The sequence below is a fragment of the Haemaphysalis longicornis genome, unplaced genomic scaffold (genome assembly GCF_048455015.1).
Source record: "Haemaphysalis longicornis isolate Haplotype H1 unplaced genomic scaffold, Haemaphysalis longicornis Haplotype H1 scaffold_15, whole genome shotgun sequence".
NCBI lineage: Eukaryota > Metazoa > Arthropoda > Arachnida > Ixodida > Ixodidae > Haemaphysalis > Haemaphysalis longicornis.
Window position 1 is genome coordinate 17689968 of NW_027526257.1, and position 72089 is coordinate 17762056.

General features: G+C 45.8%; 1 protein-coding gene across 1 annotated transcript; it reads right to left on the reverse strand.

Moving 5' to 3' along the window:
• Nucleotides 1-16082: 16082 nt before the first annotated feature.
• LOC144165814 (BPTI/Kunitz domain-containing protein-like) lies at nt 16083-60602 on the reverse strand. The gene is made up of 5 exons (XM_077695596.1): nt 60506-60602; nt 36590-36646; nt 28326-28505; nt 19302-19361; nt 16083-16309 (listed from the first exon to the last, which is right to left on the reverse strand). The coding sequence occupies exons 1-5, from the start codon at nt 60546-60548 to the stop codon at nt 16107-16109; spliced, it is 543 nt and encodes a 180-aa protein (XP_077551722.1). The 5' UTR covers nt 60549-60602; the 3' UTR covers nt 16083-16106.
• Nucleotides 60603-72089: the final 11487 nt, after the last annotated feature.

The window sequence follows — 72089 nt, forward strand, 5'->3', positions numbered from 1 at the left end:
GATTTAGGCTCTGCTCGCTATAGCAGTGAAGCGTAGTAGGGTGAGATAAGATAAAAATGTATTTCTGACAAGCGGGGGCCTCGGAAAAAAGTGAAATTATTTCACTAGACAAAGTTCAAAGCCCGGTTACAGATAGGAACGGGCATCACAAAGTACTTCTTTTAAGAGAAAATTGTTTTTGTGGCATCATTTCTATAGTTTTTTAGAAACCTTTCAGCTGTAACGAAGAAATTTTAATACAAGACTGTTTGCGTGCCCATTAGTAATCTCATTGGCGACAAGGTGGTTTAACAAGGAAGGCAAAGTGTGTCGAATCATTTGGTTTCCAAAGGTAGTGCGCGTAAATGGAACAGTCCATATTTCCTATGAAAGTGTTTGGTATTGGTATGCTCTTGCTCTTATGTTCGAAAGTGATGTTATGGAAGGGTCATGATGATGTAAGTTAGATTTGTATGTTTTCCTAGGTTGAAATTACATTGGTTGTGAACTGAAATAAAATTAAGTTGGTTGAATAGGTTTCTGGATTGTGCATTATGGTCTCCACCAGCTATATGTCGTATTATTTTTTGTAACACGTGCATTCGGTTTATGCTTGTTTTGGTTGTATTTCCCCACACTAGAAAGCAGTAATTTAGGTTAGACATAAACAAAGGGATATAGGTATGGAGTTTACCAGCAGGTTGCAACAAATACCTAAACTTAGCTAGTATTCCAAGAATTTTCGATATGACCGTAATTACATTGTGTACATGGTCATTCTAAGACATATTTGTTTTGAACAGTACATGAAGTGTTTTTACGGCATTTACTACTTCTATATTTTCATTACCAAGAGTAATATTTACATTTAGGAATGTGCTTGACTGCTAAAGGAAAAAGAGAACTTTGTTTTTCGTCCTGTCAATGTCCAACAGGAGAACCATGCTCCTACCATGCAAATCTAGCAGTGTTTTGTTTATCTTGGATACAAAGGTTCGGCAATTATAGCTGGGAAATAAAAGTTTTTTTTATCTACGCACATGACCTGCTGTGTAGATTAACTCATTGTACTAATATCATTGCCGTAAAAGTAAATAGAAGGGGTCCAAGAATACTACCTGAAGAACGCCCGCATACAATGCCGAGAATCCAATGAATGTTCACCAATTGAGACTACTTACGTACGAGTTTGCAAATAAAATTTCACTAAAGCCAATAGAATACCGCGTAAGCCATATAGTTCTAGTTTTTCTCTGACCGCTGTCGATTTAAGTGTCAGTGTTCCCCAATGTAAGCTATTTAAGTTGCATTTACACATTTCTTTGCCTTTTCAGGAGTGGTATATCTAAAAACAAAAATTGAATATGCGGGAGAATAATTGCTTGCAACCATGCAGTCGATGAACCAGAGAAACTCGCTAAAATAAATTTCTGCGGAAATAAACTTTGTTTTTAGGCAGCATACCTTTGTGTGTTAAGAGGCTATATTGTTTCGATATGGAATCCTCTCGAATTGGCGAAAACAAAATGAGCGCTTCCTTCACAACGTTTTACTGTAGCAGCGAAGCTAACCAAGGACTAAACTCTACTGACAACCGCAGAAGAAGGTGCTGTGAGAAAGTACTCATAAATGACCTGTTTAGACTGGAGCAAAGGAACAGTGTACACTACTGTTTAAGGGTAATTGGGAAGACTTTTACTTAAAAAAGCCAATATGCAGAAACCGTCTGTATCATATGAGACTTTAGAGAAACTTTCATCCCACTTTACTGTGTAAGTTTGATTGAGCAGGGAAGCTGTACCGGCGACGAGCGTGTATGTTTGTATTTACATCAATCTTGAAAGCAATGCTTTTAAGCGGCCGCATTGGTTATGTCTCGACGCCGCCTTTTACGTTCCGTGCCAGAGACCCGTCGTCTAATGGTATATTTAGCAGTGCGGTAGATCTCGCACACTCATATGGTTGGTGGTGGCATCGATCCACGGAACAACACTTGATCCACTTCTGGATTATTGTCTTTATTTTTCTGGCTATAAAACTGTATCAAAAACCGTGGCCAAGGCACGCTTTGCCACAAGACAACCATATTCTCTTTCTCTTTGTTCACTCATCCCCACCCCACAGTCTGCCTCTTTTCCGCAAGTGCACGCCTTGTTTCGAATTGTTTCCATACAGCATGCGCTCTTACGGTTACCTTGACTGTTGACAGATCTCACGTGAAAATCTCTACGAGATCGACGTGCGGTTGTTCTGTACAGCCCTCTTTGTTACAACCTTTATCCAAGGCCAGATGGGCGTGCCTTCTAACTGCTTGAAAATTCAGGGCTGGTTTAACAGGTCTGTAGTGCACTATCCCGACCACCTTTTACTTGTCTAGCCCCCTGAGTGGTCACGTTTGCTTGTTTTTACCTTTCCCTAGCTTCGCTCGGCAGAAAGATTAGATTTTCCTGTAGCAGGGAGGCAGTGATAAGCGGACTTGTTCATCTAGGGGAGGCACCTGGCGGTGTCTTCTTTAACGTCCTAAGAACGCAAACGTGTTTTGTTTTGCCAGGCTTCGTAAGGGTGGTGTGAACCCGTAGGTATTCGTTTGTTTTAGGTTGCCGCACGAGAGAATACTTGTAAGATTTCGGTCGAATAACTGCGAGCTGTAATTCAAACCTAAAACTCAATTTCAAGCTTAGCTGAATAATCACATATACGTGGAATTTTTCGGGTAAAGCAGACGTCGTTCGCGATAATTCATGGGAAATACACGCGACCAAAACTAATGGCAAAGGTAAAACAGGTGTATTTTTGTGGCACGAATGACATGTACGCGAAGGGCGTACAGGAGAATTCTATGGACAGCTGTCCCTATGCTGACATGATCATAGTCGGTAACATGAATACTACCATCTAGGTAGAGCTGAGTGTACATCAATTCTCAATAATCAATCGCTAAGCGGAATACCTAATGGCTCTGTGGAAAGAGGACTTCAAATAGATGGACATGTCGAGAGGCTTCTTGAGGTTTAGCTCTGGTCATGGATTAACAACTCGCGGATAAAGTCCGATACCAGATTATCAACATGCATAATTGTGTGGGTGACAATTCGGTGACGCATTGAAAGCGAGGAAGTGTCCCAGATAAAAAGGTCAATGCTAGCAAATAAGGTAACACAACAGAAGGGGCAGTAAGGATTAAAAATGCGGTGATGAAATAGGTTTTGTATTATGGTGCATCATTTGTGAAATGAATGAGGTATTGATGAAGCTCGGATTGAAAATAGTGGTGTCGAATATTAGACATTAAGGTGTTTCATTCTGGGGATTTGTTTGAGTGCAGACTGTATGAGTAGTTTGGTGTGACCGTATAAACTGCAGACACAAAAGAAGTTGATGTGAAGAGCAGATTGAGGGGTTCAAAGAGTGAGGCAGGCAGCACTCTTTCTTCTGCTTTGTGCGCGGGCCGGCGCAGCGCGCCTTCGCTCCCGCCGCTGCCGAGGTTGCTCGCTGTCGCTCAATAACAAATGTCTTTTTTCGGTCAAAGAACTAGGTTTTTCGGGTCACAGGGCTTCGATTGAGGGCATCTCACAGTTGGAAAGCAAAGTAAAAGCTATAGTGCATGCTCCGGCTCCTACGGACATAAAGTCTCTGCAATCATTTTTAGGTCTCACAGGATACTATGACAATTTCATAAAAAAACTATGCAGAGATAGTCTAACCGCTTCGCCTTATGCTCAGGAAGGGTCAGACGTTTTGTTGGTACATTTTTCTTTGGGGCACACGGTCCACGCTTAGAACTGACCATCAAGCTGTAGTTGCGTCGTTAGCCGCAGGAGATGCAGGTCGAAGCCTTTAAGGATTCCACTGTGGTCAGTACGTATGCCGTACTAGTATTTCGACATCGAATACTCCAAAGGATCAGAAAATATCGTGGCTGATGCTTTGTCGAGATTACCCATTCAGACCGGTCAAGAACTCGTTAAGGAGGATGAGATAGTGTCGCTGGTAACATCAGTAGTCGATAAAGAAACCGTACAGCTGCCAACGAAGGTAGATGTGACGTTGCAGAAGGTAGTAGAGCATATGTCCAAGGGTTGCCCGATAAGAAAAATATACACTGTGATTTAACAGCTTATTTTCATGTAAAGGATGAACTTTCAGTGGTGGATGGTTTACTCATGCGTGATGACCATGCAGTCATTCCCTGTGTGCTTGTACCTACGTTCGTCCAGTAAGCACATGAAAATAATCAAGGAATAGTACGTACGAAACAACTTCTCCGTGAACGTTACTGACTACCTCAGATGGATCGTAATGTCGAAGAACATGTAAAGCAGTGTCATGTCTGTCAGCTGGCAGGCAAGTCTGCTAAGCCTCGTGTAGCTCCATTGCAGCCGGTGGAATTACGTGAAGGGCCGTGGCAAAAGTTAGAAATGGACATCGTCGTTCCGTTAGATGTGCCATACCCCAGATTTCTTGTTACACTAGTCGATTACTACTCTAAGTGGCCTGAGGTTCTGGGCACAAATTCCATTTCTACTGAGGTGTCATTAAGTTGTTGGACTGGTCTTTCAGTCGGGAAGGGCTCCCCGAGGTTTTTGTGTTGGTAATTAAACCCGTTTGTCTACAAACACATGCAAGAGTATCTAAACTATCTAAAGGAGAAAGGTATCCGCCACGTGTTCTCGTCGAATTATCACTCTCACGCTGACGGCCAGATTGAACGGTTTAACAGGGTTCTGACAGAACATTTACAGGTAGCCAGACTTGAAGGCAAGGATGCTTCGAAAAGCATTACCCAATTTCTTGGGTCGTATAGGATCACAGCTATTTACATGGTAATATTGGTTTCGAAGGCCGTGCTTTGGACTAATGGTATACTTTAAAATATTTCCGGAGAACAACACCCTTCGAGTGCCAAATTCTGCGCCTAGGCATGTAACGAAAGAATGACAGAAATTCGGTGCTGTCGTCCGGTGTCAAAGGGAAGGTGAGAGCAGGAAGGTAGGTCCACAGCGTTGTTATTCAGGTTAAGGATACTGGGAATCCAATCGTCTGCCGCATCACGTGAAGCGAGTACGCCACTATGCCAAATGTGTAGCTGTGATATTGCAAGCCACCATGGTGGCTACATATCCGATCGCTTTCACTCTTGTATAACTAAGAAGGCTTGCGCAGCTCTAGAAGTTCGCAGGAAGCGTATTTGAGAATTAAAATACGCGGAGGGGCGGGTTTGCGTTATTTAGTGCAAAACGTCGTTTGGCCAAGGAGTGAGTGGTGTTCCCTTGAATATGAGATGTGTGAAGAGAGTGAAGAATGGAATGCCCGCTGTCGTGTGATATTTTGGTATTACTAACAGCAATAATATTGATAATGTAATTTCCACGAATAATAATGATCATATATTTATCATTATTCTTTAGATGAAGCGAATAGGAAAGGCTTGAATACAAGCTTCACGTACTACTTCCACCACAGCTAGTACACTTGTGAAGAAAATCCAGGAATACAGAGTAACCCAAAACAAAGTAAAATGCGAATATGCTCACATATATACAATTACATATACATGAATATAAAGGTGTTTAAACAAACACCATGTTAAATCATAATGAATAAAAGCACAAAATCCCGTGACCAATACATTGCACAATATCAGTACAACAACATAAAATGTATTTGAAATATACCAGCACTTTTTAAAAGAATAAAATTTGTTTTCACCGAAAAGAAGCCAAGCGATTGCGGTGAATAATCGGATTATGCAGCCGTCTCTTACCAGTAGTCAGAGAAAAAGACTATTACTGGAAAACTAAAAATTAAAAGGTACTCAAGTCCGAACGAAAAGCCCACTACTGCCGTGTATTGTTGAAAAAAAAATCCACAGGCCATCATCTCGACAAACCGGCCACCCGGGGAAGGGAGAAGCATACAGCTCATAGGTGTGTTCATAGCGCCTTGGTGTTTTGCCAACAGAGGTGTAGCTTTTACGTAGTAGAGGTATACAGCTTTGCTGTAAACGTCTGGGGTCTTTGATGCACGAAGCGGTCTAGCGCGAGGCAATAAAAAGGAGTGCTCCAGTGTGTTCTTTAATACGGGTATTGGCCCACTGAGATAAAACGTTCTAACGGGAGATGTTGGAAAACGGTTGTACCGGTGTTTTAGTTCCGCATATACATGAGACGTCGGCGACAGGAGAAGCCGACATTCGGAACCCATAAGGGACGCGCGAATCTGATTTTTACATCTTTCAATACAAACCAGGATTTCGCGAGGTTGCTTATCACCTCTGATGCATTGTTTTAAGTGATTGGCCCCTTTAATTTTTCTACATGGGTGGACACCAAGTTTTTGATAATGTCCTTTGTATATAACCCCCTTTTTACGCAATAAAGCCAGCGCAGTAAAAAAGGTTGTGTTAGTTATAGATGCGAAGCTTCTCATGGTCGGGGCTATGTCCCTCAATTGTCGTTGTCATTGCTGCGCCGTCCAAACCCCCACTGCGCATGCTGGGCTTGCTGAACGCCCGGTCCCTTCTATGGCTCCTGGAGCGACCGTGTTGCCGGTGTCTTCCTGGGCCGGCCCGAGACGAGCACGCTTCCCGCGCCTTCGACGTTTCATCGTCGTCGCCAGCGGCGTGCGTCGGCGAGTCTCCGCGGCCGTGATTACAAGCATCCCACAAACATTTGGTGAACGAGCATCGACCTCATCTTCAGCAACTTGAGGGTTCATCCACTTGAACAGTCCTTGACTTTACATTTCACAGACCATAAGGCGGTCATAATCAAAGCGGAATGCCAACCACAGCTCGACGTCACCTACGTTGAACATGATAATGATAATGCCTACATAAAGACATACTCATACCACGTACAACATCTCTCCCTCTCTCTCTCTCTTTAATGCCTCTCTACTTAACACCTTCTCCAATAAAATACACCTCCTTCCCGTAGGGGAAAACTAAGTAGTATGCGAAGCAGCAATGGGGTCAATGCCGTTTCCTATTTCCTAGTACCGGTGAGGGAAACGTTTGGTAGTAACCATAGAAACCAAACGGTAAATTTAACGATAGCTACGAACCTCAACGTTACTGAAACGACAAACTCAAATCTAATGGGCACCTGAATTGACCGCATTGCTGCATCGCATACTACTAAGGGTTCCCCTACGGGAAGATGGTGTCATTTTTTTCATCAGACGTTTCCGCACTGGCTAACAAATACACATAATAATCAAAAACATGACTGTGGCATGTTTTCGCTTTGTTATGATGGGGAGTTCAGCATATCGCACATCAATATCGGGGTGTACGCTACGCCCAAGTAACATGTAATTGTCACTTTACAGCTGAGAAGACCGTCCTAACGGTATCTGATCCGAGCGATAGGCAAAACAAATCCAGACTACACAATACCAACCAGTTTTATTAATAGTGCGTGGCAATAGAGTATTTGGCTTACAAACTCATGAAGGTGCTTGTTCAATATATTCCCAAAATGTACCTCTCCAATGTCGGTATGACACCAGCCCTTGTCAGTGGGAGGTGCGAAAACCGTCAACACTTTATTTACGCGTATGTTGCACGAGCATGCGTGACGACGCTTGTCACTGCCGAATATTCTTTGTTCTGCTTGCGAACAACGTCACTTTTCGCTGCATTTGGGGATGATTTTGTGTAATGGTAATATATTTTAACGGGTATTTGTGCTGTGGTATGGGTTGATTGAATAATTGTTTGGTGTAACGCGCCGACGCCACCCAGGTGATGAGGCCCCCCGTAGTGGGAGTCGAGATTAGTTTTGGTGATCTAGGGATCTTTGACCTCCACCGAAATCTCGTACCCACGGGTGGTTTTGATTTTCGCCTCCATCAGAAAAGTGGCCTCCGTGGCGGGAATCGAACATCGTCCTCTCGCTCAGCAGCACGATGTCTTAGCCACTGAGCCACCGCAGCAGGTAGTGTGTTATAGGGCACAGACTTCACGACGGTCAATTGTACTCAGTAATTTATTTAGTGTATGTTTCGGTCACATTGCTTCTCAATTCTTGCGCGTGCTTCATGTGCATGCATACATCTCTAAATCTAGAAAATAAGGACTCGGGATTTGCATTGACCAACTTTTAAAAGATGCCTGAGGCCTCCACCTACAATATATCGCTCTACTCAGCTTAGCCCTAACATAATTTATTAAGGCAATTTACTAGTGCACGCCTAACGCCCTTGACGTCGTTAAAGTCGTTAGCGGTGTTTATTTTATTCAGAGATGAGCAATCTTCGAATTCACGCGTGAAATATTCAAAACAGGTGACCTTTTTTGGCGACTAGTAAAGCGCGCCTAACACATTTCGGTGCGCAAACGGAACTGCTTTCAAACGAGGCACTCTGAGAACTTTTCACAAGCACGGACGAGCGCCAGAACGTCTTTCTCAATCTCCCTGTAACATCGTTCTGTATCTGTCAACAGGCGAGAAACGTAGGGAATGACAACCTAGTTCTAATTGACGTGTCCTTGAGGAAGAACGACTTCAACTCGAAATGGATATGTATCTGGTGTTAGACGGTTTCCTTAGCAGGGTCATAAACTGCTAGGACTGCGCTCGTTGTGCGAAGCTCCTACCACTTCTAAAAAGTGAAATTTGCGACGAAGCGCCGGTAGTATGCGCACAGTCCGAGAAATCTCCGCACGCCCTTTTTATCTTTCGGTCTTGTGAAGTTCGCTATGGCGAAAGTTTTCGCCAGATTAGGCCGGACTCCCGCGGCGTTGACGACATGGCCCAAAAACTTGAGTTCCTCGTACGCGAAGCGACACTTTTGAGGCTTCAGCGTTAACCCCGACGTACGGATCGCCTCGAGTACAGACTGCAACCTTGGAAGGGGTTCGTCGAAAGTCCGGGAGAATACCACAACGTCGTCGAGGTATACGAGGCAGGTGTGCCATTTCAGGCCAGCTAGCACAGTATCCATGACCCTTTGGAACGTTGCTGGTGCCGTGCATAGCCCAAAAGGCATCCCCTTGAACTCGTATAGGCCGTCCGGGGTTATGAATGCAATCTTCTCTCGATCTCTCTCGTCCACTTCAATTGGCCAGTAGCCTGATTTCAGATCCATCGATGAGAAGTACTTCGCGTGGCAGAGGTGGTCGAGGGCGTCGTCGATTCGTGGCAGGGGGTACACGTCCTTTTTGGTGATCCCGTTCAATCGCCGGTAGTCAACGCACAACCTCAGTGTGCCGTCTTTTTTCTTCACGAGTACGACCGGCGCCGCCCACGGACTTTTCGATGGCTGTATAATGTCTTCGTTAAGCATTTCATCGCCTTGAGTCCGGATGGCTTCGCGCTCGTGTGAAGAGACGCGGTATGGTGACTGTCAGGTAGGACGGGCTCCATCCTCGGTTATTATCCGGTGCTTCGTCAGAGGTGTCTTGCGTAGCTTGGAGTTCGACGAAAAACACCCGCTGTAGCGACGCAGAAAAGCCAATAACTTGTTCTTTTCTTCTTGCGGTAGCGTCGGATTCACGTCGAAGGGCTGCGGAAGCTTCAAAGTATCGTCGGGTGCACGTTCAAAGTCGGCTACTGCGATCACGTCACTTGCTTGTTGCGTTTCTTCGAGGAACGCAATTGAAGCACCCTTGTTTAAATGCTGGTACTCCTCGGTTAAATTGGCGACGAAAACGTGGGATTTGCGCTGCTTAAACCGCGCAATGCCTCTTGCGACAGACACGCCGCGGTCGAGAAGCAACCTTTTGTCACTCTCCACGATAGCATCGACGTCAGGAGCAGCACCTTCACAGTAGACGTGCTTGCGCGGGGTGGCAGGGTGACGTGGTCATCAGCGATCCTTACAGCTGCACGGTGTGCGGGGTTCAATTCCGGCGTCATGGAGTGATCGGAGAAAAAAGTTATCGACTTCGTCTGAAGATCGATTATTGCGCCGTTGTCCGTCAAAAAGTTCATTCCGAGAATTACGTCGCGGGAGCAGTTAGGCAAAATGACGAACGCCGCTGGGTACGTCGTGCCGTGTATGGTGACGCGCGAATTGCACGTTCCACATGGCGTCACGAGGTGGCCTCCTGCTGTGCGTATATGTGGACCATCCCATCTTGTCGTAACTTTCTTCAGCTTAGACGCGAATGACCCGCTCATTACCGAGTAGTCGGCTCCCGTGTCGATGAGGGCGACTACGTCAAAGCCGTCGATGGACAACTGGACGTCGGACGCCGCCTTCCTCGAGTTCCGGGTGCGTCGGGGCGTCGCGTCTCGGCTTGTGCGTGTTGACGGTCGGGCACTGTGCGTCGTCGTTGTCGTCGTCTCAGCGGCAGGTTTGGTCATGTCAAGTACGCGTCGTGCCGTGTGGTTGTCGTCGTGTTCAGGAGTCACGTCAGGGTTAGGTCGGGTTGTCGGGATGAGGGCTTGTAGTAAGTCACAGTCTTCGGCGAATCGTTGCGTCGTTGGAGGGTTTTCGGTTTTCCGCCGTTGTGCAACTTCACCTCCAGAAGTTGTCGCCTTTAGTTTCCCCCGCGTGGGCTGGGGGACCTTCCACGTGCGAAGTCAGCACTGCTACGGCGGTCCGGCGACTGGTACGGGTAGGGCGATGGTGAACGGTTGAAACGGGCTGGTCGGCGGCTGTTGTTGGACAGGTACTCTTCGATCTCCGATGGGCGCTGGCCAATTCGGGGCGGGGTGCGTCGACGGAGAACCCTGTCAAACCGAGCCTTCTGTAGGGGCAGCGACGGTAGATGTGGTTGGCCTCTCCGCAGTGGTAGCACAGCGGACGATTGTCGGACGTTCACCACACGTCGGTCTTCCTTGGGGCGGGGGGTTGCGCCGCAGGTGGTCGGGCCGGCGAGAGGGGACGCCGGTACGGAGCTTCGTGACGATATGTTGCAGGTGGGCGAGGGCGATGGACAGCAGCCGCGTAGGTCATGGCTTGCGGCTCGCGAGGTGCTACTGTCGTTGTTGGAGTTCCCAGCGCTTGCTGCACTTCTTCTCTAATGACGTCGGTAAGAGAAGGGACTTGTCGTTGCGGCGGCATTGGGAGCAGTTTCCGCAGCTCCTCCCTCATTATTTCCCGGATAGTCTCCCGTAGGCTATCTTCGGGAATGCGCAAGTTATCGACGCAATTCGCATTGGCCATGCCAACATAGTTTCGGTCGTACTGCTTAGCACGCATTTAGATGGCTTTCTCAATGGTGCTGGCTTCGGTCACGAATTCGGCGACGGTCTTTGGCGGATTTCGGACAAGTCCAGCAAACAGTTCCTTCTTCACACCGCGCATTAAGAAGCGCAACTTGTTTTCTTCCGTCATTTCGGGGTCCGCGTGGCGAAATAGTTGCTTCATCTCCTTGACGAAGATCACGACCCCTTCGTTTTGGTGCTGCGTTCGAGTTTCAAGTAAAAGTGCTGCGCGTTCTTTTCTGACCACGGCAGTAAAGGATTTCGTGAACTCGATTTTGAACTGAGCCCAGTTTGTCAAGGAGCTCTCGTGATTCTCGAACCAAGTGCGAGCCGAATCTTCCAAGTAAAAAACACGTGCCGGAACGTTTCTGCGTCGTCCCACCTGTTGAATTTCCGGACGCGCTCAAGATTCTCCAACCATTCTTCTGGGTCTTCTCCCTTCATACGCGCCCTTCATACCCAGCACCTCCACCAGATGTCACGAAGACAAGGACGATGCAGTTGTCTTGAATGAGAAACACTTTTATTGGAGCGAACTTGTGCTCCCCTAACAACTCAAAAGAATACAGAGGCGGCGAAGCAGCGGTCAACAAATTGACTTGCACAGGCGAGTGTTGTCGAATCGAATGCCCCGGCGTCTGCACTGCAGGCTTTTTATCTTTTGGCGCGCGTGGTTCTCGAAACGTCGATTCGCATCGAGAACATAGTAGATCCAAGAAGATTATTCTGGGCTGTTCACGTTAGATCGGAATGCTCTCCCTATCACAACAGATAACACATGCGGCACACAAAGAAAGAATGGAACACGCGCTTCCCTTGGCGCAGAGATAACACAGACCGGCGCAGCCGGGCAGTAAAAGCAAAACACAAATAAACACACCCAATGTATGGTTCGCGGCAATACGAATCTCAGAAAATTTCTTCTTTCTGGAATGACCAAGAGCAGATTGATAGGTGGTAACACCTCTGAAAGGTTGGGAACAACCCGAGCTTGTAATGTTGCCATAATTTGCACTCTTTGCAACTCGGTCCTGCTTATCTCCGCTTTCATCTCTGTGATTGCCTTGGTTTTGGCTTTTTCGGTCAAATGCCTTCCAGGCCAATTTTGGCCTCCATGTAGATGAGCTCTCGGACACCGAACACAAACTTGGCCTAGCTGATCGTGACTGCTCCTCCGGCGAGGCGTCGTGCAAGTGTACAAAGATCATCGTTGTGCTCCTCTTTGGTAGCTCCGCCAATGAGAATGTCGTCCATGTTGCAAAATGCCCGTGGTGTTTCTCCCGGCATCTGTCTCTGTCTAAGGGGCAGATGCGATGTCAAATGGGAGGCGAATGAAGTGAAACCTTCCAAATGGTACAGCGAGTGTCGTTATCTTTGTGTTTGATTCAGAGAGCGTAATCTGCCAGAAACCAGAATTGGTATCAAGTTTTCAAATTCGTGCTCCAAAGCGAAGTCCTAAACCATGCTCAACAGACGAAATCGGGTGCCATTGCCATAGCACAAACTGGTGGAGCTATGTGAAGTCCACGCACGCACACGTGTGACTCTTGAGGCTTTACCGCCGGCACTATTGGAGCGCTCCACTCTGTTGGCTCATCTCCTCGAGAACTTAGTCCTTTTTATTCTATTCGCTCTAGTTCATTTTCGGTGTTTTCGTAAATGGCATTTGGAATCCGTCGTATTGAGCACACTGCAATCGGTGTCGCTCCAGCTTGATGGCGAATAACGTACTCCGTCGACAGTGTCTAGGCCAGTAAAAAGTGACGGGAACTCATTTTTAGATTGACCGTGTGGCTGACAAAATATAGGCAGGTGATCAGCCTAAATTTTTCAGTTGCTGGCTTCCAAAGGATAGGGTAGTACACTTCATCGAGAAGGTAGACATCTTCAGGGGTCTGTATATCTCGGAGCGCTACTTGCTTCCCTGATACTCCCGGTGCAGATACCGACGGTCCATCTAGACCGTGGAGCTTCCAGTGAGATTTGGAAAAACAAGACAATGTTGAAAGTGTTCCAAGGCTCCCGGCGAGAGTAAGCTTTCATGTGCGCCGTATTCATTTTAAATGCGAAAGGTTGTCCTTGTACAATTATGGTACCTTCCCACTTGTGGATGCCATGTGAACTCAAGGCGCCAAGAAACACACACTTATTTCCTGGTCGGCGCATCGAAAAATGTCCCCCCTTTTGGAGAGGGCTGTTGAAAAAACGTGTCCCTTTTCGTGAAACCAGTTACATTTTGCTGCGCAGGCATATTGTGAATGCGAATCTCTAAACAACAAGGGCAGGTCCTAAGGGCTTGGTACGTGTTAGTCACGGGTCTCTCTTGACAAGAGTCAAAAGGTGGTTTGCGTGTGCTTGCCGCTGTGCACGACATGTAGAGCCCGCCTTGATGACGATTCCATTTTGGGCTCAATATCTGCCTGCTGCGGCCTGACTCTCTCGAACTGGCGTGCTCATTCCACGGCTTTGTGAATGGTTAGGTCGGAGTCGCGCTGTAGTCTGGCAGACAATTTCGTGTCGCGAATACACACAACTATTCATTCTCCTTAATGCTACATTTCTCAGAATAATAGGACAGTGCGTGAAGCGCTGTCCCAAATCTTCGGCAGGCTCACCTCCTCCTTGCACCGGCGTGTTGAAAGGTGTTCGCTCGTAGGTGGCGTGGTGGTGAGGACTGAATATTTCTTTAAGCGGTTCATAACGACGCTAAATTTCTTTCCTTCGTCTGAACGAGCTAAAAGTGCTGAGGATGTCCTCAGCCTTGTTCCCCATGATCTAGAGCAAGCCATCTACTTGGTGTCCTTTCGGCTTCGAGCTTAGGCCTGTTGTCGTGTATAAGAAATAAAACCTTTTCCGCGTTTTGGGCCACTCGCTGGATGAAGAAAAGAACAATGCAATGTGAGGCTGAAATATAAGCGACGACATACTTATAAAAGCTACTGAAGGCGCTTCTGTTTGTAGGTGTCGCCTCTGTTTTTCGTGGCTTTGCGGTTTCTCCGTTGATAGAGCCGAATTTTGGGAAGGCTAGGGTGTTGTGGCGGTGTTGCGGCGTCGCCGTCATGGCTTGCAAAGCGTTGCCCTGTATACGTGGTCGTTGCATGCTGGGGTTCTTGCGATGCTCTCACTTACCTACTAACACCATGTTTTCAGGACGGTCGCAGGTGTACGCTATAAGCACGAGACAGATTCTGGAGCTCCGCGTCACACGTTTACTCCAAGAGCGTACGTTTCTAGTAACCTCTCGCACTGCCAGTTTACGGGCATTGCCGGCGATGTTGCTGGGGATACCACACAATGTTGAAAATTGACCACAGAATAGGAAACGCCCGGTAGATATGTGCGGGGGTGGTAGCAAGAGCTGACTTATTCCCCTCCAGGGGCTGATGTCCCGGGGTCCAGAGAATGTAAAGGTAAGGCGTTATCGTAGTTTTTAGTGTCGGCAGTTTAAACATAGCGCTCATGTTCACGTGCCTCGCCACGAAAGCTTAGCGTCCCGTGCGCGCGTTTGTAAAGCCATATATACCAACTTAGCGAGATTCACCTAGATTGGCAGAAACAATTGCAGCGTTCACCGTAACCACACAAACACTTGCGCTGAAAAGGATAGACTCCAGCGTTCCCGCTAATCGGGGCAACACCTGCTTAGTACGAGAAAGACACGTCAGAGCTAACTCCTCTCCAAGTTGATATTCAAATATTATGACTTCCGAAATAGTAAAACAAGGTCACACTTATACGAATTGAAGCGGCAGCAAATGGTGGCCTGCAATGGTGTACCTAAACCTTCTTCATGCTTGTGTACAGGTTACGTACAGGTTCCGTACAGCTTCGCTTCATTCAAGTCTTAGGTCTCTGTGGGAGCTTCCTTCATTTTTGTTATGGTGCCGCGAATATAACACCAACATTTGGTTTTCCTAATGTTGAAACAAATCGTCGGACGTCATAACAGATCTTGATTTTTCTATCATCGATTTGGAGCACACAACGCTCAGCATGTTACGCACGGTTGCGAAGGGGTTGGTTTGCAGCAAATGATAGCGTCCGAAAAAACGTTAGTCGGGTATTAGCAAGGTATAACAGCTTGATCGGGTTCGATGCACAGCGAACTGTCATTCATTTTGTTTTAGTTGTTACTGCATCATTCATCTCGTTCACCTACATAGATGATTGGGCAATATACGGGTTAGCATTTGGCGTTGAAATTTTAAAAGAACGCTGTAAATAATTAACACAGCTTTTGCATAATAATGGAATTGGATAAGAAAATCGATTGATGTCATCGTCGGGAGAGTAGCGATTAAAGCTGCAGGCGTTTAGGCTGCTAACTAAATGCGAATTGCCACAAGCACATGCAGAACGCAAGTGCTGCTGCCTCGAAGCTGACGAGAATAGGCATCGACACACTAATGCCAAGGGGTTAAATTGGCCCGGCTACATGTAGCTTCCTAGTGAAAAAAGAACCGCAACATCGAAAAAAAAAATGTCATGAAATATTTGACTTTCACCTAAAGCAGCGAGAGACCAGATATGTGAGCTTGCTGCCATGTAAATAACAGTTAAGTGGGGTATTTTTGATGCGAAGGTCATTAATGAAACCGGACACATTCGCGAGTCACAAAATACCAAACAGTAGTGTGAGCAAGATGGGCATAGTAGTCCAAGCATGTGATACAAAACTTTTGTCTTTTCCTTCACTAAAATTTTTAAGCGTTATCAACGCGGTCGGTGTTGCGCCATGGCCGATTCCACAATCCGCGTACGCTACATGCCTATTAAGCTACATGCCTATTAAGCGTGTATTAAGAGGGTTTCATACCAGCACAGGACATACTGCGCTTTTCGCAGTGAGTCGCAACGCGCTCTAAGTGAGCAAAGCTTTCGCACAACACACTTTTTAGAGTATATGCATCTCTTGCATTTTGTAGAGACAACGCAATAGGCGAGTTTGTTGTTTCAGCCTGTACATTCTTAGGCACGTGGCAGTACGGTATTGTAGGGCTTGCACGTCTTCAAACATTCCTCTGCCGTCTCGAAGTTGTTGCCGTTGCCATGGCAACCACCGTAGACAAACTCTTCGCAAGTTCCGCTTGCTTGAGAATAGTAGTAGCGAGGGAGGAATGCTCGGCATGTTCCAGCATCCTTGTCCAAAGCACAGACTGGCGAAGAGGTCACTGTAAAACACAATTTTTTTGTTTATGGCGCGTTAGTTCATTGGGGTTCAAAGTGACAATTTTGAAATGCATTTGCAATCAGCGGAATCAGTGCCCACCCTTTCTACACAGGCTGCGAGCAGAAATTGTTAAAGGAGGCCATACAGCGGTGGTCTAAGAATGTTTTTCTGGGACGAAAGCCAGGCAGCCTCCTCTCTACTGCTATATTCTTGTTGGTTATCGCTTCCAGCACGCCGCTATGCCGAAGCCAGGTGTTGGCTGGTTAGTGATAGGGGCGATCGTCTCAATGGAGAACTCTGAAATTTTAACGCAGGGGCGATTCCTAGCTTCAATAATTAACCCCTTGGGGCACTCGCAGTTTCATCTGGAAAATACACAAAGCTATTGACACGCGCGGGTAGCAGATTTTCGTATAACGCATGTTATAGGACGCTAACATCATAAACCCGAAAGCAGTAGTCTGGCACCTGTCCCATTATTATAACCAAATTACTAACACTAATAAAAACTTAGTAAACGGTGATTCCCATTGTTGTGCACGTATCTGTTCCGCTGGGGGCACAAACAAAGCATCATATAACAACTATTAGGAAAAACGCACGCCATTATAACACGGTCAAGTGAAAACTACTAAAAAAGGTTGCACAAAATGCGTAAAGAGCGTACAGCGGCTCTTAAACAATTTAAAATAGGCAAAACGAAACCATGGCTTTGAACCTACGCCATCAGATCCTTGATTCTGAAATTTCGCGGACCTGTGTCTGATATTTTTTACAGCCGTCTTGTACTAAGTAGTTTAACAGATGTCCGCAGGACACGCGGAGAACACCTTAAAGTATGGACTTTATTTTATTCAGAAACAAAATACATGCCCTTTTTAAGCCACAGTACTCTAAATACCTACCTTCTGATACCTAAAAAAAGCATTGGTTTTACCATTGTTGTTTGAAAGAGCGATCTGCTCAAAACATAGTTCGAAAATATTTTTTAGTAAGAACGTATATTTGAAGCTGCAGGTTTAGTGTTACGCAAACAGGGAGCCTACCCTTACTAACGGCTTTAATTGTTTTAGCGCGAAAGTGACAATTATTCTGAAATATTTACTCTATAAGTTTGGAAAGACATTGGTAGTTGCATGGAACGATTGTGTTTGCATCAAAGGTGTAAAAACGTTTTGGCTTTATTACGCGACCACGGGCAATCGCCAATCTGCCCAGTAAAAGTAAAGACACTCCCACAAATCATTCGTTAGAGGAACAAAGAAAAGCTTAAAGTTAAAGCACGCAACTTTTAGGCAGGGCGTTGGAGTTTGGGTTGCGCTATAACATTTGACCATCCGCAGTTATGCCCGGCCGATGTAAGTGCTATAAAAATTCTGAGAGCAATAAAACTAACAACGAATAACGACCATAAGTGTTGGTGAGTTAAAATAGCAAGAAATGAGTATAGCGAAGGTCACCAGTCGAGATAGCCTCATAACAAGTTTTTATAACAAGTAGGCTCATAACCAGCTAGAAGTTCTGCGCGGAGTTCCCAAAGACGTGCAGGAGTTGAGGACGAGTGATTTTCTATCAAACCTAACCACTTTTAGCTCACCATTGTTATACCTTCTGAGATTGATTACCTGAAAAAGGAGTATAAAAATTTCTAAATTGCAGATTTTATTTGGAAACCCACGTTGCGCTGCTGAGCACGAGGTCGCGGGTTCGATTCCCGGCCGTGGCGACCGCTTTTCTGATGGAGGCGAAAAGCAAAAAGGCCCGTGTGTATGAGATTTTGGCGCACGTTAAAGATCCCCAGGTGGTCAAAATTAATCCGGAGCCCTCCACTACGGCGCGCCTCATCGCCTGCGTTGCGTCGGCGCGTTAAACCCCACAATGAATCAATATTTGGAAACCCAGTCAAATTTTGATTGTCAGAATTAATAATCTGTAAATTTAAGCCTGGTTAAAAAGCAGCGCTGGTATAACAGTTAACAGCACCGTTGTGTATCGACGTGCTTATGTGGCAGACTATGTGCCGAAAAATTGACATATTTCTCCGGTATCTTTTAAAACAGAAATCACGGAAACGCTTCTCTTCTTTTCGTACCACTTTTTTCTTTAAACCTTCCGTAAATACCGTATGAAATGTAGGGGACCTACAATAACAGATTATTTATTCATTCTGTATCTCAAAAAAACGGCAATCTCAAACTAAGGCGCAGTAAAACACCGTTCATTATGAAGTATAACTCGCGAAAGCTAAAACATATATTGTAGGTGTTACTTTCACGAAGACAATCATGGTCGTTACGCCCCTCATCAGCGTTTGAAACAACGCTAAAAATATTCCGCTCATGTGTACAGGAAACATTGTTCCCGTATTTTGTACTCTGATTGCCACTTGGAGGACGCATTACCATACGGCGTAATTCAGCAGAGAATTCCTGCACCCGCGATGTTTCTTAATTGTTTTGAAGTCGCAGCACATAATTACTCAGACAGCAATGTCCTCTCAGCGATGATGTCACTTTATGACCCGTTCCTTAAGCTTACATCCGGCATTGTGAGAGCTAGAAATTTCATTACAGTGTGAACAAACGGTGTATGTTTTTAGCAGACAATATATATCCTATATTTCAACTCCAATAAACAAATAAAATATAATATATACATGCTGCAGGTTAGGTCTTAAATATACCAAACCCATTATAAATAGTTAGGTGGTCGGAGATTCGTGGTTTTTCGTCCTCTAGAAAATTTCAGCGTTAGGTTGAGAAAAAATAACACAAAAGATTAAAAATATTTATATTCTCTGGTTTTCAAAGTGTATTCCTATGGTCTGCACATGTTTGAACAGAAGTTATTAGAAAAGTACAAACATTGTTCTATTACCTGTTTTAAGGCTGTACTTCGATGATCTGAGTAAGAGGACTATTGCCCAACAAATATACATTTCTAATCAGAGGCACTCAAGATTCTCGTCACTTTCCTTTCTGTAGAATGCTTACGTTGAATGAACGAGTACTCTGACGACTCCAGTTCTTCAACTGCTTCGACGCGGGTTGCATCTGAAAAAATAGGTTAGAAAAAGTTTGGTACTTTTTTGTATGGTATGGCACGAACTTGCGAATAGAGGTGTAGGAAACGAGGCCACCAAGGGCTGTGTAAGTAATAGTGGTGTCTCAAATGCAATATGCGCGAATTGGTCGGTTAGGCAGAAACACTTTGGTTTCTTGGAGAATATGCAACCGCGTCGGCAGAGGGGAAGCCTAGCGCGTTATGACAGCGGTAATCCCGCATGCTGACATGGTAGAAGTAAAATTAGTGTGAAGGCAAGCGAGTATCCGGTGAACATTTCAGCTCGTGACTAAAACGACTGCACGTGGAGATCTTTTACTGCAGGGAAGTGGTCGCGTGATTTACTTACGCTCAATTTGCTCGAGCAGTCTGTGTTAAACAACAAAGGAACGAAAGCGAAGAAATATATGCTATTAGAACTTTATACATAATCATCCCTGCACCGAAAAGGTCATCATGATCAGCGTCCATCATGACCTCAAAATGTTTACCTCGAGCTGCTTTGTTATCCTGACATCGTCATCTTGTAAATACAGCCACCTCCGTATTACCATCATCTGTCGGCCCTTGGTATCTGCTTTCGTTTTGCATTGTGCTGCCTAAAAACGGGTTATAAGACCATTCTCCATATTGAAGTCTTCCGAGCTAGCGTTTTGAAAGAGGAACCCTGTGATGCCGACGACCGACCGTTGTATAGGGAAGAGTGACGGTGTTCCTACCCACAGATGACCGAAAGGATGGGGAGGCAAGACAACGATAGAGCTTGTCTCCGACGATTTTCCTGGATGGGTTTAAGCGCAGATTGCGTAAAGGGTGAACTGAATGCCGCGTTACATAGCGTGGCGAAACACGCACTACAAATGCAACATGATGTGAGTTTCTTATGCCGGGAATGTGGATTTAGACACTTCACACGAAAATGAAAAGAAAGACGAATATTGCTCGGAGACTGGGCAGAGAACAAAACAATATTACGTTTGCCCGTAATGACCAGATATGCATGTGATGTGGTGAAGGGAGTTAAGCGCCAGTTAGAACAAAAACTGTATTTGGAATACAATAATAGAGCGATATGATTGAGCGGTTCATCTACAACACATTTATTACCAGAAATGTGCTACCAACAAAATATATATGAAGAAGATATTATCCCTGTACTCTTCGATTTCAATATAGACGGTGGTCAAGGTAAGACGACAGGTTTTTTTAAAATTAGGCGGTTAGATTTACGTGAATACCAGCTTTACAGTGAAGTTATGCACCCAAGGGGACCCAGAATGACATTGTAATTATTTAGGTCGGTGGCTTAATTAACCAAAATTCAATACTCAACTTTTAGTGGCTTCAGTAAGCAGCCATGTTTGTATTGAAAAGTTGGGTGCAGTCGTGTTTCAAAGCAGTTCCAGTAGGCAGAAAACTTCAAGCGCATCGGTACTCCGTTTAGGTGCCGTTTACATGATAACGCAAGAGAGACTGAAGACCGACGCAGAGTTCCTCCGTTTTGTGACGTGCCTGCTGTGTACGGTGTTCAGTTTGACAAGTGGGTGGAGGCGTAGGAAATACTAATTATTGGCACCCTTTCAGTCTTGGCTGGCCTCATTCCAATCAGCAATACTCGGAACCGCTATCGGAAAACAGAAAACAGGGGAGGAGCTTTGCGCTGGTCTTCAGTGTCTAGCATGCGTAATCATGTGAATGGCCATTAAATTTCGCAGTTCGATGTCTTTGACTTGGGATGCGCAACAAGTCTGGCAAATAAATCTACGTCGAAACACAATTGCGTCCAGAAAATGAGGTGGACAATAAAGAGCTAATTGCTTACTCCGCCAAACAGCCACCATTGCATCAACATTATTGCGTATACTGTATATCTGCGACAAACATAGTACAATCAAACATATTACAATCAAGCATTTGAATCGTAAAGTCTACCTCACGCTGCTTCATTAGGGAATGAATTTCGTGAAGCCATGTTCGTAGCTAATACCATTTCTTTTAATGCCGAAAGCTCATTCTCTTCGCGAATAACATTTTCTTCGTACCTATACCACATCTCCTGTTGAATTTACAGCTACTCCACTAAGTATAAAAGAAGCTTTCTATAACAGCTGTTATATAAGTGTAAAAAATACTTTTCACCAGCGCATTTGTGCAGTAAAGAAAGAGACGTTGTACTTAGACTGAAATAGTGGAGGGTTTTTAGGATAGAAATACATACTTCTTCTTGGGCATTAGCATTTTATTTCTCACTTCTCCCGGCCTAATTATGAATATTGAAGCATTCCCGCCTGCCTTAATTACAAGTCAATAATTTCGGCAAACACGTTTTTTTGCTGCAAGGTTGTATTTATTAGGTTTAGGATATTGCACAGTGTCAATCTGTTAGTGATGCGGTGAACCTCGAGAAAAAAGCTCTTTACACCATTACATGGTGGCGCATTTTGTTTTTAGAAATGACAAATTTGCGCACGCGACTGGCGTTGACAAAAACTTGGCGATTCAAAAGTCTCTGGTTACCAAGTGAGAGGAAATAACGGCTGGTCTGTTTAGTGAGTACGACGTCATACCATAAAACCACAAAAAATGAACGATGTAATTTGTGAAATCACTCAGCTGCTTTCTCAACCTTTTCTTAACAAGTCTCACCATTCCTGTAAAACTGCTCGGTAGATCGAAAATCTATATTAGAAAACTTCGGAAACCAGTGACGTGTCTCGTGAAGATCAAATCTCTTTGGTAAAAGATCCGCGCTCTGCTTTCTCGCTGTTAGAGCTTTTCTAGTGTAATACACCACCTGCTATTCGACTGAAAGGTCGGAAACCAAATTTTCAAATGTATCCTATACACGCTTAAAGCTATCACGTAACCCATGAAACATTACCTTACCAATTTACAAAGATATTCTCTCTGAGTCGGATTGAGTGAGTGCCCTCAATTACCTGAGATTACAAAATAAATGAACTTGCAAATACACCGCAAGCTTGCATCGATTCACTCTACGATATTTAGAAGCATTTACCTAATACTGGCATCACACGTAGTTCAAATACTAACATCAGGTATTGAAAATAACTGAGCAATATTTTTCCCCAAAATAATTGCGCTGTCAGCTCACTTGGTGTGGGAGCAGTTTAAAATGCTATTCTCATCACCAAGACTTACGTGTGCCAATACTTTCATGTTGGTTCTATATATGCACGCACCCGTCGGCACAGTTTCTTATGACTGATGGGTTGTAATTTGGTTTCTACACGTTGTCTTTCGATTACCCAAGCTTATTTGCACTTTTGTGCTTTCTTTGTTTCACGTGTTAGCTGTATGCATAGACCTAAATACTTAGTGTCATAGAGTTATCTCATCGGTTTAGTATTTTGAAATAAGCAGTCAGGATGGAAAAGGGCAATCACAAGAGATATTTTTTTGTTAATGCACCTTGTATAGGAGGGAAAAATCTCGATATTTCGAAATTGGGTAGGCATCGAACGCTAAAAAAACAAAACTAAACAAGCTAATATATCATGAATTTTTGCAACCTATACGTGACAACCCTAAATTTAGAAACTATATATCGCGCTGTGTACGTCGGAATAAAATTATCCTCGGGCACATAATGATCTGACGTCAATGAACATGCCAATATTTAGGTTACTTTCAACCATGAATCAATCCCACAAGGCATAATACCAAATATCACTGACAGCCCAGTAAACTGCAGCAACGAAAGGGGATGCAAACGACCACTCCAGCTGAACGATGTGGCACTTGTTACTCTTTCCTAAAGTGGCTACCGAGATTTCTTCATCGCAATAAACATGGCGTAGTGAAGGGCCTAGTTTAGTGTCGTGCCAATCCGCTGAGCAGATGGCAGAGCGCTTTCGGAAAGGAAAGAGTCAGCAAGAAAGAAGAAGAAGGAGCTCGAAAGCGGTCGGACAAGATGACAGCAGGACGGCGCCCTCGCGGTGCAGGCATGAGGTCCGTCACCGGCGCTTCGGTCCAAGTTACCGTCCGTCGCGGTGTACGCCCGACGACAGCCATGGACGCCGCCGGGAGAAGCCGGGATCCGGCCCAAGAATGAGCGGTGTGCCAGTGACCCGGAGCGCGGGCATCGAGGCCTTGTTTCGAGCACTAGCTAATTCCTCCCTCCGCTAATCATCGGCACCACCACGTTCTTCGCCGGGTTGAAGCATCTCACCGCACACGTCTCGTCAGCTCTGCGGACAGACCGCCACGTCGCCTAGGCTCACGGAAGTCACCGGCCCGTCCCCGCTTCATCCATCGTGCCACCCCCAGCGGACTGTAGTGGACCGGTTCCTGGGCAGTCCTTTGCAAGTCTTGTAAATATTGTCTTCCCCCTTTCGATACCTGCCCGTTTGGATTGTCTATCGAATATAACGCGTGTATTTGTGTAGGCAGTAGTCCGACTCATAGCTCTGCACTCGTTCCGGCCCAACAATCATAACACAAGCCCTTTGTAAATTGGGCCGGTGCCATGACGCTTCCTTCTTTTCATTGGGAATGCTTTTAGTAAAATTAATCCCAATTAGGTGCCATGCGTGTGTCTGTGGGAATTGAAGTCAATATCGCTAACCCTCTTTACGAAATGCATGAATGCAAATACAGTCAGCATACACTTCACTGTCCAAAAGAACGGATTATCTCCCCGTAGATAAAACGCCACCCCCTTGCCCAACACCAGTTGCCCTGTAGTCTCACTTCTCAGAACTGCATTTGGTGCTCTAGTAATCCGTATTTTCCTTTTTCAGGTGACATATTCCGCCGTTCACCACCAGTTTGAGAAAAAAGAAGTCTGAAACGAGTGTTTCTTTGGCGCTATCGTTCTTCTTCCTATGGTTATTGTGATTTCTAACTTATAGTGTGCTGTACCAGCTTCCTGTAGGAACTGATTTCAGCAAGAAAGGGTATTATGAAATCACAAACAGGCGCAATATCTTCAATTTCACCTTATATACTATGTAAAACCATCACAATATTTAAAGAAAAACAACTGTTACAAAATTTTCAATAAAAAAAATGCTTTCCGCATGTTGTTTGCCCATTTGTCGGTAAGCAAACATAGATACACATGTCAACTTCGTTGTTTGGTTCGACCGGGTGTGTGTTATCAATTGTAATTTCGACATCAGATGACTTTATTGTTGTATAACATACTGCCGGAAATTATGGTCAAATTATTCCTCTGTGTCGCCATCAATCTACGTTCTTACCCAAGGTTTATTGCGATGAGTAGTCTATTGCTTCAAAAATGGCTTTTCTCTTGGCTGTGTTGCAAAAAAATATATGTTGGGTAATAATTATACCAACAATACAAGGCGCTACCGGAACGGATTGGGCTGACCTCCGGTTATCTTCATGATGTTCCTTTCCCGAGAACTTCTCCTCCAAGCCGCAGCAGTGCTGAAGATCTGAACCGAGCAACTCAGCTTCCGATTCAAAAATAGCAGTTTATATACAGCCCAGCGGGCAGCTAAGAAACAGTGCTCGGTGGAGGCCGCAGACGATGGGCCGAGAGCTCCGGTGCCAGGACCGCGTCTGCGGGCTCTACCGAGCACTTTTTCTCAGCTGCCCACTGGGCTCTATATAAACTACAGTTTTGGTACCGGAAGCTGAGTTTGTCGGTTGAAGATACCGGGGATCAGATGCTAAGCGCTGTTGCGGCTTGGAGTAGAAGCCCCGGGGAAAAGAACATCGCGAAGATAACTGGCGCAGTCGACAAGATCTTCAACAGTGACGACTCAGCCAGCGGGCGGACGAGACGGACCCCTCGACGGACGGAGCACGTGTAGAAATTGAGGTCTGCCGAGTGAGATCGGCGGGAGCAGCGAGCTCGCCAGCCTTGCGGAAAAGCGGCTCGACCGACGGTGAGCGAACTTCTCAACTGGGACCGAGGCAATCTCTCCCGCCTGCTGAGTGGTGAAAAAGCAGCTTAACCAGCGGTCAGCGGAGACATGAGCAGCCCACTGAACATGGAGCGGTCGGAGCAGCGAGCGGTCGGCAGGAGAGAAATCAGCTGACCATTGTTTGGCGGACCCCTCGGCGGAAGGAGCCACGCATCAATGGATACTCCATCTGCACTGGTGCGGCATCTCTACAGACACCGAGTTATGCAGGTTACTGCCTCGCTTGACGCTGAATCTGCGATTGACCATGACATCTAGTGGGTGTATAGGTCTAGTGGCAAGATAATGATGAGGATTAGGAGGCGCTGGATATGAGCGGTGCAGGGACAGCAAGCGTTGCAATGTCATTCGCTTTGAAGCTCGCGCTATTGCATGCAAAATTTAGAGTCGCTCAGGCAGAGTTAGCGGCAGAACGTTTGAAGTGTGAACGCTTGAAGAGTTTGAAGAGTGCTAACAATGTTTCTGCTTCACCGATTGCTCAAAGCAGTGCTTAGCACTGAGGAGGAGAGTGCACTGTGGTGCGGCGGTAGCCTGAAGATGTGTGGGGTGGAACCCATTCATTGGCCGTGTGTGAGCCTACTGTTTGTAGGACTCCACATGGTTAGACTCACACGGGAAAGGTGGAGAGGATAGTGGCGCATGCTCCTGCGTGGGCGTTCAGATTTCTTGTAACCGTAGACCCGAAGTGTGAAGCGTCCCGCGTAGAAAGCCTCACCGAAATGACGATGGCGGTGAAGGAAGGTGTTGCGCGCGAGGGTGCATTAGGAAATGACAGGCAGTCAAAGGTGAATGAGAGAGTGCCATTTTTTTTGCCGTGAAAAAGCTGGTAGCAAGAGAAACAGCCTCGGCTGCATCGCATGTTCGCGTTCATGTGGCCGATGAGTTCCTGTCTACTCCTTGCACCACACAACGGTGTGTGAGGAAAGAACGGCACTTCGTGCGCACGCGGTTCTTCAGTGGCACCCGAACGCGAGGGATTGTACAGAAAGGAGCGAAACAACTATGCAGTTCCTAAAGCAGACGTTCTGATGGGGCTGGGGCTGGCTTCAATTGAACGTAAGCCCGTTGTCGCAGCGTGCAGAGACGGAGAACATTCCCGGAGCATGGGTGAACGGCCTGTTGCTTTGGAGGATGTAGCAGCACGGGAATCGCGCGAGGAATAGGATGCAATTGGTGCCGCGTACATTTCGTCTAGTGTTTCTCGAGATCCCCAAATGTCATGTCACGAAGATGTGATTGCTATGGGACGTTCCAGCGATTTGAAAGAGGAAAGCGTAAATCAGGGTACGGCTGCTTATGTAATGCAGCCCCAGGCAGTTGCAGGTAGGACTGCAGGCGCAGCTGATGAGACAGCCAATGTCAGCGTTAATGTGGCTGCTAAGCAGCCCTCTGCTGCTTAGACTGACCAACGGTGTGTAGTGGAGCATGACGTTCCAAGCGCACAAGCGGCCGAACCCGAGGGTTGGCCTAGAAAGAGAAGAAAGCGTCAATCAGCGTCACCTCTGTGCGGCGTAGCTGCAACACATGCTGACTACCCAGCAGCGGTCCCTTCTCGACCAAGAAAGCGAGGAGGACAGGGGGCCATGACACTCTTGTGCGACGACGTTCGCCGTATGGCCGGGGGGTTTTCGAAAGACGACGGCCTGTGCATACAACCTTCTAAAGGCCGCTCGCTCTAACTGAACAAGAGTGTTGTGGCTATTCTTTGTCATGGTGACCTGCAGCCAGGGTCATGGGGCACTGGCCAAGCCGAGTATTGGTCGTCAATTGAAGGAACGATGGTGCAAGTGTGTGCGTGGTGTGTGGTGTGTGAAACATTCCGAAAGTTATGTTCACAGTGGTGGTAGAGGTTTCGGGCACCTCGATGCACTAACTAGCGCTGGTCCTCGGAAGAGCAGCGCGGAAATGCCAATAACGTGTCGCGCGACGCTTTCAAACGCCGCTTATTCCGAGACAGGCCGCGCCTGCTCGCACCGGTTGTCTTAACGGCCACCACATGGGGATGCATCCAGACGAAGAATACTCGCTTTTCCACCTTCGCTGGCCCTCAGCGGCAAGGGGAACGGAAGATGAGACGGACAGATGCGGTCCGGCCATCGGGGCTCTCGGCCCGTCGTCTTCGGGCTCCAACGAGCACTGTTCCTTAGTCTCCTCAGTGTAATGTAAATAAATGTACAGTTTTGTATCGTAGGCTGAGTTTGTTCATTGACGATACCCGGGGTCATATCCTCAGTGCAGCGGCGGCTTGGAGGAGAAGCCCCGGGGAAACGAACATCGCAAAGATAACACCTTCTTTGAATAATAACACAGTACCTTGAACCTGTACGTCAACACTTCTTTTTAAACAACCCATAAGGGGGCTATCTTGAGCGCGGAAGCTTTGGCGCGATGTCCAATGTATTCGAACACTTAAAACTATCTAGAGAGATCTCACAGGCAGATTTCCTTTGGCGTTTCATTGCAAGCGGGGCTATCGTAACTCTGTTTTGAAGAGCTTCCGTGTGAACAAATATTTCAAAGCATGTATGTGAAACACAAATGGTAAAGAAATACCATTTAGGTAAAAATTTACTTATGAGAATGCTTAACATGTGTACGCGTATGGACCTGATACGTTGAGCAGCCCCAAATGCAATGTGCTATCCATATCACTATATCATCCTTTCACTGACCTGTTCAATGTGAACTGATACATTGTAAAACTTCGGCACATAGACTTCAGCAATTTTATTACTCCTAAATATGAAGATTAGCTGTCGAGCAAAGTTTATTACGGTTAATGTCTTGATTTATCTGTGGACGAGCAGAGTATATAGATTTTGAAAAGAATTTTTATCATCGGCGCCGGAACAGCGAGCGAATATTATTTGCTTACAATCAAGGAAAAAGCGGACTAGTGCAAACGTTTGGTACATTGAAATGTGAGATAGCAACACCAACTACACGCGAAGTGACAGCGCCTAGTCTGTCCCATTTTCTGTCAAATCCAAGCGCTCTTGTGTACTATCATTATAGAGTTAGGTCATTTTCACCTACTGAGACACTTGGAGTAGCAGGCCTCCATTGTTGGGTACTTGTTATTGGTGCCATCACAGCCTCCGTAGACGAAGGGCTCGCACAATTTAGTCTTTGCGTTGAATGCCCACATGGGGATTTCATCAAAGCAGGGTCCACTGTCGGCCTTGGAAAGGCAGTATGCCTCGTATTCACTGGTGGCTGTAAGAAACCTAGTAAATTTCCAAGGATATTTGTAAACAGTCCTACAGCAAAATAAAATAAAGATCAAATCAACAAAACAGTTGCAAAACTGGCGACATTGTGCCCTTTTAATATTTATCTCATGTCAAAACCCAAACTTACCGGCACAAGGAAAAGTAACATTTTCTCTAAGCAATGCGGTAGCCTCTGTGAGATAAATATTGTAGATTTACATATACTGCACTTTCCTTATAAACATTGGGCAAAAAATCCAGTAGTATGTTAAAAAATTCGCGAAGTTCTGTGGGTTAGGGTTAGGATGTGGGTTAGGATGCCACCTGGCGGGCATTTTTTCTGCACTTTTTTTCTGTCTTTCCAATTTTTTTTACTGTTTTAGTGACCTACCACATTCTCCCCTTTGCTTTCCGAGGTTTTCTGGACGGCCAACCCCTAGTTGTGTGATAATTTAATCAGAACATCATTTTCTAAACTGACTCGCTTTATAAATGTATATATATATATATATATATATATATATATATATATATATATATATATATATATTTATATGTATATATATAGCTCGATAGATAGATAGATAGATAGATAAATAGACAGACACAGTAATAAGAATTGACAATCTCGAAAGGGACGATGTGGGAGGTCCTTCAAACAGATAGTTTGGAAAGAATGAAAGTGGAGGGATAGCGAGGGCCTCTGTTCTGGGAGTCTTGGTGCCATAGGAAGCTTAAAAGTATTTAATGCTGGTCGACCACTCTCGACAAGTCGTAGTCACTCGGGTCACGGCACGGGGGTTAAAAAAAAGGTGCCCTTGTATCCTAGTAGTCAGAGTGGCGCTAGCTACCACTCCCCAGCACAGGAAACAAAAATACCTTAACATAATACACTAGAAAGTGGAGGGGCAAATAGCCCCCCCCCCCCGGTAGCATAGTGGTTATCACACCAGACCAGTATTCTGGAGGTCGTGGTTCGGATCCCAACTGGCGGGTATTTGTTCTTCACTTTCTTTCTTTCTTTCCCAGTTCTTTATCGGCTTCAATGACCTACCACATCCCCCCCTCCCACCAGTTTGCTTTCCGGGGCTTTCCGGACTGTCAACTCTTATAACTGTCGTATTTTCAACGAGCCCCTCATTTATCATTCTGATTCACTACATGCATAGCGATGGTCCCTTTTCTGGCATTCTTGGTGCCATAGGAGGCTCAAGATGATTCAACGGTGCTCGACCACTCTTGACATGTCGTAGACACTCGAGTCACGGCCCGAGGATAAAAAAGAAGGTCCCCTTCACCCCGAGTTGTCGGAGTGGCGCTGGCTACCCCCCCCCCCCCCATCACGGGAAACAAATTTATTTTAACATAAATACTCCAGAAAGTGGAGGGGAAAATCGCACCGCCGGTATCGTAAGGGTTATCGCACCAGACAGGTATTCTTGAGGCCGTGAATTCGGATCCCACCTGGAGGGCATTTTTTTCTCCACTTTCTTTCGTTCGAAATTTTTTATCTGTTTCAGTGACCTACCACATCCTCCCCTTTGCTTTCCGAGGTTTTCTGGACTGTCAACTCTTATTACTGTCTTATTTTCAACGAGCCCCTGATTTCCCTTTTTGGTTTGCTATCGAGGGCTTCTGTTCTGGCAGTCTTGGGGCCATATTAAGCTTAAGAGGGTTCAACGCCAGTCGACCACTCTAGAGATGTCGTAGACCCTGGAGTCACGGCCCGGGGGTTAAAAAGGAGGTCCCCTTTACCCCGAGTAGTGCGAATGGCGCTGGCTACCACCCCCTAGGACAGGAAACAAAAATACCTTAACACGAATACCCCAGAAAGTGGAGAAGAAAATCGCCCCGCCGGTAGCCTAGTGGTTATAGCATCAGACCGGTATTCTGGAGGTCGTGGGTTTTGATCCCACCTTCCGGGCATTATTTCTTCACTTTCTTTCTTTCTTTCCAAATTCTTTATCTGTTTCAATAAGCTACCACAACCTCACCTTTCCTCTTCAAGGTTTTCAGGACTGTTAACTCTTATTACTGTCTTATTTTCAACGAGCCCCTGATTTCCCATTCTGATTCGCTATATAGATACAGACATATATACGTATATATTAAGGTTGCAGTTGTCATTGCCAGTGTTATTCGGCTTTTTAAAACTATTTAATAGTGCGAAATGATGTGTGTTTATCATGTTTCTTTGATACTGTGATTAACAAGCCAAATTAGAAGTCGAGAAAAAATGCACCGTTTTTTCCGGTAGCTGGAGTCAAACCCAGATATCCGCATAACGCGTGCGGAGCCGTAAGCATTGTGCTATTCCGCGACGGCTCCCATCTCGACTTTACGGCGGGGGTTTATATTTACAACTGCTCTGAGGCCGGTCAACCAGCGTCGCCCCTCGACCCCCGCGGGAGACGTAGAACGTGTTTTTCCCTGCGGCCGCGACGTAAGACGTGGTCGGAGGTGGGGTTAGCAATTAGCATTTCCGGACTGCTGGAGCCAGAGCCCTCGTAATGCATGTAGCAGAACACAAAGATACGGGAGAGGGACTCAAGAGGGACACATATCAAGGTTGCAGTCGTGATTGCCAGTGCTATTCTGCTTTTTTTTAATATTAATTAGTGCCGAATGACGTGTGTTTGTCCTGTTTCTTTGATACAGTAATAAATAGGCGAAAATTGAACTTCGAGCAAAAGCCACCGTTTTATCCGGAAGCGGGAGTCTCCGCTTGACGCGTGCGCTGCACTAACCGTTGTACAACTCCGCGACGCCTCGGCTCTAGACTTCACGGCGGGGGGTTATATTTACAACGGCTCTGAGGCCGGTCAACTAGCGCCACCCCTCGACCACCGCGACATTTCTAGAACGTGTTTTTCCCAGCGTCCGCCATGTAAGGCGTGGTCGTATGTCGGGGTTAGCACTTGGCATTTTCGAAATGTTGAAGCCAGAGCCTTCGCAATGCATGTAGCAGAACAGAAAGATACGGGACTCAGGACTCGGTAAGGACACATATAAAGGTTGCATCGTCATTGCCAGGGCTATTCGTTTTTTTTAATATTTATTAATGCTGAATGACGTGTGTTTGTGATGTTTCTTTGATAAAGTGGTAAATAAGCAAAAATAGAAAGTCGAGAAAAATCCGCCGTTTTTTGCGGAAATGGGAGCCGAGACCACACCTCCGCATAGCGCATGCGGTGCGTTAACCATTGTGCTATTCCGCGACGGCTCCCCTTTCGACTTCCCGCGGGGGTTTATATTTACAACTGCTCTAAGGCCGGTCAACTAGCGCCGCCCCTCGACCACCGCCGGTCACGTAGAACATAATTTTCCCAGCAGCCACCTCGTAAGGGGTGGTCGGAGGGCAGGGGACTCCTGCTTCCGGAAAAAACGGCGGATTTTTCTCGACTTCTATTTTTCTTATTTACCACTTTATCAAAGAAACATGCGAAACACATGTCATTCGGCGCTGATAAATATTTTCGAAAAAAGCCTAATAGCACTGGCAATGACGACGGCAACCTTGATATGTGTCCTTACCGAGTCCCTCGTCCCGTATCTTTCTGTACTGCTACATGCATTACGAAGGCTCTGGCTCAAACAGCACGAAAATGCCAATTGCTAACCACGATATATATACACATATAGATATATATAAATATATATATATAAAAAATAAATATATCTATATATATATATATATATATCTATATATCCTGAGAGTAGTAGAACTTTGAAGATGGTAGTGAGCATAAGAGAAGAAAAACTTCGAACAGGGTAAAAGCACGATTGTGGCCTCCGTTTCAGCAAAGAGAACTTGCTTTCCTCAGGGCAATCTGCAAACCCCCGGTAACTCGAACTCGCATATCTCAAAATCTTGGTTAAGTCGAAACTTTTTTGCGCCGTGCATAAACCTCCCATAGGTGCTCTTTATTTACCCCCTCTTATGTCGAAACGTTTTTGGATATCTCAAAATCTTGACCGGGAGTGCTGAAGGCAAAGTCTACTCCTGACAGGAAACGAGGGCTCCATGCGAACGCTTTTCTCTTACCGTAATGCCGAACGCGGTCGTGAAGGGCAAATTTGAAATTCCCGTGGACGCAGCCGTTTCCTATCCACCTTGTCAAGCAACTGTGTGAGTGATCACGTGTGCGCACCGGCGCGCGACTTAAGCGTGGTGGGGCGGCGTGTGCAGCATGTGCCCGTCAGTACGCAACCTAGCCCTTGCATGTGTGAGCTGGTATTTGTTTTCTCCGCGATCTGGACGTGACGGATCTTGAGTTCAGTTTAGCTGAGTAGTGAGTGGTCTGTGCAACGGACGCTTCCGAATATCGACCAAGATGTCCCGCCCAAAGCACCGCAAATCTCTCACGTTGGAGAGGAAAGTCGCGTTAATCAACGAATTTTTTTCCCTGCGAATTCTTGTGTCTTTACTACGGTAGCTCTCCCGTGCTGTGGAGCGTTTCCTCGCAGCACTAGCTTTTTTTTACAGTGACCTGGGCAAACATTTTCGCCGTTTTGCTTAACTCGAAATGCCGCTTATATCGAATTTTTTCTCCGTTTTTACTACTTCGAGTTAACGAGGGATTGCTGTATATGACCAGACCACCGTGAATGACTGCTAGTTTTTAAAAACAGATTTTAAAAATCCCACAGGTATTGTATTAAAATAAACTTCAACAGACTGCCACCTTTGTGGAAAACAAGAAGAATCCGAGCTTTTTGAACTTCTCTTGGGACATAAGAAATTGCTATATTTCCTTTGAAATACGTATTGCTAATCACCCCTTTCAGAGTATTTTATGTCTATTAGTAGCTTTGAACGTTGGAACAAGGATTTGCGCACAACCAAGACATCTGCAGAAATAAGGAGATTTCATTTATTTGTGCACTAATCTCCATCGACCACAACAGACATCACCACCACATAAGTAGGCCTCTATAATAATTCTGCCTCAAAGAAATTTTTTTTACTTTGTTTGATCGAAAACGTTAGCAGAAAAAGGTAAAGGTTGGACACGAACGTCTTTCGCGTTAAATTGTATATTTTTAGCATGATCCAGAATATAAATACCGTACAGCTTTATTAGACCGGGCCAAACAAACGATTTTTCCACACCTGCCAACGATATTTAAAAGATATGCCAGGAAAGATCATAATGTTGTGGGAAATATAACTTAGCTCTCAGGAGCCATCAATTGGCTGAATACATTCTATACGAAATGGTAAACAGAACTTCACCAAGCTAAACGGCTCATGCTTCGACATAAAGAAATTGACCGTACTATAAGTGGGCAATGTTGCGCCGAATTTTCCGTGAAAGCTGTTTATCACTTACAAGGTACAAAAAAGTTTTTAGGTAATGGGCTATACGATATCAAGACATATTTGGACATTTAAAGAAGCTATACGGTATTTAGACATGTTTGCTTCTGGAGTCTCTTAAGAAGCAATTACCTTTCTCTATCACGTAAATTGCTTTTTGCATTATCTCCATTTAGTGAACACTTGGGCCATCACCACCATCAGAAATTGAATCGCGCGCCCTTTCCGCATTTAAACTACGTCCTTGAAGGGATTTCAGTAACTTCCCATACATATTTTCGCCGAATTGTTTAGATTAACCCGATGCTTGGTGAAAGCCTGTTGAAAATCGTGCAATGAACATGTTTGAACACATGAACGCACTCTTTTAAAACCATTTATGGGGTGCGCTAAAGACTTTAAAAATGGAGGTGCTTACGTCCGAAAGGAGGCAAAGTTGTGTGTTTGATTGTTTAGTTTCCGTGACAAATGGGTCGGGTATTCTTGAAATTTCGCATGGGAGTAACTGGATCATGATTGAAATGTATTTCCATTCTTCTATTCTTACGAACGATCCCGTTTGCTTTTCAGAGGTCATAAGTGCACAAAATCATGCTCAAAAACGTTTGTGCTCTCGCAAAGCACGACATAGGAGTTTGGCTCACGGAAAGTACTGCCTTTGGAAGCCCCTCTTTTGATATCTCTTGTTCCGCCGCGTTGATAAATATATATTTTATACCCAGGTATAAACATCCTAACTTGGCCTGCGTTGTGGACTCAACTTCTAACTGTGCACAAAACAGCTCGTCGTAATTTGGCTGCAGCGTCACAGAATGACTTTGTATATGCTCAAGAAAGAACCTGAATTTTAATGGTTTCCCAAATAGCATTAAGAACCTTTTTTGTTAGCTAATAAATGTCGATAACATTCGGAAAATTATAACGCACTACAAGCAGCGAGCGTCAGGCCTAAAAGGTTCTTTTTTGCAAACCGAACAAATTAGCCGGGAAGAAAATGATGTACCCGTATTACATCAAACCACGAACTAAGAAAAATCAGTTAAGAATATGGACATATGAACCACGCGTGATCTTATAAACAGTTATATTGCAAATAATCGCGACATGTATATTAGGACGACACCTTCTCCTGAAATAAGCAATGTATGTAATTTGTTGTTTTCGTGTAACCGAAACAACCTAATAGGTTCAATTATCACAAGATATTTCAACAATAATCACATCATGAATAAATGTTGCTTTGGTCTCAAGCAAACAATGTATAGAAACTTACGGTATTTTAAATGAAAATGGCAGTTTCGTGTAGATATTTTTTTTGCGTTAGTAATGATAAAGATGTAAAAAATGCAAACAGGTTAGACTGCTTCACCATTTTCGTAGAAGTGCACAACGCACTCTCTTCATCTGATACATCGAAGTCACTCCCAAATAATTGAACTTTATGCTGCACTCACCGGAACATGTACAAGATTTTGTGTAAAGCTTGTACTGCCTCATAAAGACGAAATGCATAATGTCTAAGGCACCTGATATGCAAATAAACAGTGTTCAAACAATAAACAAGATCACTCACGAGCGCAACTGGCTTTGCATAGTTGTTCTGTTTCGAAGACGTTGCCTTTTCGATTACATCGGACGTAGTGGAAGGGCTTGCACTTGGCCGCATCGGTGTCATATTAAAAAAGTTGGTAAATCTCTCTGCAGTCTCCTTTTGCTTTAGGTTCCTGGCAAACGGAGCTTGTGTCTGCAGGTATTTTCCCAATAAAAGTCCGTCATTTACATTGAAATATATATCGTTTAAAGCATTATAACTAAAAACGAATTATTCAAATGCGTAACACAAGCGTCCCTTTGGAATATAGCACAGAAGCATTTCTGTTGTCGCGTTATTGCTACTGCACAAATCGCAGTATCCTAATCACCTGGAACATGTTTGCTTGTACTTAAGATTCAGGGGATCGTTGTTATGCTACTTTACCCTGGGCAAAACTGGGTCAAAAGCAAACGCACTCAGGAAATTATCACTTTATCACTTTTTGCGTACAAATTTTCTACACAGGGTACCAAGAGGAAGTAGCTGTTGCATGTCTACAGAAAAAGTGAAAAAATGTTTTTGTTTCACTGAAATAAACCCTAATTCCACTTGGTTAACTACTGAAGACACAAATGTAACTGCACAAACATTATAGAGTGAATTATGCTCTTCGCGGTCTACTATCAGCATGGGCAGTCTTTTTTATACTTGTCGAACCTCATTGGAGGTATTGCAAAAAATACAAAACAAGTAAGAATTCAGGCGACAACTGGAAGGACTGAGAGCATTGTTATATTTGGACAAAAGGTTATAAATATAAAAGCAATAAAGGTTGGAATATTTGCTTTTTAGATTGTTACTGTGCTTCTTCATTATTCCAAATTTCAGGTTTGGTTGCTCACTTGATGAGCATCATATCTTGCAGTATAGCTAATAAAAACGTTCAGATAGCGGGTACGCGGAACGTGGCGACCCGCACCTCGTGTCGCTTTCCGCTGTAATGGGAATGGTTCGTGGGAAAAATGAATAAACTACACCAGTTGGCGACTATTTGGTATATTTTTGGTTTACCATTAGGTACAATGTTCCCATGAAAAAAAAGCAGCATAAAGGAGGCCATTGGGATAAAAATATTTTCTGCAAGCACGTAACCATTATAGGCAGAGACAAGACAAAAAATGCAACGAGTCACCATATAACAACACTCTCGAAAAAAACAGGTTGATGTACGCACTCCATTGCGATGCCAACTGTGTGCGGGGACGAAGGTTGGCGCTCACAGTGACGTCACCTGCAAAAAACATGAAACTTATAGGTCGTAGTGGATGCGCATTGTTATTCTTGTATTTTTTAACAATCTGAAATTCCGTATGCAGCTAGTATTGCTACAGGTAAAACAGTAAGTCTCGTAAGGGTACTATTAGGGTAAATATATGATACACAAAAACACACAGAGGTCTACATGTACCAGAACGTTTGACGGATTGAGGACGTACTAATGAATTCATAATTACAACTATAAAAACATTGGTTCTCTGCATTTCTAAAACCGTAATTATGCCATCATTCAAACCGCTTCCTGAGGTGTATAAATCGAACTGCATACGCTTTATTACATATACTTTTACTGTTTCACTGTATTTGCAACACCTACTTCCTGACCAAATTTCCGACCAAATCGTACTGTCCAAATTTGTGACCCTCTATTAGGTTTCCCGGACGTTGAGCTAGAGACTGCAGATGCTGTTAAACCGACTAATCTGCAATTTTCATTGTACACTATAACAAAATGTATATTTTTGTTGTCACAAAGTTTCATTTACTAAACTTCTTGAAGTTCAACTGTGCAATATTTAAACAGGCTGCCGTTGCATTGCAAACGTTTTACGGATAATTTGCTCGTTATGTTATGATAATTCTTGGCCAATCTGCCCAATATTCCGCAAGTAGATAGCGAAGCCCCAAGAACTAGACAAGACCTGGCAGGGTTGAAGGCTGTTCAGTATATTGTGGCTGGCCCATCGTAAACTAAGTTGTACCAGCCAAGAGCAGCCTGTACGCATTACAGTAAACAGCATTGTGAAATTGAATAGCACCTTTGATGCTTAGCACTGCCCGAACAGGTCACAAACCAATCACATCGATACTAAACACCGTCGCCTATTTTCACATTATCACCTGTCAAGTCGAGGGAGCTCATATCACCAATCACGGTGGGCCAAGAAAGCGGGAAAACGCGTTGAATGGGTGTTGCGGTTGGCGAATCCCTTAAACAACATTCATAAACTTCTCAGAACCAGCACTCAACTAGCAGAGACAGCGAAGATAGACATTATGGAACGACATTACATCACTGGCATTGGTTTGGAGGTGGGTACGACAACAGCGCAAGGATGCTGTTCATGATCCCCTTTGCGCTCCTTATCCAGGTCACAGCAGACTATCTGATGTCACTATTCGAACAATCGACGACTTGGGTCATACCGAATGGGGTATGGATGCCCCCGTGCCCGAGTGTTGCCACTGGGAACACGATTCTATGGTGCATAGTGCCGCACACATCACGGAGTTATATAAAACAGTTGATGGAGGGGTCGTCCAGCAGTGGGCCTGGCAGCAGTGCAAGGATGCAGTTCATGAAACTATTTGTGATTCTTATCGAGGTGGTCAACCTTTGCAAGAGATATTTGAAAAGTAATGATGTGGGTTTGCTCCCGCTTCTCTGCCTATGTTTTATTGACATGTTGTGTAAACTATCGGTGCCCCTTTGTTTTTATTGCTTCTGAATGCCGACGCGAAAAAAAAACACACACCTTGATGAAGTGGCTATCTCAGCGCAGGTCAAGGCTATTGCTGAAGAAATCAAAGAAAGAAAGAAGTCAAATAATTCAACTGACGAGAATCTCAAAGGTATAAGAAGCTAGAGAAGATGACTTACCCATAAAAGTGTGTGCCTTATTGCATGTTAAAAATTTTCCAGCTAGAGAAGAAGAAAGTAGATGACTCGGAAACTCATAGCCGTCGTTCGAATTTCATTTACTGCGGTGTGTCTGAAGAACGAGGACAAACCACACAAAAGCTGTAGGATGTAGTCAAGACAGAAATATTCAACAATACTCTAGACGTACGAATGTCATCATGCGACAAAATTTACCATACTAGCCACCCTAAACGTGGAGAGGGTGCCAGCAGAAGGTCAAATACATAAAGTTACAGAATTGCCGGTAGAGGGTCCACAATTTCAAATAGTGCACTTAGCCCAAAGGATCTAACTTTTTTATCAGCAATGACTTCTGGGGTTACGTGCGTAGTAAACAAACGAAACTTTGGGTTAAAATAGAGACCAATCTTTGACCTGAGAAATGTGACAAATCGCACGCTACGAGACCACCTACTCCTATTCCGATGAAAGCCAAGACGCGGCAACACAGCCTGCAAGGGAGGTTACAACGGCTCCTGCGAGCGGCATGTCTTCGTCACCGGCGTGGCTCCGAACCGCCACAATGTGGGCGGGAGGAATCCACGGCCGCGTGGCGATACGGATACTGCTTGACACCAGCAGCCAACAGACGTTTGTTCTTCAAGACGTGTCGCATCAGCTATCTCTGCAATGTATTGGAACAGGATTTCGTGTATGCACATTCGGCAAGAGCAACAGATCCGGCCAGTATCAAGGCCGAAGGGTTACCCTCACGCTCTGTGGCCGCGTTGAATCAAAGAAACTCGTCCTCCATGCTCTGGAAGTTCAAGACGTGTGTACCGTAAGGGTCCGCCAATTGACGGTACCTTGATTACTACGTTGCGTGATCGCAATATGCCTTTACATGGTGGCCCCAAAAGAAGACTAACTCAAACACATGACGGTCAGTGTGTTAATAGGCTCAGGCAATCATTGGAGAGTTGAAACAGGGAGTGTCGAGCATTTCAAAGGGAACCTGTGCGCTGTAGAGGCCATGCTTGACTGAGTCGTCCAGAGAACTTACGATACAATCTCTATCCTCTGCCAGCACGAGTTACTGGGAGAACTGCCCTCTTCCTGTCTTGCAGTTATGACTGGCGCACCGAGTTCCGTCAAGGGGACCCATTGGAGATGTGGCGATTAGATGCAGTGAGCATAAGCGATGCGCACGAGCATCCTGACGTCTATAAACACCCGGCTTTTTCACAGTGCAGTACACAAGATTACAGGCAACTACGTAGTACCGCTTATCATCAAGTCACCTGGGAAGTCGTCGTGCACTAACCGGACTGTAGCAAAAAAACAAGAATAAAAGGACAGCTAGAGCGGTTCATCAGCGAGTACTTTACCGAAGGGCATGCAGAGAGAGTAGTCTTCACGGTGAGATTTGACGGTGAGACTTCATGGCTTCACGGTGGTAGTCCGACGTGAAGCCATGATTACGAAGGTCCGCGTCGTATTTGATGCCTCGTCGCACGAATTCAGCGCACCACCTTTCAACGAAATGCTTGATAACGTCATCAAGCTGGGTCATTAGTCTCCGCGAGCTTCTCTGGCAGCCTAAATGCAGCAAGATCATTCTTACTGCTTATATCCGGGAGGCCTTTCTCCAGATAAGAATTAGATCGGAGGACAGAGACACTGTCCGTTTCTTGTGGATTGACCGAATACCGACATGTGATCATCCCGTCCCCACAATCGTCGAATGGCGCAAGACACGAGTCCCTTTTGTTCGCCTTCAAGCGCGTTCTTGCTATGAGCAGCTTTGCAGCACCACCTGGAAACGTGAAAAATCACATCGGGATTGCAGCTCGCCTGCAATGGTCATTCTACATGAGACTTATTCATATTGGCGTCTTGTGACGAATACGCATTGGAGACTTCAGGGCAAGCGAATGCTTTTATTAGTGATGCAGGAACGCAACTAAGGAAACGGTTGTGGTACTCACGCCTGCTTTGCACCCAAATATTGCAGGACGGCATTTCACTTCAAAACGTTGGTGATCAAAGCTCCAAAACCAAGGTGCTTGAGCTGTTTTAGGAGTACTTCATCCTCACTATGCAAGGTGTGCTGCCGTAAATTTCAACTCAGCCGCCGACGAACCGCACCATTTTACAAGCCTTCGCCACACTTTTCATCCCATGGGCGATTCCACGAGAGAACGAACATGCGTGTACACGACCATTTTTTGTTCATTCTGGTTTTTTTATTATATATGCGCGCAATATGGAAACCTCCGAAAATCAAGTTTGTTTTCTCCTGAGGTGCGTAGTTCGGGAGAAAAAAATGTTTGAATGTGCCCGGAGCGCAGCGGTGGTTTCGGCAACTGCAGATTTTTCCCAGTTTGCGTCTCTGTGTACGTCAAGGAGTACAAGGGGTGTATATAAAATGTTTTGGGCCATAAACTGGACCAGAATGCTAATCGGTGTAACGCAAAATCAGCGTCCTGCAGCGAACAAAACATTTTAAAAAAAATCGTGAAATCGGCCCAGACGATAATTTGTTAGTGTTTTTGACGCCCCCTATCTACATTTTTTCTTTTCTGAAAAACGTGTAAGTCGGCCATTTTATTAGCCATACGTATCTGAACGCATAAACAAAAGATGGTGTTTGTAGAAAATTTAGAAGTACTAAAAAAAATTGAATAACTTCGGCTCTTTTTCAGAAATTGCGCAAATTCAAAACTCAATATAAAAAAACCCCATACCCGATTTTCTTCAAAATTGCGAAAATAAGACTCATTTACTTGGACAACAAAACTGCGGAAAAACATGTTGCATCATTTTGTTGAGAGCAAAGTTATAAGGGGCCAAACTTGGGGCTCGCGCGACGCGTCTTGGCGCGCCGCGGTAAGTTCTGGCCGCTGTTGCCGGACGTTGCGCGGGTGTACACGGGCGGTAATTCATATTCCACTGCCACATGCCGGCACGGTCAATCTCTCTCCAGTATTCCCAAACGAAAAAAACTATTCTGGAGATTCTTCTGTTTTTTTTGTTTTTTTTTCCCGCCTGTTTCCCTAATGTGTTATTTAACGAGCTAACTTTCTGGCCGATAACAGCTCGAAAGCGCTCCTTTGCGGCGCCAGTATTTTGCGGGATGCAAAAAAAAAAAAAGCAAAGGTTCCTCCGATGCGCAGGAAACCGAAACAGATGGCGCTCGGGCAGTTACAAGGGAGGGAATGGATTGACCTTCAGACCCTAATCAGTTCCCCACCACGACGGGCGCATTTCCGCTGGTGGTGCATGGTGCGTTGGCGTCAGTACAGGGTATCCCACCGCATTCTTTGAGGCAAACATGAGAGAACGACCTTAAAAATAACTAACCAGGAAACAAACACCTGCGCCACGGCTTACGAGGCCGTAGGAGGCTTTTCGGAGACGCCACGTGCACGCGAACCTATTTTACTGGAATGAGAATCAGGTGCGGTCGGGTACCTGGCTTCTTGACGTATTATTAAATTCCGGTCTGTTGTCATATTATTGCCGTATATTTATTGTTTAGTCACATATCACAAAGGCGAAGCGTACATTACAGTATTACTAGCGATTTTGATACGCTTGCGTACGAAAATTGCAGTAAGGGGAGGCTACTTCCCCGTCCTTTTCTGTCCTTCAACTCACTGGTTGATGGGCTCTCAACGGATGCTTCCCTTTGCTTTACTCTTGCCATATTTTTCTTTGCTTTTGACTCCTCCCCTTAAAAGTTTTTTTTTTTTTTCATGGGTGGATGCTCTCGTTTGTGCCTAAGTGTTTGCCCGTGGATTTGTGCGCGTGTTTGCTTGCTCGACTACCCGCACACTCTTATCCTGATAGATGTGGCAGGGGAAGCCTAGCGGATTTTGTCTTAAAAAAAAGTGTGACCCGTTCACCCACCCACAGTTCATTCCCGCCCAAGTCTTGCACTCACCCCAGCATGAAGTGTGCGTCTGCGTTTATTGTGCGAATGCCGACCTGTCTGCTTTGGCCCTGCAAAATGTTACAGGGGTTGACCGAAGAATGAGCAACTTAAAGGAGCTTTGTCTTTGCACCTCACCATCGACGCAGTGTTTCTTGGGCGCGTGCCGGCAATTCCCAATGTCCGACAACCTTACCATGTCCGCTTTGGGCGTTTCGGACGAAGAAGACGTCACATACGCTGTATGGGAAATTGGTTCTCCGATAAAAAAGAGTCTACCGCCAGCTGCATTCGTGAAGGAGCTAGGCAAATGGGTCACCAAGTGGATTTCCCATGACTCTATTAGGCGGACCCAGGCCATTGCCATAAACGAAGCGAAAATATGCGAACGGCGATCAAGCATTGTACTGCACTTCGACTTCCCTGAAAATTGGACAGTTATTCTGCCAAATGAAGTCCAGTCGTACCACTGGCACAAAACACAGGTTTCACTATTTACGTGCGTTGTAACTACAAGAAAATCAGTTCAGAGCTTCGCAGTAGTTAGCGATCACATGCAACACGATACCGCACATGCATGCTATGCGCTCGCTCCACAAGGTGCACGAATGCCTGGAAGAAAGTGCCCCTGTGTACAGCTACTTTGTTTACGTTAGTGACGGGGCAGCCAGCCATTTCAAGAACAAATATCAGCTGTACGATCGTTCCAGAGCAAACTACACGTCTGCGAAGTGGCTGTGCTTGACTGTATGAGCGCCCGAGGAAGCTGTGGTGCAGATGTTATAAATATTTTACTTGAGTTGTATTCCCACACGTATGCCTTTTGCTGTGTTCCTGACTGTAAATAATTAATCACGATAGTCTGACAGCCAATTTCCAAACTTGTGTCTTTTTGCTTGAATAAATATTCTTGAGAAAAAACTGAAATACCTTCAGTAATTTACTCGTGCGGTGACCGAAGCGCCATAATAATAGAAAATTTCGACCACTCCTACCACTTCTACCCGATATAACCACCGGAAAAACTTTTCCTGTTGTTTCGAATCCTTGTTTCCTTTCCCTATAAGAAGAGTGGCGTTCGCAAAGGAGCGCTTTCGAGCTGGTATCGGCCAGAAAGTTAGCTCGTTAAAGAACAAATTAGGAAAACAGAGGCGGGCAAAAAAAAAAACAGAAGAATCGCCAGAATAGTTTGTTTTCGTTTGGGAATACTGGAGAGAGATTGACCGTGCCGGCATGTGGCAGTGGAATATGAATTACCGCCCGTGTACACCCGCGCAATGTCCGGCAACAGCGGCCAGAACTTACCGCGGCGCGCCAAGACGCGTCACGCGAGCCCCACGTTTGGCCCCTTATAACTTTGCTCTCAACAAAATGATGCAACATGTTTTTCCACAGTTTTGTTGTCCAAGTAAAGGAGTCTTATTTTCGCAATTTTGAAGAAAATCGGGTATGGGGTTTTTTTTTATATTGAGTTTTGAATTTGCGCAATTTCTGAAAAAGAGCCGAAGTTATTGAATTTTTTAGTACTTCTAAATTTTCTACAAACACCATCTTTTGTTTATGCGTTCAGATACGTATGGCCAATAAAATGGCCGACTTACAAGTTTTTCAGAAAAGAAGAAATGTAGATAGGGGGCGTCAAAAACACTAACAAATTATCGTCTGGGCCGATTTCACGATTTTTTTTAATTTTTTGTTCGCTGCAGGACGCTGATTTTGCCTTACACGGATTAGCATTCTGGTCCAGTTTATGGCCCAAAACATTTTATACACACCCCTTGTACTCCTTGACGTACACAGAGACGCAAACTTGGAAAAATCTGCAGTTGCCGAAAGCACCGCTGCTCTCCGGGCACATCCAAACATTTTTTTCTCCCGAACTACGCACCTCAGGAGAAAACAAACTTGATTTTCGGGGGTTTCCATATTGCGCGCATATATAATACAAAAAACCAGAATGAACAAAAAATGGTCATGTACACGCATGTTCGTTCTCTCGTGGAATCGCCCCCATTGGACTTCATAGCTTCATTCCATGTGCGAGAAAGACTTTTGATTCAACTACTCTGGCGATAGGGCACTCTTGGAACGACCCTCATACAACACAGATCGAGGATTTGTGAACAAAATGTGTGTCAGAGCTCCCCGTCCTATCTAACATCCGTATTTCGTGTTACTTGCCACTGGCATCGCCCGATCCCAACAGCACGTTATTATATTTGATCGCTTACGCCAGCCCTCATGCATACGAAGTGGCAGTATTTGTACGTTACCGAGTGGTTGATGGCAGCTTTGCCGTCCGGCTCCTAATGAGAAAGTCTCGCATTGCACTGCTTTTAGTCCAACATTTTGGCGTGAAAACTGTACTATTTCAGAGTTCTCATACTGTACTGCCTCTTCTGAACTGACTCAACAATAGCATTGCATTGGATTGATGGGGACGAGAACCACTGGAAGACATTCGCAGGGAACCGTGTGCATGAAATTAACTAGCTGACCTTTAGCAAAAGCTGCGCCGGTGGTCACTGTTCGAGCGCAGACAACCCCGTAGACTTTTAACGGGCGAAGTTGCGCAGTATGTCTGACGCGAGAGACGATGTGGTGGACCGGGCCTGTATGGTTGGCCGAACCGTAAGACAACGGGCCTCTGTATGCGTACACTGCGATTGACCAGCATGACCATTTTACCAGCGAGCTGGTGTGCGTGTACCTCAGCGCAGTCTCAAAGCAAGATGCCCATCCACCTACCCTACTGCTTAACATGGAGAACTACAGCTCGCTCTCCAGATTACTCCGAGCAATCGCGTGGATTACGAGGTTTACGAGGCTTCACGAAGTCGCACGATTTTTTCTGAACTATTGACGTCACTATAAATAGGCAAGGTTGAGCGGTATTGGCTCGAGCATGTGCAGGAAACCGCGTTCAGTTCTAAGACCGCCGTTTCCATTATGTTGGAGAGTCCTGACTCTGCTGCCAGATATTGGCCAAGTTCGCTTGGTTAGAGTTGGAGGCCGCCTACAAGAACTTTATCGCCCAGACCAACTTGAACATACAATCCTGTCGCCCAGTGAGCACTTATTTACACGGCTATTGGTAAACGCAGCGCACGTCTGTCTTCTGCACGCGGGAGTTTAGGTTAAGCTTCTAGACCTCCGGTCGAGATTTTGGATCTTGAATGGGAGACAAACCGTCGAGAAGGTTCTTCTGTTCTGCCTGCCATATCGCCACCGTCGTTTGCTTCCAGCGTCGGTACCTGTGGCCCCATTTCCAAAAGAACGCATAGCAGAGTCATCACCATTCGACGTCGGTGGGGTAGACTTCGCGGACCCCTTACGGCTGCTCTACACAACATTCTGTGATGCTTTACGTTGCCGTTTTCCCCTGTGCGGTGACACGCACTTTTCACCTTGAAATAACCTCCTGCATGAAGGCACAAGCATTCATCATCGCCTTTCGTCGCTTCATTCCCAGACAAGGTGTCTCATCAATAGTTTATTCGGATAACGGGAGGGCATTCGAAAGGCATTCAAGACAGTTGTGCTTGCTGCTCTCAGAGACCATGCAGGACTACGCCAGTGCTCGCCGCATCAACCGGAAAGTCGTCACCGAACGGTCTCTCTGGTGGGTTGGATTCTGGGAACCCGTCCTCCAGACTATCAAGGTGCGTTGAAGCGCTGCCGAGGACAAAACAGTCTCGGCTACTGAGAGCTGCTCACTTGGCTGTCTGAGGTAGAAGTGATTATCAAAGGCCGCTCTCTAAGGCAACCGTGCGAAGACAGTACTGATGCAGGGGCACCAGATCCATTACACGTTTTGATTGGCAAGCACTCCCTGGGACTACCACCTCAAATTGCAGACTGTCGGCCTCGCTCCGCCATCGATTACTTGCTACGGTGGGGGAAGTATAGAGACGACCTTCTGCGCTTACTATGCAAACGCTGTAAGGAATAAAATTTCCCTCTTTTCTGTTACGCTCATTCCTGCCTCCTATCTTAATCGTCGGGACTTCACGTTGGCGACTTGGTGATTGTTAAGGACGAAAACGTCCCACCACTGCAGTGGAGACTCGGCATAGGGGTCGAGGCATTCTAAGAAAGAGACAGCACAGAGACATATTTTATCACCACCATTCCAAATGGCCAGGAAATTAGACGGGCTGCACTGCGCTAATATACTACTCGGGGCGAACGCCCACTCCTCGGACCCGCGGGGATGTTGAGTTTACCGTGGCAAAGGAAATGCAGTACAGAAGAATAGTACGACGAAGCATGTGGGCAGCGGGGGCTCCGCGTGAGCATACAAAAAAAAAATTCCCCCGCACCTCCCAGAAGGGAATCGTGCAGAAATGCGAATGCATTGGGTGCACCGATGAGTGTGTTGCGAGTAATGGCGTAATTAATGACGAGAGTGTGAACGTAATCATTTATTCATCAGCACCTGTTTCTGTTATCGTTGTACCTAACGGCCACAATCACTGCCTTGTGATCACTAAAGTGCACGGTCAAAGGGTCTTTGAGAAGCATACGCACGTCACAGTTTCGCATAAAGACCAGATCAATGCAACTCCCGTGAATGGTAGTGGGGCACGTGTCGAAGCCGGCAGAGAGACAATGCATAGAGTGCCTGGTCTGCATGTACTCGACCAGCCACTCGCCACTCTTCTTGCGCACCTCAACGTTGAAGTCACCAACCAAGACTATGGGGTCAGAGGGTTTGGAGCACACGCGCACACTTTCCATAGCCGCGTCCAGCTGCACGGCAACGGCGTCTTGAGCGAGGTTGGGCGCGAGGTACAGGGTCACCACAAAGACTCCGTCTCCGGTGTAGGCAAGGGTGTAGAAGTCCTTGTACGGAGACGTGTCTCGAACGGAAGACGTGGCCACGGCCTGCGATATCAAGTTCCCATACACGTTAGACACGAGACTAACACCGCAGTACTCGCCGTCCTTGCCGCTTCGAGAAAACTAGTACAGCTCGCTTCACGCGCATGCGTTCGGCATTGAGCGCGGAGAGATAACACCTGCGGGCGCACGCCGACGGAGCACGACAACCCCCGACTAAGAAATGCATTCGCATTTACGACGAAGACGATGACGAAGGCAGAACTACGAGGCGCGCGCTCACGTGCGCTCGTGCTGGAGGAATGCAGGCGCACGCCGGCCAACGGAGCAAGACAACCCCCGGCTAATAAATACATTCGCATTTAAAACAGAAGTGTTTGACCTTGCAGCAAGGCTGTCGACGCCTTCACTGTCCCTACACTTAGAACAGTCTTCGTACAACTTATTTCCTGAACTCTTGATAGGTTTTTCTAATTACCCTTTTCGTAGCAAGCTTTGCAACATTGTTGAGGTGTATCCTGTACCTCGCAAATGCAATACAATAGATCAACGACGCCATTTAATAAATAAAATTAGAGTATAAACAGTCAAGTCCCGAATTCCACAAGAACTAAGCGCCTTTCCTGAGCCCCAAGCTTTCCGTGATGCTTAGAATCCACTTTAGAACCCGGAGGCTTTCTGTGATTCTGTTCCATACTTCTGTGGGTGCATAGGTCTTCTTACGAACCAGTGAAATCTGATATAAGACAGCGCTCGTCTTTGTGTATCGTTGTGTTTTGCCTTTTAGCCTTGCGCAAGTGCATCATGAATGGTATCCAACTAGACCCGCATGCACCGCTAATTTAAGGTTTACGGGTTTGCAAACCACTCCGTCCCAAAAAGCCAGTGAACGACAGTTCGAGGAAAAGAGCTCCCGTGCAGCGTCTTCCTAACAAATACGCGAGAAAATACTCACTGACAAAGCCACGTGTCCTCCCTTTGTTGGGCCCCAGGGCATTTTTTCGAAATAACTACAAGCCATGGAGAGTCATACGCAAGACATGTCGAGAGACGACGTAATTGCGCAATATTACGGGCAAACAAAAGCGGCGGCGCGTTTATACCGTGGTAGAATAGGTCGATGACACGTGACCGGCTGTATTGGGTGCAACCTAGAGTTACCAAAAAGCTCCTGTATACCTCACCCAAAACAAATGGACTACTGAGCGGGTAGGCCCGCGACATCTCGTCAATGTGCTCTACAAGTGTGTACTTTATAATGAATATTGCCGCGAACCATACATTGTGTTTGTTTATTTATGTTTTGCTTTTACCGCCCCGCTGCGCCGGTCTGTGTTATCTTTGCGCCAAGGGAAGCGCGTGTTCCATTCTTTCTTTCTGTGCCGCATGTGTTATCTGTTGTGATAGGGAGAGCATTCCCATCTAACGTGAACAGCCCAGAATAATCTTCTTGGATCTACTATGTTCTCGATGCGAATCGACGTTTCGAGAACCACGCGCGCCGAAAGATAAAATCCTGCAGTGCGGACGCCGGGGCATTCGATTCGACGGCACTCGCCTGTGCAAGTCACTTTGTTGACCGCTGCTTCGCCGCCTCTGTATTCTTTTGAGTTGTTAGGGGAGCACAAGTTCGCTCCAATAAACGTGTTTCTCATTCAAGACAACTGCATCTTCCTTGTCTTTGTGACAATATTACTGATCGAGAAAAATAAAAACAATTCTTTTATTCTGTTGGATGAGCATGGACAATAAATAACACGCAATGCGGAAACTGTATGATTGAAAATAACTTTTCAGTATGTTATTTCCAGTGCCTTCTCGCTTTGATATTAAAGGCTTAGTTTGCGATGTCAGGTGACCCTAACTATTCACCCAGCTTTGAGGAACACGTACGACTTCCTAGTAAAGTGGCACTCACCAAATAAACCACGACCGTAAACACAATTAAATATTATTTCTTGCACCATCAACTAAAGTTTTGTTCATTACACAAGGTGAAACAATTTAGGTCGACAGGCTTTTTAAAAATTAGGCCCTTATATGTACGTGAATACTACTTAACAGTGAGGTTTTGCGCCAAAGCGGGACACATAATGTGGTGGTAAATATTGACGTTAGTGGCTTAATTGACAAAAGTTGAATAATACCTTTTGAATGTACGCTGTAAGAAGGCATGTTTGTTTTGAAATGTTAATGCGATCGTACTTCTACTCGGTATAACTTGGCAGAATTCAAGCGCATCCGTTTTCCGAGACATAGAACTGCGTTGTTTATTTGCCGTTCGCGTGATTACACATGCACGACAGTGAGGTCCGGCGCAGAGCTACTCCATTTGGTTATGTGCCTCCTGTTAACAGGGTTACCAGCGCACGTAGACGAGGACACAGAAGGAAGACACGACAGGACGAGGCGCTTAACTCGAGATATGAAAATGACAGGACAAGGCGCTAAACGTGAGCATCTTGTCCTGTCGTTTCTTCCTTCAGTGTCCTCGTCTGCGTGCGCTGATAACACTGCTTATATGCATAACCAACTACCCAAGCAAGCCATCGCCGTCTGCCTCCTGTGTACGTTGTTTAGTTAGATAACGCCGTGGTGGCAGTCGCAAAACGATAACTGGCACCCTTTCAGTCTCGCCTGTAGTTGGGAACCGCCCTTGGCTTTACCCTTTCTCTAGCATACCTCCCCACTGGTGTAGAGCATCGCTGTTTTCTTCTATACATTTCGCTCCTTGTTCACTTGTGTGTTTAAGGTGGCTATGTGCCGGCCTATTGTCATTTCTTAGTATACATTTCCTATAAGTAAGTTTGGGGCAGTCGTAGAGGCCGTATCTCTGTAGCAGAAGGTCAGAGGATAGGGGCATGGCATTCGCAGGTATTTAACTAGTGATAGCCAACTGCCTTCCACGGCATGACTGTGATCTACGTAAATTGCTTCGTTACAAAACACAAGTTTTCCTGATGCGGTATGTGCTCATGCACTACCGTCATACTATGGACATTGGGTATTAGTTGCGGTTTGTAACTGTTTCTCTAAGCAGTGTTTCTCTACTGCCATTTAATGCTGCGGCATCTGTCTTTTGTCTACTCTGATGTCATCGCAGATTACCGCTAATGCATTCATTTTTCATCTGGTACCAGTGGGGCTACAAATATCACAGGCCCCTAAGAACAATATTAATGAGTTGTGCTTGCTGCTCGATGCAATATGCACGCCCGCTAGGTTTACCGCTCAGCCAGCGAAAGCTGGTCCTAATTCCTTCCTGCCCACCAGAGCCTGTAATGCTGGCATGAAAGTAAAGTGGGCCAGGAGAGTAGACGCCATTTCCAACTGTGTTTTTGGCCAATGTTCCAACAGGATATCCACTCCCATTGACGCTCTTTTGGAGAGCCGTGAGCAGCCTTCCGAAGTTTGGGGCGCAACGTAGTCAGAGTATCTGATCGGGTCGCCGGTTTACCGACGCCGCACCTCCAACAGTTCCTTGCATCGGCTTACATTGACGAAAACACCGCGGGATTTTCCTTTGCGAAATTGTAGGTGAGGTTGTGGCTGCTTTTATCTTATCATCACTTTCCTCGTTCAAACTTTTTACATGTCAGGAAGATTTCCCTAGGGTGGTTCACAGATGCAAATTTTAGCTCCTGATAATTACACTTTCACATAAGCGATTGGGTACTGCCCACTGGTGCACTTTTGCTACAGTGGAATCTTCGTACCGTACCCGTACCACTGACAGTCCAAACTGCAAAATGGGTTAAGGATAGCAGCGAGAACATCCTGACCTAAGATTCGTACAATAAATAACTGTGAAGCAGTGCTCTGTTAAACAATAATTTGTGTCAAGTTTTAATAAGTGCCTTCTTTGCACAACGTCTGATCTATATTCTTTGTACGGCCGTAAATTCTTAATCGCGCTAGGCGCGAGCAATGTCGACAATAATTTCGCTAATTCAATTACTTTTGCTAAATACAAATTCTGACCGGTTGAAGCGCAACTGGGGAGTGCCAAATATTTAATTGTTATACCCGGCTTTGGGTTTACCTTAGCAGCTTGCGGCACTGTTCTAATGTATGCACTACAACACGCATGTCATCTGATTGGGTATTATTCACCTGAAAGCTGCAAGAAACCGCAATCTCAATGTACCTTGCTCAAAAAAAGATTATTTTGACTCTATTGGTGATTCCTTTAAAAACTCAACCACCAACAAAAGGAAGTTGTCCGACGTTGATTATAATGATGATTACAGTGCGAGAACGTACACCAGTGCAGGCCCATTTTTATATCCACGCATTGTAGGGAGTTTTCAAAATACCACAAGTCGTTGACAGAGCTCTCGGGATAATGGTAATCGGTTTATTTGGTTTCTCTGTATTTCCTAAAGCATTGCAGATACCCAACCAGAAACCGGGCTGTAGCTTCATTCTGGCTTCCCCTGTAATAGTTAGCGCCTGCTTCCGTTCACTTTAAAACAGCCTGAAATTATCCATGACAAAACTAGGGTGGGTAATTCACGTTCGCAATGTTGCAACCAACAATAATTATAAATATTAAAGAGCTCCATGTCACCTGCCATAGCGGTTGCTATGGTGCATAAAGCTGGAGCACAAACTTCTACGCTATTAGGATGACATGTGTGAATTCGCAACAAACGCCTACCCTCTCTCCAACACGTAGCCTTACGAATTGACATGAATGTTTACGTAGCTCATGTGCGTGCTCTCTGTTTAATTTGCCTACTGCTTAATGATCAGTGGATGCCGCAAATGGGTCTTTATGGTTTATAAATATTTAGCATTGCTATGGCAATGTTCCTAAGAATTCTTTTTATGTCTAGAGCGTTGTGCCGTCGCAGTAGTGCTACATTTTCTTCTTTACATTACACAGTAGTTTTCAGTACCCTGGAGAACGAACTGGAAATGTTGCATGGATGGCGTTCACGAGTAACAGCATATTTCAGCATGCCTGACCAGAGTGATCAATTGGTTCGAACGCACGTGCCCAATACTTAGTGGTGTGCGATGCCACATTGTATTTGTAACCACAAGGTATATGAGGAGACATGATGTATTTTGATGTTTTGAGGAATTTTTTTCGCCGCACTACTTTGCTATGTCATTTGTCTCAGTACGGGGCACCTTGTTTAGTCAAAGTGACGACATTGGCTACACCGCGGACCCCGAGCACCTATACTCACGCTGTTTCCTACAATGACTGCAAGTTTTAAGGTGAATGGTAGAAACCACAAACGTGGGTCCTTAGAGCCGTGGTGAAATTCCGGGGGATGGGCTACCCTCTCTCGAAATCAGGGTAAACTGAGCAAAGAAAGTACTACGTCCCCTACATTTTTTATATGCAGTATGAATAAATTAAACAAGCCACCCCAAATCGTGAACGGTCCCTGGAAAGGACCTCACCGAAGTTTCGTTTCCTATAATCCCAACCATAACCTTTCCAAATCCTGGCCGCTACTCGCGTTTTGTGGTCATCGAAGCACTTGACGCAGCCCACCCTGTCGCTTCGGAATAATATGATTTGATCGCAAAGTAGCCTAAATAATTATTTGGGATAACATTGTGCGTATTGTTTGAGAACCGCGACCCGCGATCCCGAGCCAGTGCGCGCGCCTAGAGACGTGCCGCGCTGAAAACAGTTCGGCGCTCCACTGGTTCGTCGGCGCCCTCCAGAGATGGCACCACAGGTCCATGCGCAAAATAGGCGCCCTGGCTACGCGAAGATGTGCGCGCTGAAGACGGGGAGAGTCTCGCGGACGTCCGGTCTGGACAGCATCGGCGAAACAGTGGGTTTGTAACGGCGGACATGTATCTCATGTAGGAACTTTTGTTTGTCGCGAGTCGTCAAAGCCTGCATCCCGTTCGCGATCACGACAAGGATGGCGTGATTCGTGAACGCCGTCGAGCCTTTTGCTCGCATCTGGCACGGACAGCGGGGCTGGCCTGCTCAACCACCGGCGGTGTCGAGCGCGGCACGCGGAGCTACCGCCAGTTGCTGGTGCAGCTCGCTGGGCCACCGACCTGGCGGCAGTCAACGGTTCGGGAGGACCTGCGGTCGATGCGGCCACAGAACTGAGGAGGCGGCGGAATCTGGCTCTACGCGATCGGCGCAAGCCTTCTGGCAGCCGCAGTAGGCGCGGCCGTTAATGTTACCACCTCGAGCTGGGAGTGTGGATCGCACACGGCGCAACACCGGCATTGGTCGACTTCGGCTGCAGGCTACAATCGGGCCTGCCAACCTGCTGAGCTGCCCAACCGCGAGAGACTCGGAACCTGTACAATGTGTTCACGGGTTTTTGAGGTTAGAATTGCGAGGGCCGCACAGTGTGGCGAACCTTGACATGGATGGCATAGGAGTGGCGTTTGGTGGCAATTTTGCTGACTTGAGGCGTCGTGACGAGAGTGGTGCAACGTGGCGTCAGTCGGGTTCAACGGGCGTGCAGACTTTTTGGTTGGAGGAGGAGTGTGCAAATCATGGAGATCCGCGATCCCGAGCCGGTGCGTGCGGGGAGAGACGTGCCGGGGTGATACCGCTCCGGCGCTCCGCTGGTTCTTCGGCGCCCCCGAGAGACGGCACCACGGTAGGCGTTCCGGATGCGCGAACATTGGCGCGCGGAAGACGGCGAGAGTCTCGCCGGAGGTCCTGTCGGGGCATCATCAGCGGAAAAGCGCGGCGGTGACAGCGGTCATTGATCTAAGGCGGGAGCTTTTGTTTGTCGCGCGCCGTGAGTGCCTGCCTTCCGTTCGCGATCACGACTAGGACGGTGTGATTCGTGAATGCCGTGGAGCCTTGTGCTCGCATTATTTCAGAGTTCTCAAATAAGCGGCTGGGCTTCGGCACTACTGCCCACCGTGTTCTCCTATCCGTGAAACTCGCAGCGCCGCCATAGGTGCGTGGGCCCGCGTGGTTCACAGGCCTGGATCTAGCATGGTAGCCTACGCCGGAGTAATGGCTGGATCGCCCAGCAGAAACCCTATGATATACCACAAGATACAGTGCAAAAAGAAAGAACAGGTCAATTGCTTGTTGAGATGAAGAACCAGCAACAGACGATGACACTTCTTTGTACAACTAAAATGGTCGATCGGGACATCAGGTTCACACCCCACCATGGGTTCAAACCATTGCAAGGTGTGATTTTTGAGCCACATCTGCTACTGAAACAGGTGACGATCTTCTCGAAGGACTGAAGGATTAGTGCGCCACAGCCATACGCCGCACAACGATGCGAAGAGATGAGAAGATAACATCCACAAAATGCATTACCCTGAAATGCAACCGCTCATTTCTTACAGATTGTGTATATGCAGGCTTATTCCAGTGTTTAATTCGTTCTTACGTACAGACCCCGCACCGCTACTTATTGTGCCAGTGGTTTGGGCATGGCATAAACCGTTGCCGCGGCAAATCGACCTTCGCGAAATACGCTGTACCGGACCACACCACCGACAACTGTGACTCCACCACCCTCACTTGTGCTAACTGCCGGGGACCGCATGTGGCATACTGCCAAACATGTGAGAACTTTCAAGTTGTGTAGAAAATATTTAATAGGAAAATAACAGAAAACATTTCCTGGTAAGAGGTGCGAAAGAGGTTTGATTCTTTTCCCATTCGGTAGTATGACGACGCAGCGCCGGGAGGGTGGAGGAGGAAGCGGGGTCTGGATACGGCAGTGTCTCAGTACCGCGAGTTGGACTTTGTTTCAATATCCTTGAATTGCCTCTGGTGCCCACTCCGCCCCCAAACCGTGCTCACACCGCTTGCTTAGCCAGCAGAGGTTCTGGTTGCAACCACATCTGCTGGGGCCTCTGCTGCATCACCATTTGCTGTGCACCGGCGCAAAGCCATGTGAGGGCACTGATAAGATAGACACGGAGAAACCCGCCGCAGCTGTCAACCCCTCCGCACCACCTGTCCCACCCGTGGCGCTCCTAACGCCGTCGGCTGTAGCAGCTCAGGCAATACGCACCGAAGAGGGTGCGCGGTCCAAGGTATCTGGTATTCCGGGGAAAACCGACTAAAATATGAACGTCGCACCTTTTATGACTCTGTAGCATCGCCAAAAATGAATTTAGGTGCCCAAACCTCATCAAAAGTGCAAAATGCGTACAATTACTATACCGACAGACCTTACATAAACCCACATTCCAATCCCTCTTGACTGTACATAATGGCAAGAGAGCACATTCCACAATGCAACTGCCGAGGGCTATTTGAAAATCTCGGTGATGAAGACAAGTTACTGCGAGCCAGCCAAACAAGTGTCATGTACCTACAAGAAACACATTTAAACAGAAAATACACGAAATTTCTCATCAATTCTCTGGTATTCAGAAAGGACAGACAGTGGCGCACAACCTCTTCTGGTGGTGGAGCCATAATCGCCCAAAAATCTTTAGCATGTCATCGAGTCACTCTCAGCAGCGTCCTTGAGGCTGTTGCTAAGCGAGCAATGACCTTTCATAGGCTAGTAACAATGTGCACCCTCTACATAGCCTCCTGATTATGGGCTAACAAGTTCTGATTTTGAAACTCTGATTGATCAGTTTGCTGAACAATACATATTATTAGGTGACCTCAATGCCAGAACTCACTCTGGGGGCCTCTCAACCGGATGCGTGGAGTCGCCTCATTGAAAGATCCTACAAGCAGACACACTAGAAACATTGCTACACGTACAAATTATAGTGCATGCGGGGCATATCCTCGCTTTTCGGGGGCGGCCAAAGTAGTGGCTTTTCTGAAAGAGGGAAAGGACCATCCTCCTCTTCAAGTTATTGTTGGAGCACCTCAACAAGCTGCCTATGCAAGTTTATTGAGCGTACATCAGCAGGAGAGTCATGTACTTCTTAGAATACAATACAATTTTGGAGAACTCCCAGGCTGTCATCAGGGCGGGGTTTTCCCGAAAGAATGAACTGGTGGCATTAGAATCATACATAAACGATGTCTTCGTTTATGAAGTGGTTTGCGCAAGGGGTCTTTTGACCTTGAGAACGCCTATGACACCGCTTGGGTCAACGGGACCTTCAGCGACATGAGCTCATCTGGTATGTAAGGCAACAATGTGAACATTCTCGCTAATTATTTGTCCGAGAGAATCTTTCGTGTAAAAGCTGCTAGTGCACTCTCAAATGTTCATGTGCAATAAAATGGCGTCCCTCAAGGTAGAGCTTTATGTTGCACACGGTTCGCTGTAAAGATGAACTGCATTGAGAAGGCATTGCCACCTACAATCTTGTGTTTAATGTACGTCGACAATGTTAAAATATCATTTAAATGATGCTACTTGTTCATACGTGAACGTCAAGTCAAGCGTTGTGTCAAAACACGTGCCGGCCAGAAAAAAATGGTTTTAAACACAGTGGAGAAAAACCTAATTGTGTTGCTTCCTGCAGCAAGCGTGGGATCCATATGGACCCAAATATCACTCTTAATGGCGTTTGATTGCTGTCACAAACTAACATAACTTTTTAGGTGCAGTGTTCAGTAAAAAAGCGTTCGATAGAGTGCAGCGTGGCATTTTACTCAAGAAGCTTCAATCATGCGGTATACGAGGCGTACCTCTAAAACTAATTAAAACGTATCTCACAAGCCGATACCAGTATGTTACAATAAACAAAACAATAATTCTCAAAAAGCCTATACTTAAGCACGTGGTTCCCCAGGGGTCACTTTTGGGTCCACTACTCTTTCCTGCCTATATAAATGACATTACTGAAATACCAGGATCCCCAGAATTAATTACGTATGCCGACGACACCAATATTTTTTAACGGTGAAACGAAGAAAATCCTTGAAGAATATGTGAATGCTTACCTGTTGAAACTGTCTCAATGGTTAAACCAAATTCAGTTAAGCTTTAATACAAATAAAACTAAGTATATATTCTTTAAACCAGCAAGCAAACGATATACAACTGATGTTAAAATCGTATTTAACTGTAACCTGCTAGAAAAAGTTACAGAACAAAAATTATTAGGAGTATGGTTTACCGATACCCTATCGTGGAATACACACGTCAGTTAACTGAAATCCGATTTATCAAAAGCCATTGGGTGCATGTAATAAATATAGTGTTTTGCCGACCTGTTTAAAGCAAAGCCTGCATTATTCCCTATTTTACTCCCAGCTGAGCTATCGAATTTTAGTACGGTGTACTTCAACAGCTTCTCAATATAGCTGCCCTTGCCATAGCTGCCCTTGCACCAATAAAATCCAACAGTCATCATCAATGCTGCGTCGTTCACGGTTACTGGGGTGTAGAGTTTATATGACAAAAAAACTAGCAACGTGCCAGTATCGGTTCCATGACAAATACTTGAAGTTTTCTTTGTGAATCGGCACCCTAAAGGCTTCTTGGTAAGCGTTTTGTTGTAAAGGCACCGGTACGTCCTGTGTTACACTCGGTCTCGCAGCAACGACAGACCCAGAGAGTTAGAAGGGAACGTGGTTGTGAGAGTGCACGGCAGGCACAACGTAAGTATTTCAGAGCTTATTTGATGCAAAATGGAATGTGGTTCCACATAGAATCATGACAGGCATGCTGCATCGTTATGGGCAAAATAAAGTGTACCTAATATTAGGTCGCCATTAATGTTGTTATTTCACTATTCTTGTATACTAACATTTATAAATGCATTTAACTATGCTCTAAAGCCACTGTCAACCAACTGTAAGAGGAAATTTGAAAAATACTCATAGTTATTTCACTGCAAACATCCACATTTAGTTGACGACGTAAAATGGATAAGTAAGCGGCTGCCTAAGCTTCCAAAATATGCCGTGAAGGGGACCGTTCCTACTGGTATTCGCACACAGGGGGTAGCCACGTTCTTTCATTTATCCGTTGTAGTGCGTTATGCAGCGAATAATATCAACTGGTTACTGGTACCTTGGATGCAGTTTACCTATTCTAAAAAAAGGCAACCAGCACAAGAAATACATACTTGAACTTGGGTGTTTCATTCTGCTTTTTACTGGTCAGGTTTGGTGCTAAAGCAGCATATTTTCTAAATGGCAATATTAAACAATGATTTTGTCTTATTAGTCTTCCATATTTCTTGCGGACGTGAATGTGATTGAAAAGGTACTTTTACACGACAGATTTTACTGACAGTCTCGCTATTTTTAGAATTGCATCATTCAGTTGTATAGTACACAGTGAGGCTCAGCTGAAATATGAGGGTGTAAAACACGTCCGTACTTTTGTTCGCTAACAGGCCAGCGCTTCAACTTTTCAAGAAATCGTTGTTTTTGTCTAGGCTTAAGAAATGTGTTTGGACACACATTTTGTCGTATGATATCAGTTCACGTCTTCTTCAATCACCAGCACCTTCGGTTTGGTGAAATAATGATTTATTCTCTTCTTGACGTACATACATAAAATCTTACAAAATGAAGTGGTGACATCAGAGTTTCATGCGAAATAACTGGTATAGAACAACCTCGAGCTAATTTGTTTGTGTGCAGTACGAGTTGTTTCGTACAATGCTCATTTTTTTCACGGATGAATACTTTTCTCGCATGGGAACGCTTCAGTGTCTACGAAACAGGTTTGTTTTCACACTTATCGCCTCGTGTGTTCCTTTCCTTGTTAGTCTTTCAAGTAAGCGGTCGTGGTTTCCTTTTATTTAAAAAGTTTTTTTTACTTAGCATGTTGGAAGCAAATAAGGCGTGATTGTAGAGAGCACTCTCCAACTGAGTCTGTAAAAAATTGGGCCCATCTCCCCGCGAGGGGGACTCGAGTAAATGCGTCGCATAGGGGGTGGGTGTATTGCGTTAACGTTTAGTGTTTGGGGAGGTGGTGGTAGTGAATGCGTTGTATCAGCAGCTTCTTGACGTAGTTTGAATGAGCCAAGGATATCAGACGCGTTCGTAGCCTTTGATTCTGTGTCGGTTTTGTGGCGCAGTGGGAAGAGCACCATGTACCTCGCGTTCCGCCCACGTGTAGTGAATGCGTTGTATCAGCAGCTTCTTGACGTAGTTTGAATGAGTCAAGGATATAAGGCGCGTTCGTAGCCCTCCATTCTGTGTCAGTTTTGTGGGGCAGTGGGTAGAGCACCATGTACCTGGCCTTCCGCCCGCAGGGTTGTGGGATCGAAACCAGGCGCCCGTAAGTATTATTTTTTTATATAGTGTAGGGGGAGGGATGCGGACTACTACGGACAACTAGAACGGGTGACATCGTGAGTTAAAGAAATGCTCAGCATTTAAAAGAAATGTCGCTGCGAAAGGATGTGCATTGAACGGGTACTTTCGGTTTAATCTAAACAATCAGAGAGTAATAAAGGCTAATAGAGACAGCATACATGTTTTTATTGGTTTCCGCACGATTAACACCAATTGAAACCTAATCATTGTGAGGGAATAAATCTTCAAAATAAACACACCTGTTATATGTTTATGAGACAAAAGAGACGACGACAACAGTTAGTGCTTCAATATATCTGCCACGAGTTTATTGAGTGTAGTAAGATTTCGAATGAACATTCCATATTATTCGTTTTTTTAGCTCAAAAGTACGTAATTTGTCTAGTTAGGCGAAGTACGAGATTTTTAGCTGAAATGGTAATTCCCCCTTCTCCGCGGTCGCGCCAAGTCACTGTGCTATTTAATGCCACGATATGTATGTGTGTTGGGCCTTAATGAGGGCGCGAAAAAGTACTTCCAACAAATTCTAATTAGGCTGGAAATGACCACGAAAAATATTGACGGCTACGGGTGAGTGTAGGTCAAAGTTGCGACGAGGTCATGTTAACCAATATCAACGGCAAATCGAAGAAACTAATTATTACGGCAAAGAATTGAGATACCAAGAGTGCGTCATAAACCGACAAATTACAAGTACTTCGTGCGATTACTCAATTAGTGCACCATAACCATTACGTGCCTTTATGCATAGCACTAGCCAAGCATAACTGTGGAAATGTTTCGGTATATTGAATGCTCTTTGGTACCAGAGATGCGTGCCAGCACATTTAAATTAGCTACTGTGTCCTAAGCTAAATGAACTTGAATACACCGAATCCCTAGAGGAGATATCGAGTGTTTGTTTCGACATAAATTGTAAAGCTGAGAGATAAGTGGATTGAATATACCAATTTCACGAGGAATAGTTCTTATAGTCACGTAATAAAGACTAAGAAAACAGCTTGCCTTCTAATTACGTTTATTCTGTAAACGGCGGCTCTCACGCAGCGTATTCTTGAATAATATTAACAAAGGGATGCTTTTGTTTTATTGTTTGTATGTTAACATTGAAAATACTTTTCCCGGTTTTCGAACAAAGTTGTGTTCGGAAAACATTCTGGTTAGCACAACACTTTTCTTAGCGCTGTAGTCTAATCTAAAATTGCAGAAGCGTGATTCTTTTATTGTAACTCGCCGAGTAGCCTTAGGATTTATGATTTCCAATTGAGGCATTCAAACTCACCAAACGCAGTGCCCACGAGGGACAGCAACACAACAGTCCTCATAGTGGCACTTTGAGTGATGTCTGATATGACCCCACGAGCCGCCCTGGGGTCAATACTTATACTGGCGAAACGGGTGTTAGCTCTGTGTTTGACAAACTTCAGCAGTTGCACAGCCTCTTACAGATAACGTCCACTTCAGGCTTGCACCTTTTCTTGCGGCGATGCGCCACTCAGCGAGTCGTACGCTTATCAGATGCTGGTGTCAGCGCCTTACAAAAGTATAACAAGCAGTAGTTGGTGAGCACCTTTACGCGCAGAGTTCCCATTGTTTACTTACTGTAGTTTATCTTGTACTTAGGTTTGGTTCCGCTAAGGAATACTTAGTTGTTTGCACGAAACGATGCCGCAGGTTGTATTCTGAAAAAAATCTCCAACTATTTGCAGACCCCGAAGAATTGCATGCCAATTTTTATACCTTTGGAGAAACCGTCCGTGAGAAACAGTCTGTGAGTGGCGCATCTGTCTCGTAGTTCTTCGTTTTTTTTCGGTCCACGTTTGTAGCGCTTGTTTTTTCTTAAGTAATGAACCAACTAGCCCAACAGCATATTTTACGTGAGTTAAACAATGGGCGCGGATGTGTGAAATACAATTGCCTGAAATTATTATAATAGTTAATTGAGCAGTTTTAGTATGAACATGGGGTTTACTGAATAAACGAAAACGCCACACCCGCCTTCTGCAGCTGCACGCAATGCATTCAGGAGACATCCCACCTTTTTCAATCTGAACTGAGATTCCTAGAGCCACGCTAAACGAAGATTTTGAACGTGATTTAGGCAAACAAGCAAGGAATAACAAATTCTGGAACTGGCGGTGCGCGTGAATTTTTTGAGACAAGACACCTGAAGAACCTATATATTTTTTTGAGGTTGACTGAGAGGATTCTGGTATATTTTTCTAAATACAAACGTCCGTTACATGTTTAGTGCTTTGGTTCATCTACACTTTGGCTGTTGTGCCAGGTGATCGCGCCGGCTAGTGCTGTTATTTGAGTCACTGTGCAATAAAAGGCATCTGAAAAGGACAAAGGGCTCAAACAGCCTCGTCAGCTGGTTCTGTGTTTTTTTGGTAGGGGTCACCTCTAAAACACGACTACAAAAGAAACCAGGAGAAAACATAAAGCTATATTTACTAATACTCATAGGATTCCTTTAAGCCTTTACAGGAAAAAAAAAACGTCCAAGGAAATTTACGCACTTGTGATTTGGCTGCATAATATTCTGGAACGATAGCGGGAAGACTGCGGCGTCTTTTAACAGAACATCTCAGCAAGCTGGCGCTGGCTTCAGTAGGGTTGGCCAAAAAACAAAAAAAAAATACCGCGCGCCAGTACCATGTGCGGAACATGTGGAGCGCCCGGCGTCGTCCAGGCTAGTGGGTCTACTTGCTCTACCTGAGAATCTTGAATGAATGAATGAATGATTGAATGACTTTATGGCAGAGAGGAGGCTAAAAACCCTGTGGCTAGACAATGGAAAGGGGGATGGGTAAACATGTCACTAATTAGTAGCGCATCTAATTAATGTTCAAGTTCCACTATCAATGTAGCTGTATCTCGAGGCCCCGTTCGAGCAACACACACAGTGTGCTTTCCGTGAGGGAAGGGTGTTACCGGCATAGTTCTTGATGGCACAATATGGCTGGTGTGTCAAGATGAAGCGCACCGGTCTTCATTTTTGACTGGCAACTTGAAACGGTAGTCGGTCAGTCATTAAACAATTTTATAGAAACCATTTCTACGGCAATTTCTGTGATTTATTTCTAACATTTCGGTGCTCTCCTTAACATACTCGATATGCTCTAACGCCGATGTCGGAACCGTGGTGCTTGAGAGCAACTGCGCATGGCCGTCTGAGAATGGTGCACATTACCAGATTAGGTGGGACAAGTTGGAAGTATCGCGGCTGAGACAGTGGGGCACCTGAGTAAGGATGGACGCCTTGGGTTTGTCCCCCTCGACATCACATCGCGAGTATAGGCCGAGTCGGCGTAAACTTCATTGTGGAGGGCTTACCTCTCTTGGGAAAGGCCTTTAGTGGGGGGAGAAAACGAGGGTGTGAGGCCTCGGCTAGCCGGAGCTGGCTCGGTGCTCTAGCGTGACGACGTTTTTGTTGCCAGTGTTGCTTATTATATGGTCGGTGGGTGAGATTGTACTGAAGTGGTGTCGAGAACCTGGGGGGATTTAGTAGGCACTCCCGGGCAGCGTTGTGTGCCGTTCGGTTAGCGTCCGTTCTAGACGTGTGCACAGGTGTCCAAACCGTGCGTATCTTGATTCCTTTATTAGACAGGTCCCGTCGTAAGTAGAGGATGTTTGTCGCCGTGGGGTTATGCGTGATGGTCTTATTCCGTTCCCGGCGGGCAAAGTGCGAGTCCGTGATGATGCATAACTTCTTCGTGTGGATGGTGGAACAATGGGTCTGAATGCTTTTAACTGCGCCCAGAATTCCAAGACTTACACTTCATTTGAGAGGCCGTATCTATTCGTAATGTAGCGAGTACCACTGAGTTGTGGAACCTCGGGGCACGTCCAAGCTACAGTGGCTGTTTTTTCGTGGATAGCGGCATCGGTTAATACATCAGCTTAATCGTGGGCTTAATCGTCGGCCAGGGTGCAGACGTACCGCTCCTTAGCTGCTGGTTGACGTGGAGGAATGTGTCGTCGTCAGATAGGGCGATTTCACGTCTCTCCCAAGGTAGGATGGATTCAGAAATGATTGCACGTCGAAACTGTAGTTCAGCGTGTCCCATTTAAAAATAACTCGACCCTGCGGCACCTATTGGAGGTGCTTCTGGATTCGCAGCTCTAGTTTTTCGAATAGATTCGTGATCCGCGGAAGTGGCACTGCTTGTTGCACCACGTCCATCCTAGTGTGGCTTGGTAAGTCTGTTATGGTACGAACCAGGTGTTTGTTTAATATGGTTGGTTTACTGGTATGCCTGGAACGGCATTCATATACGGGAATTCCGTAAGACAAACGGCCGTGCGCAACGGCGGGCGCAAGCTGAGGCAGGCGTCTTGTTGTTAGCCACCGTATTTATTGGATAGACGGGTAATGAAGTTCAAGGTGGAGCACCGTTTTGTCCGAATGTAAGGGATCCATGTAGTGGGGATATTGCAGCTGATAATCTGGAGGCGAAACAAGTTAGGGGACCATTTCTTGATTCAAGATCGTATTGGCGATATTGAGATAGAAGATTTGGTCAGGGTTGTTAGAACGCTTGGCGTCGACGGTAATAAATTCGGTCTTGTTGGGGGATACTTGCACCTGGAATCGGGAGGGTTGCGCTGCAAGCTAAAGACAACATACTGTAGTTCAGGTTGCATAGATTCTTTTGAGTCATAATCAGCAGCTTTGGTCCATACAACTGTATCAGCATAGAAGGCGAAATGGGCCGCTGAGTCCATTTCAATGGTGCGGGCTGCACGATTCATGGCCATATTGAAGAGTAAAGGTCTGATAATTGAACCTTGGGTAACTCGTCGGTCAAGGTCATACTTAGTTGCCATTGTTTCGTTTGAGTTAAGGCGAATGGGTCGGTGCGTTAGGAAGACGCGAATTCCCCTCCGAGCCTTCTGACTAGGGAGGCAGCGGCTAATTCTTTTAGGATGCCTTCTTGACTTATGTCATCGAGCGCCTTGTGCATATCGAAGGCCAGGACGTCGTCAGGTAGGCTTTTTCTGGATGTCCTGTTTATGACTCGACGAAGAAGCCAGAGGTAATCATCGGTGCCTAAAGTGGGGCGAAATCACGTGAGGGCCGGGTAGAACCATCATGTGGGTTCCAGGTGGTGTTGAAACCCCTTTATGAGACGTTCTATAACCTGGGAAATAGAGGAGTCAATGCGATGGGTCGGATATTCTCGGCTTTGCGGGAATCTTTGCAGGTTTTGGGATGAGGTGGAGGATTATCATTTCAAGTGGTCGGGAACTTGCCCAGTATCCCCGGATCGATTGACGAGAGTTAAGAGGGCCGCTTGAACTGATGAGGGAAGATTTCAAAGGTCTTGCCATTTTTTTATGGTAGCCCGGGGTAGATTTGGGTTTTTCTGGGGAGATGACTATATGCAGCTCGATCTCAGTGAACAGAGAGTCAAGCCCGCGAGTGGTGCGCCTATATCGATTTTAGGTGGAAGTTGAAATGTCGAGATGTAAACCGTGGAGTGTGTCAAGAGAGTCTTCACAAGAGTATCTTCCACTTGAGAGTGGTTAGAATGGAGGCACATTCCTTCTAGAATCCGCAGTTTTGCTTTCCCCCTTCACTCAGGCTCCGCAAGATGCTACACCGATGTGAAATACCCCGTTCTTGGCCAAGTCGTTCGCCGAGATTATGCCAGTTTTTAGATTGGAAGATTTTTTGACATTCGTTTATCGCTTTGTAATGTCATTTAGTCTCATAAGGTCATTGTGACGTTTACCGCGTTCTCCATACTTTTTGGTGAGCCGTTCAGCGGTACGGAGCAGTTTGTGCACGTAAGCGTCCGGATTATTGACCTCAGGTGTGCTTGTTACAGTGTCCGTTGAAAGCGTACGCGCTTCATTCACACAAGCAGCAAATTCGGACAGTTCAGCTTTCGGGCTCGCGTTGAGTTGCAAAGAAAAAAGATCCCAGTTGATGTTTGTCATCTTCATCTCATTCTTCGCGTGTCAACTGCTGCCGCAGCTTCACTGAATAGGAGTAAACAATCCTATAACATGACAGACCACAACACCATCGTTGTCAATCCAAATGAATATAAAACACGTGAGAACACGTGTCTAATGCAATCAAATTTGTGATCGTGTTTTCTTAAATTTTTATATGCCTAAGAACAAATGCAAACAACTGAAGTTTGTACGAAAGCTGGCTTTAAATTTGGTAAAGTTAGTACTGTTTGAATATAAAATATGTAATATGTAGCAGAGATTTCTGGTAGATTCATTTAGGAGCCTCCTCTACCACCCCTTTCGTCAGGCGGAATTTTCATTGGGATGAGTGGCAAGTCACTCTACACCCCGTTCAGTACCACCTGAAACTCCAACGCTAGGAAGTTACGGGAACGTTTACCAACGCAACGTTCGGCCAATTTTCGGTCATATTACGCACTAATTTGTAATTTTTATCTTTCACAAGGCAGCAGCCCTTCCCATGGTTGTACGAGTTTGCCCTCTTTTTCTCTTCACATAGGGGAACATCCCATTTCTCATTTCCAAAGAAAACGGCAATAAATATTCAAGCTGGAGTTACATATTGGAAGAACAGGTAACATTCTCTGCAAAAAAAAAGAGCAAGAGAAATTAAAATTATGGATTTTTTCCATTAACAGAGAGTGTCTTTCCAACTAAATGCTACTTAGCTCGAACTCTGTTTTGTCCTTCTTTACTGCTAACAAATTTATTTTTGTGCCGCCCTGAACAGTTAAAAATGGTTTTGCAAGAAGCCTTCTAGCTGTAGCTCAAAACACCTGGTTGTGGTTAAAGATGCCCTAACGTCTGGAAAGATATCCCAGTAACGTAAACCAAAACGCTTTTAAGTGCGAATGCACTTCTTAAGCGACCCTGAATCACGCGTCCACCGCCGTCCGTCCGTCCGCACCACATACCCACCTAGGGCGATTGGCAAAGAAGAGTTCCTAATTTCTTTAGCACATACCCACTTAGGGCGATTGGCCAAGTAATCTGAATCACGCGTCCACCACCGTCCGTCCGTCCGCACCACATACCCACTTAGGGCGATCGGCCAAGAAGAGTTCCTAATTTCTTTAGCACATACCCACTTAGGGCGATTGGTCAAGAATCGGGCGTGAGAAGGGCTAATGCACCCGCTTAAAGGAGTACTGACACGAAATTTCGAAGCTGAGATCCGCTCTAGCAATCAAGTACAACGACAACACAAATAGGTGTCTGTGCATGGCACATACCCACGTGGGGGATTGGCCAGGAATCGGGCGTGAGAAGGGCTAATGCACCCGCTTAAAGGAGTACTGACACGAAATTTCAAAGCTGAGATCCGCTCTAGCAATCAAGTACAACGACAACACAAATAGGTGTCTGTGAATAAATGCATCTTTCTTTCTTTGTAGTTGTGTGTGTGTGTGTGATCTCTCTTTCGCGAACATTACCGAACCGCGCTAATTCAACTCCTGCATTCGCACTTTCACATTCTTCCCCTCGGGGAAATGCGGGGAATTTTTTTGTGGTGTTACGTAGATTTATTTCACTTTGATATCTTTTTTCGGCTGTCACGTAAAGAAATGCGCACCGCTCCCTACTTGCCACAGCATCCTCCATATAATGACCACAATGTCACATTTTATGGACCATTTTCACGGAGCAGGGATGTGTTTTGCAGCTAAAAAAGAAACAACAAAAGCATGTCACTTTTAAGGCCTGCTTTTGTTTCAGATCGTGGTTCCCCTGCCTTAAGTACATCCTCCGTTATTAACAAGGCGCCATCTCCATGCTGTAAGAAAATAATGTAATAACTGTGTATTGTGGCCACCAAATATTTGCACGAATAAGGGGAGGCAAACGAAGTGAGGTCTGACAAACAGTGCCCCCGAACTGTGTTGCCCGCCCTTAAAGTGTGTGTCCGGTCTCACATCACACCTTTCTTAGATTTTTGGCCAATTATTTGTTATAACTATAGACTACCAACGTTCCCAGAATGATACCATCATAAAGTGTATTAGGGTGAATATCCGTTTCATGAATTGGAGGTTTCACTGTACCAAAACTTTTGTTAGTTTAACTTTATCGTTTTCTCGAGCAGTATTTCAAGCACATTTACAAAAGAGTGTTGTTTAAGATGTATTCCTGATAAGGCGATCACATTGCGAGGCATAGGGTTATTTTAAGGCATTGTTTTCGTAATGGAACTGCCTATCTCCGAAATCTGCAGCGATTCAAAGCCCTACTACAATCAATTCGTTGTGGAATGGGGGACTTACAGTAGTGCATTCGGTACTTTTTTGTCGGAGGTGGTCGTTAGCTATTGTGGCTGAAATAAATAATTACTTCTGTATAACTTGGCTTCTGAGCGCCATGCAGAAGCAGTATTTCGTCCCAAAAATAAACTATTGTATCATAAAGAACAGGTTGCCTTGTGCGGTAGCAGTGAGGTACTCGTAAGCACGAGTTCGTTAAAAACGACCTCGTACGCTCTAACGTCAGTGCAGGTTTATAATAGTTGATTGATAATTGGCTTAACGTAACGAAGGTACACATCGGCTATGAAAAGTGTACTAGAAGGGGCTGTGGCGTAATTTTCACCACCTCGTCACTGTTGACTTGTTCCGACTGCCTGACACACGGAGATTTAGGATGGTGACCTTTACTGAAAAGCAGCCACCCCAGCCGTCAGCGAACCTGCATCCTTCACCTCATCATTGTAAATTTAAAAAGCATAATATAACGTACGTGCCTTGTAATATTTAGAAGTCTTGCCAGTGTCTAACAACTTGCGCGATAAAATATTCTAATTCCCAGAAAAGTTACCATGATTAGTAATTTTTGTAGCTTGAACTAAAAGTTATCATTATCATTAATGATAAATAATGAAAAAATAAAATTATCATTATCATTAATCATTATTATTACTATTATTATTATCATTAATAATAATTATAAAAATATCATGAATCATTAGCCATTAAAACATTGTCTTTTCCAAAACATCAAATTACACGATGGTCTTGAACATACTTGAACTAATTTTACAAGCACATATTAAATCAAGCATTTCTCTTCAACGCTAAATTACTGGTTAGGAGACGCGATACGTAAGCTATGCAAACTTTACAGTTCCTAATTCCTATGAAACGATGTGTAAGGAGCACCATGGGTAGTTAGTGTGAGGCGTGTTGTGTTAGTGATGTTTTGCTGTGTTTTGGTTGGCGGTATTCACTAATTTTCTGCAGAATACTTTGCTGAACACATTAAAAATTGATGCGGTTATTCAGGAGAAGTATGTTAAGGTTTCGCAAAATTCATACTTAATATACGCACGAACACTTTTTAGTGCTCAAGCATTTTGGCCGCTGCCATGAGGTTTGGCGGTGACGATGGCGATGGCGTCGTAATCGAGTGAGCGAAGGCAGGAAGAAAACCGCGGAGGAAAATGTGGCGAGAGTGGGCGGGAGAAGGAAGCATGCTGAGACCGCACGAGACGCTCGTCCAAGCTTTTGGAGAAATTCCAGAGTTGTAGTTGACCATTTTAGACGGTCGGCGTCCGGTATCGGCGGCCGGCTCAGTGCAACCGGAACCAATGCGGTTCGCGGCCAAGTGCCCCACGCATTCGCATTGGCGCTCCCGATTGCTATCTCAGCGGAGCGGACCGTGAAAACCGGTCAGCTAAAACTCGCTATTGGCAAGCGCTGCGATGGCGCCATCTCTCTCACTGCATCGTCCTCACACTTTCGGCAGTCCCTACTACTACGTGCGTGACCCATTTAAACCACTTGACGTGTTCACGGAAGGTTCAAACACGTGATTCAGCTACATGGTCGCGCAAGGCAGCACGCGCTAAGAGATAACGGCATAGTACCGCGCCGCCATACTTTGGTGAAGACGCGATCCCTTCCTGAGACGCATCAGTTATGCGCTGTGACTGAGAATTTTGCACTTCTTGCTGCGCACGTTTTGTATCAGGGAGTAAAGTAATCGTCGGTGTATTGTTGTGCAATCATGTTTGTTTTTTTCTAAAATACGCGAATTTGTTTTTTAAGGACGTCCGTGCTGTCTATCTGTAAGAACTGGGTAAAAATATCTACACATGATAAAAACTCCTTTTGACGGTACTGTTTAGAAACATTGTAAATGCAGTGGTATGAATATTTCGCATGCCGCAGGCCTTCGTAACGGTGTGGGATTACAATAGGTCTCGTCTAATCCTAAGTATATTGTCACGAAGACAAGGACGAAGCAGTTGTCTTGAATGAGAAATACGTTTATTGAAGCGAACTTGTGCTCCCCTAACAACTCAAAAGAATACAGAGGCGGCGAAGCAGCGGTCAACAAAGTGACTTGGACAGGCGAGTGTCGTCGTATCGAATGCCCCGGCGTCCGCACTGCAGGCTTTTTATCTTTCGGCGCGCGTGGTTCTCGAAACGTCGATTCGCATCGAGAACATAGTAGATCCAAGAAGATTATTCTTGGCTGTTCACGTTAGATCGGAATGCTCTCCCTATCACAACAGATAACACATGCGGCACAGAAAGAAAGAATGGAACACGCGCTTCCCTTGGCGCAGAGATAACGCAGACCGGCGCAGCCGGGCGGTAAAAGCAAAACACAAATAAACAAACCCAATGTATGGTTCGCGGCTTTACCCCCCCTCTAAGAGTGCATCGACCCGATGCTAATATAAGCGACAGTCCGAACAAATGAAAATAAAAGTTCGTCATCGTCCATAGTAAGGTTTTAGGCGAACCACGTGGACGATTTCAGGCCGCCTGCGTTGTCGTGATGGGCCGGAGTCACCATCAGGGATCACTTCGTAGGTAAGTTGGCCAACACGTCGTAGAATCTGGTAGGGTCCGAAATAGCGTCGCAGGAGCTTCTCACTGAGTCCGTGTCGTCGGATGGGAGTCCAAACCCACACACGATCCCCTGGTTGGTACTCGGCGTCTCGGCGTCGGAGGTTGTAGCGGCCCGCATCCACCAGCTGCTGGTCCGTTATACGAACTCGAGCGAGCTGGAGGGCCTCCTCCGCACGTTGAAGATATCCGTGGACGTCGGCGTTGAGGTCGTCGTCTTCTACGTGCGGAAGCATGGCGTCGAGCATCGTAGTCGGCCTTCCACCGTAGGCAAGCTCGAACGGCGTCAGCTGCGTCGTCTCCTGGATAGCCGTGTTGTACGCAAACGTGACATACGGGAGCACTTCGTCCCAAGGCTTATGTTCAACGTCAACGTACATTGACAGCATATCTGCGATTGTCTTGTTCAGACGTTATGTTAGTCCGTTCGTTTGGGGGTGGTACGCCGTCGTTCTTCGGTGATCCGTGTTGTTGTACCGTAATACTCCTCGCATCAGCTCCGCAGTAAATGCCGTTCCGCGGTCTGTGATTAGGACTTCCGGGGCTCCATGTCGCAGCACAACTAGGCTTATAAAAATGCGTGGTGTGCATAGACGCGGTACGGTGACTGTCGGGTAGGTCGGGCTCCATCTTCGGTTATTATTCGGTGCTTCGCTAGAGGGGTCTGACGTAGTTTTGCGCTCGACGAAAAACGTTCGCTATAACGACGCAGCAAAGCCAATAATTTGTTCCGTTGTTCTTGCGGTAACGCCGGATTCACGTCGAAGGGCTGCGGGAGCTTGAAGGTTTCTACGGGGGTGCGTTCAAAGTCGGCGACCGCGATCACGTCACTTGCTTCTTGCGTTTCTTTGAGGAATGCAATTGCCGCGCCCTTGTTTAAATGCTGGTACTCCTCGGTGAAATTAGTAACCAAAATGTGGGATTGGTGTTCCTTGAAGCGCGCAATGCCTCATGCGACAGACACACCGCGGTCGAGAAGCAATCTTTGGTCACTCTCCACGATAGCGTCAAGGTCAGGAGCAGCACCTTCACAGTAGACGGTGATCATCAAACTTGCGCGGGGTGGCAGAGTGACATGATCATCGGCTATCCTTACAGCTGCACGGTGTTCGGGGTTCGTTTCCGGCGTCATGGAGTGATCGGAGGAAAAAGTTATCGACTTGGTCTGCAGATCAATTATTGCGCCGTTGTCCGTCAAAAAGTCCATTCCGAGAATTACGTCGCGGGAGCAGTTAGGCAAGATGACGAACGCGGCAGGGTACGTCGTGCCGTCTATGGTGACGCGCGATGTGCACGTTCCACTTGGCGTCACGAGGTGGCCTCCTGCTGTGCCTATATGCGGACCGTCCCATCTGGTCATAACTTTCTTCAGTTTAGACGCAAATGGTCCGCTCATTACCGAATAGTCAGCTCCCGTGTCTACGAGGGCGTATCTCTGCTTCTACGTCGTAGTATCTCTACGTCGTAGTAAGAGTCGTATCTCTGCTTCTACGTGTTCACGGTCGGGCACTGTGCATCGTCGTTGTCGTCGTATTCTCAACGGACGTCTCGGTCAGGTCGGGTACGCGTCGCGCCGTGTAGCTGTCGTCGTGTTCAGGAGTCTCGTCAGGGCTGGGTCGGGTCGTCGGGATGAGGGCATGTCGTGAATCACTGTCTTCGGTGCGTCCTTGCGTCATTGGAGGGTTTCCAGTATTTCGCCGTAGAGCAACTTCACCTCCAGAAGTTGCTGCTTTTAGTTTCCCCCGCGTGGGCTGGGGGACCTTCCACGTGCGAAATCAGCATTGCTACGGCGGTTAGGCGACTGGTATGGGTAGGGCGATGGGGATCGGTGTGAGCGGGCTGGTCCTCGGTTGGTGTTGGACAGGTATTCGTCGATCTCAGTAGGGCGCTGGCCGGGTCGGGAGCGTGGGGCGTCGACGGAGAAACCACGCAGTCCGAGTCTCCTGTACGGGCAGCGACGATAGATGTGATCGGCTTCCCCGCAATGGTAGCACAGCGGACGATGATCTGGCGTTCGCCAAACGTCAG

Excerpts from the sequence above, each read along its gene's own strand:
- LOC144165814 (XM_077695596.1), bottom strand. The coding sequence starts at position 60,548 with ATGAGGACTGTTGTGTTGCTGTCCCTCGTGGGCACTGCGTTTG. Across the intron at positions 36,647-60,505 it reads CCTCGTGGGCACTGCGTTTG|GTGACGTCACTGTGAGCGCC; the intron begins GTGAGTTTGAAT and ends TGTTTTTTGCAG. Across the intron at positions 28,506-36,589 it reads ACAGTTGGCATCGCAATGGA|CCACCAGTGAATACGAGGCA; the intron begins GTGCGTACATCA and ends GGTTTCTTACAG.